At 44.5% G+C, this 72,089-nt stretch overlaps 1 long non-coding RNA gene and 1 gene segment (V, D, J or C); both read right to left on the minus strand.

Annotated features, from left to right (window-relative positions):
* LOC140456900 (Ig heavy chain C region, membrane-bound form-like) overlaps positions 1-10,878 on the minus strand; it is a 21,918-nt gene extending 11,040 nt beyond the window's left edge. Inside the window, 3 exon segments of the C gene segment in view lie at positions 9,470-9,506; positions 10,343-10,653; positions 10,782-10,878. Coding sequence covers positions 9,470-9,506; positions 10,343-10,653; positions 10,782-10,830 — 397 coding nt within the window.
* A 7,613-nt stretch (positions 10,879-18,491) lies between these two features.
* LOC140456788 (uncharacterized) lies at positions 18,492-48,549 on the minus strand. The gene is made up of 3 exons (XR_011953125.1): positions 48,429-48,549; positions 22,614-22,658; positions 18,492-18,929 (listed from the first exon to the last, which is right to left on the minus strand). It is a non-coding gene; the product is annotated as an uncharacterized lncRNA (long non-coding RNA).
* Positions 48,550-72,089: the final 23,540 nt, after the last annotated feature.

Here is a 72,089-nt window from a genome sequence, read left to right on the forward strand (position 1 = left end):
AACCGCTGGCAGTACCCCCGGAGAGAAATCAGAGTGAATCATAGAACATAGAACATTACAGTGCAATACAGGCCCTTCGGCCCTCGATGTTGCGCCAACCTGTCATACTAATCTGAAGCCCATCCCACCTACGTCTGTATGCCGAGGTAAAAACAATGACTACAGATGCTGGAAATCCGATTCTGGATTATTGGTGCTGGAAGAGCACAGCAGCCCAGGCAGCATCCAAGCCTGTCCAATGATGACTTAATCTTGGCGAATCTACTACCGTTGCAGGCAAAGCATTCCATTCCCTTACTACTCAATGAGTAAAGAAATTACCTCTGACATCTGTCTTATACCTATCTCCCCTCACTTTAAAGTTTTGTCCCCTCGTGTTTGCTGTCCCCATACTTGGAAATCAGGTCCAGTGAGCCTTCCTCACTTATCAATGCAAGGCAGAATGTTCTCTCTGGGAGGAAGGTCACTGCAGCAGCAGCACAGGCAGGAGCTGAGCACTGGGACAGGGAGGAGGGCTGTCACGGCTGAACTCATGTCAATTGTCTGGAAGTTGAAACATCTAATTTACAATTATCTGAATTCTGGAGGCCTCTGAAAAATGGAGGACCATTAAGGTTCAGAGACTTTGGAGTGTTACAGCTGAGTATTTACGTAAATATGATTTGAGAAATGAACTGGTAATCTTTAAATTTAATAACTATCAAATTGACACACAGTTCACCACCAAACCTCATCTTTCAGACTAACCACTGCACTTACTCTGTCTAGACCTAAATTTCCACTCACATTGACAAACCCTACCCATTCATGCCCGGAACACACAACCCCGATCACACAAAACACATCCAAGGCAATCCATATTGGTAGTATAGCTGAGAAGAGAGATCTCGGTGTCCATGTACATAGATCCCTAAAAGTTGCCAGCCAGTTTGATAAGAGTTATTTAGAAGGCATACTTTGTGTTGGCTTTCATCAATACAGGGACTGAGTTTCAGAACCACGAGGTTAGGCTGCAGCTGTACAAAACTCTAGTGTGGCCGTACTTGGGAGTATTGTGTACTGTTCTGGTCACCACATTATAGAGAGAATGTGGAAGCTTTGGAAGAGATTAGAGGAGGTTTAGCAGGATGTTGTTTGGTATGGAGGGAAGGTTTAATGAGGAAAGGATGAGGGTCTTGAGGCTGTTTTTGTTTGAGAGAAGAAGGTTGAGAGGTGACTTAATTGAGACATAAAAGATAAACAGAGGGTGGACAGTGAAAGTCTTTTTCCTTGAATAGTGATGGCTAGCAGGAGAGGACATAGATGATAGATGTCAGAGGTTGTTTCTTTACTCAGAGAGGAGTAGGGGCATGGAGCGCACTGCCTGCAACAATAGTACACTCGCCAACTTTAAGGGCATTTAAAAGGTCATTGGATAAATTTATGGATGAAAATGGAATAGTGTAGGACAGATAGGCTTCAGATTGGTTCCACAGGTCAGCACAACTTTGAGGGCTGAAGAGCCTGTTCTGCACTTTTATGTTCTATATTCTATATTCCAGATGGACATATGATCTCAATTCCTTTCACTCATTTACACTCCTGCCGCCCTGCACCTGGCCCATGGTGAATCTGGCCCTGACTGGACATGGCACCATCATTTTCACAACCTCTGACAAAAGCCCACTACCCAAGACATGACCTCAGCCCTTGATCACTGACCTCTCATCTTACCCAAGTCAACCTGTGCACATTGCATCCTACCTCCTTTCGCATCTGTGCTTTACAACCTACCATTTTGCCAGACTCCGAGCTTTGCATTTTGACAACACGTCCACCTGTCACTTCATTACAGTGACCTTCCACCCTGAAACATCCTGGCACTCTGCCCGCCGCTACACTAACCAGCCTGGCATCCTGCCCACCTCTCCATAAACCTGCCTGGCAAAGACAGACCTCCTGCATTTCAGCTCAAACTACCCCTCACCTACCAAGCACAATTCGAACAAATTATCCTGTGACCATTACCATTTACCTTGATGCCACCTTGCCAGACAGAGTGCATGCAAGCTTACCCAGCAGCCAGCCAACACCTCACAGCCTACCAGCCCAAACTCTCCCACATGCCCAATCTAGCCCCTCACTTGCTCACCACCTTCCAACTTTGAGCCTATTCCAATATAAAGTCAGTGAGTCATAAAGTCGTACAGCACAGAAACAGTTCCTTTGGTCCAGCTCATCCATGCTGACCAGAGTTCCCAAATTAAACTAATTCCACTTGCCTGCCTTTGACCCATATCCATCCAGACCTAACCTGTTCCTGTAGCTGTTCAAATATCTTCTAAATGTTGGACCTATCTCTGCATTTACCACTTCCTCTGGCAGTTCATTCCAATGTTTTGGACAGTTACAACATGAAGCCCTAACTCCTGCACTCAGTGCTCTGACCAATGAAGGTACATGTGCAAAACACTTTCAACACACTAGGTACCTGAGACAACGCTTTCAAGAATCTATGAGTCTGAACCCTCAGGTTCCTCAGTGTTCAACATCACTATCCAGTGCCCTACCATTAACTCTGTAAGACTCTATGAGTCTGGACCCTCAAGGCCCTGTGTTTAAACATCACTATCCAATGCCCTACCATTAACTCTGTAAGTTGTGACCTGATTTATCTTCTCAAAATGCAACACGTCGTATTCATTTAAATTAAACTCCTTCTGCCACTCCTCAGCCCATTGGCCCAGCTGATCAAGATCTCATTGTACATTTAGATAACTTTCACTGCCAATTATACCACCAATGTTGGCATTACATGCAAACTTACAAACCTACAAACCATGTCCCATTCAATGTTTTTATGGCTTTCAACCAATATTGTAGCCTGTTTCCCTTTCTCCCACATATCTGTAGTATTTTTTTAAGGATTGAAGGAATCTATCTCCTTATTGAAATCATTTAATGTTTTGTCCTCAATCAATTTCTGTGCTGGAGAATTCCAAAGGTTCACCATTCTTTTGCTGAATAGTAAACAATCAGGTTCAATGTTATCGAGTGTTGGGAAAATTGGTGAGCAGCAAGATTAATGATGATCCCATGAATGGAATAGCCTTCTCGAGGGGCCAAGGTGCCTTCTTCAACTTCCATTTTGCATGCTGTCATGTCCCTTCGGCAGCATGTTCCAAAACTGTGACCCTTGAGGATAAGGGCGCACATGTATGTAAATACTTCTCCTGAAAACTTTCCTCCAAATCAGACTTCAACTTGACTCACAACTATTTCCCTGCCCGTTTCCTCTTCCTCAATCACAGCTATGGGACTCACTTCCTACCAGCGCTGTGAATGTGCTAATACCACACCAACTTCAGCAATTCAAATAGACTGATGACAACTGGTTTCTCAAGGCGATATAAAAAGTCTGACATTCCACACCGGTCTAGAGATTCAAACAACCACTGGAAGAATTGTAAATTATTTGAGGCACTTGTGTGTCTACACAAGATGACATGGTTTCCTTTTGTGTGATTTGACTGTGTTTTCACTGAAGGAACAGAGCTATTTCTTAATCATATAATAGGAATCAAGCATCCCTCATTTTTAGCAAGGCAATCACATATTATATTTCTTTATTCCAGGGAAGTATAGTGTTAAATTTATGAAATATGATGATTGGGATGTTTCAATTGGAAATAGTCAGAGATTTAAAGTTTACTTTCATGAGCAATTAATTCCAGCCTCATTGTTTCACAGTACTCACAGGAATGTCTTTCAAAAATGGTGACTCCCTTTGTTTACTGAATCAGTAAATCTAGGATAGTTTTTGCTTGTTAATCAAAGGTGTTAAAGAGTTTTAGCCAAAGGGAGACCTGCGGATTTAGCTCACAGATACTCCATTATCTAAGTAAGTGGTGGAACAGCTCGAGGGGCTGAGTGCACTCCTCTTGCTCCTACCTTCCTATCATTGTGTCATTCGTTAAGCTAGCACTGGCGGTGAACACTTTTTATTAAAATATTTCAACAAATTAATTGTTTCACACATGCTTTAAAAAAATTCTGTTGATTATCTGGAAAGAGATCATTGACATTCTCTATTTGAGTGATCAAAATAATTTCCACCCAATTACAGCAGCCACTGCACTCTGGAGTGGGTTGTTACTTCACAATAGTTTCTTGTGAAACTCCAGCTCGAGATCAGGGCGCTCAAATTCAATGATTCTCTGATATTTAATATCTCTGAACATTCGCAATTTGTTCAAATGCATCTTTTCTCTGAAGAACGTGTTTAATCGAACAGAACTTTTTTCAATGAAACAACAAACTTTAAATGCTAGAAAACCAAAATAAAAGACAGAAATTTCTGAAGAAACTCAGCAGGTCTAGCAGCTCCTGTGGAGAGAAGGCAAGGTTAACCTTTCACATCCAGAGACCCCCTCTTCACCAAATTGTTTTCATGTTTTTGACACAAGAGCTCACACATGTTGAGATAAACAGTGATTACGTTGGCTTGACTCCTGTTGGAGAAAGGATTCTTAGCAGAGGTACTGGATGGTCGGAGTTAGCAATTCAAGACCATCTGAAAAGCTATCTCCATCTGCTGCAAGTGTTGGATTCAGCGGAACTCCCACTGGACTGAACAATCAAATTCAGCTACAGCACTGGTTTAATATAAAGGTGAGCACTTACTCTATTAACACCATCTAGCGAAGCCCAAACGCTTGTGAACAAATATTGATCTGGAAAAAGCTGCTAACTGCCAAAATTCTGTTTAATATCTAAGAGAGACAAGTCAGGACAGCGATTGAATAGATTTCACTGGCCTCTGTGAGTGGAATTCCAACAAACACCCAAACATCTCAATCTGCTTTCTTGCACTGAAGTAACCTGATAAGAGATGGTGTTACATACCTCTCTAACAGGTTGTAAGTGAACACAGGCCACCTGGCACAGAATCAGGGACACGACTACAACATCACAACAGACCTGAACACAATGAGCTCGACACTATCACAGAGAACACAGCCCACCTGTTTTGACAGTACATAAACCATGTTAGTTATTAACACCTTCCAACAACCAGGAATTGTTTCAGAATGTTTGTACAATGAAAGTAACATTTCAACATTTATCCAAGAATACTTTGATAGCAGCTCCGAATTGTTCAAACTCTATGGGAACTACAGAGGAATAAAACTAGGAATTGTATTGCCATCAATTCACTGTCACTGGATTACAACCTCGAACTCCCTTCCTCTTTCCCCTGTGAATGTTGCTGCACCAGATGGTCTACTTAGTCTGAAAAAGATTAAAATGTTTTGAAGTGTAATATGACCATTGCCAGTGACATTAAAAGCTGATAATAGGTTTTCAAATAATAAGATGCAAAAAAATTCTGATTCTACATTGTGCCACGAAACATGTCCTGCATAACTGAGGCACAAAGAAAGTATACAGCATATTTCCATCTGCCTCGCTCAATCAAATATCTCTCGTTGCCAACAACCAATTTCAAAACTCTTGCTATCTGCTTTTTGTTCCTGAAACGCTCGTTCAGATTGGAACAACTTAGTCAGGGCTCTCAATTCTGAGGCACCTAATCGAATATTGTATTTCTGGCCGATAAAAATGGTTTTGAAGCGCGAGATGAAATTGAACTGTCTGAGATTCAGGGATCCGAATTGGACAATTTACAAAATGGTCAGGACCGTTGACAAGTTAGTCAGAGATAGCACTGAAACAAACTGTACAACAGACTTAATCCTAGAGGATACATTGCACAACTCCTCACGTCAAATATATTCACTGTACTTGAACATTCATCAGTGGAACTAACCAGTGGATTAATGTGAACGAGAATGTGTTCACAATGAACATTAATAACCACTGAGTTAATAAACTTCATAAGTCATTGTATTTAATAAAATGATTGAGGTGGGAAATATCGCCAATTAAAGCACAGATCCGGAGGCAATGGATTATTCTGTAAATTATTTTTACATATTCTTAAAACGTTCCATGAACTGGGAGATTTTGCATGCACTGCATAAAGTCAATACTGCATTCCAGTGTGGAAAGCATTTCTGTTGAAGGAATCAGGGCAAGGTCATTTTCTTGTTAACTGCTTTTAATGAACGAAAATGTTTAAAAAGGTATGAATTCAAAACATGCTTCTGTCTGGAGTTGCCCGCTTTAACAGATGTCTAAGTAAATGTGGGCACTGCTGCCTCACAGATCCAGGTCCCCAGGCTCGGTTCCAGCCTTGGGTGACTGCCTATGTGGAGTTTACACAATCTCCCCTGTGTCTGTGTGGATTTCCTCCCACAATCCAAAGATGTGCATGTCAGGTCAACTGGTCATGCTATATTGTCTATAGTGTTAGGTGCATTAGTCAGGGGTAAATATAGGGTCGTGGAATGGGTCTGGGTGGGTTACTCTTCAGACGGTCGGTGTGGACTTGTTGGGCCAAATGGCCCGATACATACTGCAGGAAATCTAATCTGAACGATTGTCACACTTAACAAATGTGAGCAGATTCCTTCGGATCGCTACATTGCAATAAATCGGTCAAGTATATTAATTAAAATAAATATTACTCTATTTTCAGAGTCTGAATACACAACGTGCTCCGTTATCCTCTAGTTCATGTCTTCTGCAAATTTGTGAACTCTGCATATGTCTGAACACATCGATGTAAAATGCATTCTCTGCGTTTGCAGCAAGTACTCCCATGGTTTTAAGAATAGAGTTCCTACAGTATGGAAACAGGCCATTTGGCCCAAAAATTCCACATTGACCCTCTGAACAGTAAGTAGCCCAACCAGACCCATTCCCCATACTTTATATTTACCCCTGACTAATGCACTCTAACCTAGACATCCCTGAACACTATGGCTGTGCTAAATTGCACAAATCACCTGACCTGCACATCTTTTGGACTGTGGTAGGAAACCAGAGCACCCGAAGGAAACCCACGCAGACACAGGGAGAATGTGCAAACTCTACACAGGCAGTCACCAGAGGGTGGAATCGAATTTGGGATCTTGGCGCTGTGAGGTAGTAGTGCCAACCACTGAGCCACCATGCTGCCCTGCGAGTTCATGAGTGAATTATTTTAATTAATTCAAAATTTGTCCTTCGTCACATAATTCACGATAGCAGATGTTTCCGAAAGAATGACTCTTCAGTTGATTTTTTTTGTAAAATGTAACTATTTAATTAAAATGCACAGATTGGGAACACATAAAGCACTGTGCAGATTAAATAATTCAGTTAATGTTTTATTTTTATCCTGCAAATCCAGTTTAATCAGGGACATAACAATGAATTAACTCAAGTTACGTATGAAACTGATCAAAACAGTGAAACTGATCTGTTATTCATAGAATTGTGCAGAATTTCCAAATGGTCTTTGTCAATGATCTTTTCCAGTCAGAAAAATATGTATGTAGTGTACAGCGGAATTGAAAGGTGTTTCTTGATCAATTATAACACAGTCATGGCATTTTTGCTCAAGAGCAAGAACTATGAGAACATTAGACTTTTGAAATGCTATTTATATTTCTCTATGACTTGTAAACTGTTTAAAGACAGACCTTGTGATTGAACTAGACAGTGGAGTTCTGAATTTGGATTGGAAAGCATGGATTAGATTAATCCTTAATTATTACTTTTAAGTAAAAATGGTGCCCGAAGGTATCTGTTTTCACTTCATTTCTAAAACCTTTGCGATTTGCCTTTCACTTAATAATAGGCTTTATGAAATTTCAACTCGCATGCTGATTGCATTGAATGAGGAACCTGGAGCGGTTCACTGTCACCAACCGTGTTAACATTGCCAAACAATGTTGAAACCAGAAACAGTTTCCCAAATATAACACACTTAATGTTACCCAAGCACAGTCCTTCCTCAACAGATGAACGATCACCAGATCACAACATGGTGTGTTTGCAGCAGAACTGGCTCTGCAAACATTTTCAACAGAACCAAGAACATGATGTAACCTCACAAAAAAAAAACAAATTGAAATCTAACAAAGCTGCACAGAATCCAGCAAACTAATGATTATATTGGATGGAAATAACAAGTCATAACAACAACCTTGTTTGTGAGGGGACTTAACACTTAAAGCTGTAACGTTTCTGGCAACAGTTCAATTTATTTCCAACCTGCACACCCTTCTTGATCATGACAATCTTGTGCAGAGTACAGTAGAGCGGTTGAAGGCATATATTGATTAATCACTTCATCGTCAAAACAAAATTATTTGAATTGACAAATTTTACCACATTATAATTTTAAGTTAGTTTCAATTACATAATTTGATCAATTCTGCAGTTTCAGATTTTAGTCCCAAATTTTATTTTGAATGAGGCTACTCAAAACAAAATTCAGCTAGTTTACAATTAGAACTGAGTTTTTTTTTAAAAAGTCAATACATTAAAAACTTGTTTTTTTCATTTCTCACACTTCCGGGTTTCTTCCTTAAGTTTGTTTTCAGTTACAAATGGATGTAATGTTTTCAATCAAGCAGAGAAAAATGTGTCCTATAAGTTTAACAAATGCAGAAATGATAAATGAAAAACAAAAGAACTTCACAAATATTGGTAATGAACAGTAATCCAGAGAGTCAATCTCCTCACCAGAAAGAAAACACCAATTACAGAAAGCATGACAACGCTGATCAATTTCACAAACTGAATAAGAATTCAATCAACTCTCTTCAACAGAATCAAGGAAAATAAAATCAGAATCCAATCAACTCAAAACAACAGATTTAAATGAAAGATAATCAGAATCCAACCAATTCAATTCAACAGAATCAAATAAAACTATTTCAAAAGCCAATCAACACAATTCAACAAAACCGAGTAAAATCAAAATTCAGAATCCAATTAACACAGTTCAAACTGAATCAACGAAAGCAAAGCCAAACTCCAATCAACTCAATTCAACAGAATCAAGTAAAACAAACTCAATCTAATGCAATATAGCACCGCAAGAAAATTGTATGAGATTCTAACCTGCTTGTCATCAACAAAAATAACAAAATAAATGAGATAATATAATCATGGTAAGAACATATATTCAAGAAATGAATAATGATATTTTAGCATATTTTAATCATGTTTGGTAATATCTTGAACATCTTTGAATTCTTAGCATTTGTTGTTGATAATAAAACTCACAGTCAGGGTGTCACTAACATTAAACATTATTTATAGCTGACAGATTAAGAGACATTAGGTGTTTCAAGTAACCCAGCCACACAGAATGCCCATCTGATCAAAAAAAAGAGATACACTGAGCAACTGACTCTATCATCACCATTTTAACTATTTGCTGAGCCTTAACTGAAGTCTATAATCCGTCTGAACAAAAATCAATCCGAACTAAACCAAACTCAGCACAGAATCTGAGTTTCACTTAATTCAGAAATTCGTCACATGAATAGAAAGTTTTTAAAAATTCACTAAGAAAGTTCAAAGTTCTTACCTGAAGTCACTGTCACCATGGTCCCTTGGCCCCAGTATTCAAGATAGTCACAGTGTTACATTCTCTGGACTGGGTCACACAATAACTAGCTCTACATAAAACAAATCAAAAATCTACCATCATTTTAAATTTTCAGAACCACAGGCAAAATAAAGTCAGGATAAATCTGCATCACATAATTGCGCTAGTGAATTCTGATCATTCTTGATAAACTTTAATACTGTTTTATCCTTCACAGAGTAACACATGAGCTGATTCTCAAAATTCCCAACGGTGTATTGATAATTACCCAACACTTTTACAAATTAAATAATGATACTGGCATTAAACCGCACAGAACTAATACTGCACTGCAAGTTAACGCAGTTTGTAGAAGTAATCACTGACTAGTTTCAAACAGTGGAGGCTGAATAGGTTTTTGTATTGATCATAATTGCAGTGTCACCCAGTATCACAATGATGTAGACCAGTACACTCATTCTCTGTTCTTTACTCTAGGTCTCAATTTTCATTTGAAAGAGCCATTTAGTCCTGATCATGTTTAGAATTAATGCCATAGTTGACATAACAATTAGCAGTGATTTCCTGAGCTGTCAGATATATTAAAACGAACATTTTGTCCGAGCATTTAATTGATGGAAGTGTTAGCAGTACATATGACATGCCCAAAACATTGTCCCATTGTGTCACCAGTTTGCCAGTTTAAATTGTACATTTCCTCTTTGATAGTTTTGTAAGAGGCAGCCTGAGGTCTGCTTCAGATCGCAGTTGGTATAATTACATTTAAAACTCGTACTGACCGTCAGTTTATGATGGAATTGACAAAATGTTCACTCGAGCTGTTTTTGAATGGGTCCAGCCCTGGTTCCTCTCGCTGTGGTATCTTGCACAGTAATAGATGGCGGTGTCTTCGATCTTCAGGTTCCCCATGTCCAACGTGAAAATGTTGTTTGAATTGTCTTTGGACGCAGTAAATCGATTCTTAATCGCTGGTGCATAGTTACTGTCGGATGAACTATAGTACTGAAGCAGCCACTCCAGACCCTGTCCGGGAACCTGTCGGACCCAGTACATGTAGCTGCTGCGAAGATCGAAGCCGCTGGTTTTACAGGTCAGTTTCAGGCTGCCTCCGGGACGGCCAGACTCTGCCTCTGGCTGAGTCAACACAATCTCCGACTGGACACCTTTAAAAAAGAAAACAAATAAACCATGAGCATTAATGCTGATGAAATGATGGCTGAGTCTTTTACATTCCTGCGGTAGACTAACATTGAGACAGTGACAAAGACAGACTTGAACAAAAAACACTCACATGATAAGAAAGTTAGGAATATACTGAGAAAAATTGTCGAAACAATCATTCTGATAACTTGTGGGAAGCGGTTCTGTCAAGATCTTTCGAAACAGAGCCGACCCAGGAGTGTTGAATTACGGTCTGGTGCCCAGGATTTATATGGCCATCGGAAAGGCCCGGCTTACAGCTTCCGAATGTTGGTTTCCTGCTGGAGGCTCAGACTGGATCCTGGTCTCAGCTTGTACAGCCCGAACACATGGGATCATGGATTTACGAGGTTATGCTGAAACATGGACATATACACATCTTGGGATATTTATTTTGCTGAATAGCTTCTTTGGGAGTGTTTTTATTTAAATGGTGGAAGTAAAATTGAGTAGCTTCTGTTCTGTTTCACATGATAGTTGCAAGTATTTTGTTTAAAAAAAAACAAATTCATTCGGATGTTAGCTCCCTTTATCTCTACATTCATTCACAAGCAGATAAAACTAAAATCAAAGTTCAAACATATTACCAGCTAGTAAAACAATTGAGCTTGTTTTCCCAGGACACTGCCAGTCTCTGTCCCAATACAAAATAACATGTAATTCACACTAAACATTTCAAAATTCAATTTAGAGAACTGAACACAGAGCTTGTCCAAAGTGATTATATTTAGAATATTCAATTAGAAGTTAACTCCCTTTAATTCTACATTCCACCACAAGCAGATAAAGCTAAAAAGAACTTCAATAATATTATTAACCAACAAAATTAGTGACCTTATTTTTGCTGTCACTCAAAGTCTCTCTCACTTTACAAATTAACATACCATTTTTAATCTGCGTTTCTAAATTCAGTTTAGGCAACCTAATATGGAGCATGTCTGAAGTGATTATGTTCAGAAGGTGAGTGTATGTCACTAAACAGTTTGGACTCGGAGATTAGAAGCACCTCCTTACATTGCAGAATGTCTCTCCCTGCATCTTTTTTTTTCAAATTTCTCTGACCCTAAAATGCATAGTAAAGGAAAGCTGTGTGCCTGAGAAACAAAAAAAAAATTAGTTGGCAGTGATACATAACACCTAGGTAAACTTTTGAAAGAGCATCTAATGAACTAGAACAGGACAGTCCATACATCCATATCTAACAGTCTGGGTGCATCAGGAATGTTTGGTTAAATTAGAGAGTATTAAAATAATCATTACCACAGATGTAAGTTATAAACAGTACAGGTCTCTGCTCACTGATAGCTCTGACAGGGGCACATAACTCATAAAAATCAGTAAAAATTCGCTGTTACACGACACCAGTGTTAACCATGTATAAAGGGCCCACTCAGTTTTAATGAGATGCATGAATCAGAGAATGGTGTAACAAGTGATGTGAGTTTGAACCAATTCAATTTTGTTAATTTACTTTGAGATGATAACAAATGTTACTGCAATGTGGGATTTTGGATCCATTAACTTCATATTCAGGAGCTTTAAAGATACTCAATAAACAGGCTGAACTAACCAGAACGTCATTGCATTCAATTTCATGTTTTCTGACAGTCACACAGTGAATGCTGTATTTAGTGACTTTCCTTTTTAAAGAAGAAATGCCAAGTGAAATGTATCCATTGAGAGTCAATGGGAAAATATCGTTTGTTTGGTAGGATTTTACTTTAGTTGATTCATTTTCCCTTTAATAGGCCAGATACAATAGTTGGCAGCAATTAAGCTGACTGCAGAAAAGGTCCTTGAGTTCCCAGTTTCATTTACTGGAAGCAGGTGGAGTTTCTGCAGTGGATCAAAGATATTTTGTTTCACTGTTGACCAGTTGGTGGAAAGCAAACTGCAAACCATAACCACCGCCTCCTCAGAAACAAATCAACTCAGCAACAATGCTGGAGGAAAGTTTATTTTTCAGTTATGTAACTTGGAGAACTAGTCACTCCTCTCATTGAAGGAAATATTCGCAGAGTCTCAGACACAACCTTAACATCAACAGTTCATTTGAGGATCACTACAGCACTGTTTAATATTGAGAAAAATTGATATATAGTCAGAGAGTCATGTAGTGATACAGCATGGTTACAGATCCTTCGGTCCAACCAGTCCATGCCAGTCATAATCCCAAACTAAACTAATCCCACCTGTGTGTACTTGGCCCATATCGTTCCAAACATTTGATATTCATTTACTTATCCAAATGTCTTCTAAAGGTTGTAAGACCATCCCACACAAAAACCATTCTCTGTGTAAAAAGTTGTCTCTGATATGTTTTTTTTAATTTTTCTCCTCTCATTGTAAAAACATGTTCCCTATTGTTGAAATCTCCCACCATAGGGAAAATTCGCCAATGTCTTAGTCAAAAATTGAAAACAATCCCAGCTCCAAACAATTACAAAATATCACTATGGATCTTCCTCGAGTCCAAAAAAGATTGTCCCCTTTGATCAATGATTTGTAAAATTTACTCGTGTATCTACTGTGATAGACGTTTTCAAATAACTTCTTAAATGCAAATGGTTCACATCAATCGGATTAAAGTAACATTTTGCGCACTACCCCACACACAAAAAAAAACTAGTTTGTTAACATGATTTGCTCTGAGGAAGTCTACGATGGATTCTTTTATCAAACAAAATCATTTCCACTGTTGTGAGCGCTCGGCTATCTTCTGTGCAATGGTCTGAATTTTAAGTTGTGTCTGACTGCAGATGAAACTGGCTGATCTGGGTAAAAGTACAGTTTGTGCCTTTCACATTGTTGATGTATATTGCTGACTTTAGTTGAATAAAGAGGTGTTGTCTCAGGCATCGTCTGGCACTATTAATTAGACCATTAATTTCCACATCACTAGCCAGATTATCAGGTGGAGTTTATTGATATGTGATATTTTTGAAATGAAAGCTTCGTACATTTCCAGTACAAATCATGTCAATTAGAGCCATTCACCTTTCCACTCATGGCTTGATAAACCTATATGAGGTCGCCCTCCCGAACTCTCACCCTCCAGTGATAAAGGTTCCAGTCTATCTGGAATTCCAACGGTGGTTCTGTTCCCTCACATTCTGCTGTTTAAGATCCTCCTGCCACCCCAGGTCCACAGACAGTGTCCCTTGATACCAGTTCAAAGAAATGAAAGGACCTTGTCCCACCATATTTTTCAATTTTCTTTGGCTTCAAACACCATCAAAAATAAATGTTTGTGTCATTGCTGATTTATGGGAGAATGCCGTGTACACAATATCTGCTGAAATACCTGCCATACCATCCTGAATCTGGTTCGCAGGTTCATCTGTTGCTCACAAATGCAACCAGACATCAGGTAACAATGAACATCGCCCACACCCAACCCTCCACCATTCCCCTCTGTACTTTGCACTTTGTGAAATCCGTGTTGTCAATAATCAGTTAAAAGAAAGTTTTTTTTTAAACTTTCTTAATTCATGTTGCTGATCTTGGCTGAGTAAAGGTATGTTGCTGTCAGCATTTCTGGGGAACATGTCTGCATTTTTGCCATGTCAGTTTACAATGATATTAAGTCAAGAATTGTCAAAATGTCCTGAGAAACAACGTTTAGAAATGGGCCTATTATCTCCTCAGGGCTGTACCAACTGTTTGAATATTGATACAGTTCTGCCCCTACGTTTTCCCCATAAACCATGATTTACAGCATTGGAGGTCATATCTATGTTGATAATGGATTAGACCCTACACAATGTTCCCGAATGTTTACAGTGCTATCACCTGCAGGGTTATGGACAACATGCTATAAATTGGGTGTTGGCTGGAAGGCTCTGTCTTCACGTGATACAGGTGCGATGGGCGAAGTGATCTCTCTCTGTCGTGAAAACTTTCTACTACTCTAAATTCATCTTTCCTACTTTGTCTCGTTCAGAGGCTCTTCATACCAGAAATATTCCAAGCATTCGTTTCAATGAGATCAATACACTCCACCTGATAGTCTGGCTCGTGATGTGGAAATTAATGGTCTAATTAATGGTGCCAGATGATGCCTGGGACAACTTCACTTTATTCAACTAAAGTCAGCAATATACATCAACAATGTGAAAGGCACAAACTGTACTATATCCAGATCAGCCAGTGTCATCTGCAGTCAGACACAAAATTCAGACCATTACACAGAAGATAGATGAGTCCTCACAACATTGGAAATGATTTTGTTTGATAAAACAGTCCATCATAGACTTGCTTTTAGCAACTCGTGAATATTGCTTGATTTTTTTTTGCGTGGGGTAACACATGAAATTAGATTACTTACAGTGTGGAAACAGGCCCTTCAGCCCAACAAGTCCACATCGCCCCGCCGAAGCGCAACCCACCCATACCCCTACATCTACCCCTGACCTAACACTACGGGCAATTTAGCATGGCCAATTCACCTGACCTGCACATCTTTGGACTGTGGGAGGAAACCGGAGCACCTGGAGGAAACCCACGCAGACACGGGGAGAATGTGCAAACTCCACACAGTCGCCTGAGGTGGGAATTGAACCCGGGTCTCTGGCGCTGTGAGGCAACAGTGCTAACCACTGTGCCACTGTATTCCGACTGATGTGAACCATTTGTACTTCAAGTTATTTGAAAATGTCCTTTATAACAGATATGTGAGTAAATTTTAGAAATCATTGATCAAAGGGACATTTTTTTTGGATTCAAGGAAGATCCATAGTGATATTTTGAAAATGTTTGGAGCTGTGATTGCTTATATTTTTAACTAAGACATTGGCATACAGTGCACAACTTCACAATTTGCTGTAACATGAAATTCGTAACCACTGTGAACCTGGAAGGTGATGGTTCAGAATTTAACAAGGACCTAACAAGGTTCGTGAATGGACCAACGAATGATTCATGAAATTTAACAAAGGCATTTCTGAAATGATTAATTTAGCTAGGATGAATGTAGAGACACAAATTCACATCTCTGTTTGCATTTCAATATACTATAAATCACTTTTCTATTATATCCTAAAATACTTGCGTCTTCGTTCATATTTAATAAACTCTATCTTGTTCCGGTGTTATGATAGTTTCTTTATTTACTTCACTCAAGACTGTATGCTGTATTCTTGCCTCAGTATTGACCAAACTCAGTTTGGTGCCAGCTTATATCACTTGAGCTGCTTTTTCAGGAAGTGAATCTCTCCACCTGTTATGTCAAAATAATCTGTTCATGCTTAGTTTGAAATTAATCCTGTTAATATCATCCCAAATTCAGGCTCGGTTATTTTGTATTTATTCATTGGAAATGAACAGAATATGACTGATCTGTTCTTGGTGGAGTGGGAGAGGGAGTTAAAGTGTTCAGCCACGGGGCCGTGGGTTGGTTTGCACGGGTGTCCCAGAGATGATCTCTGAAATGATCAGCAAGTTAGTGTCCGGTCTCCCAGATGTCGAGGAGACCATGTCAGGTGGAACAGACACAGCAGATGACATTTGTTGAAGTATAAATAAATTTCTCTGGATCATTTGGGGCCTTGTCGGAGGTGAGGGGGAGGTGTGGGCGCAGATTTTGCACTTCCTGTGGTGGCAAAGGAAGGTGATAGGGGTGGGAAGTGGGCTGGTGGAGGGGCATGGACCTGACGAGGGAGTCGCAGAGCGAAAGGTGCCACCAGAATGCAGATAGGGGTAGGGAGCGAAATATACCCGAGTGATGGGGTCTGTTTACAGGCGGTGGAAGCAGCGGAGGATGATATGATGTATGCAAGGTCGGTGCATTGGAAGTTGAGGACCAGGAGGGCTCCCTGTTGAGGTTGGAGGAACGGGGTTCAAGGGCATCGTCGACAACGTGGGAGGGGAAATTGCAATTTTTGAAAAAGGAGGTTATCTGGGATGTTTTATGGTGGAACTGGTCCTCCTGGGAGCAGGTGCGGTGGAGGCAGAGGAATTGACAATAAAGGGATGGCATTTTTACGGGAGGTCAGGTGGGAGGAGTGTAGTCCAGGTAGCTGTGGGAGTCAGAAGGCTTGTAGTAAATGTTTAGTTGGTCACTGGAGATAGAGGTGGAGATGTCTAGGAAAGGGAGGGAGGTGTCCTAGATGGTCCCTCTGAAGTTTAGGTCAGGGTGGAAGGTCTTATTAAAGTTGATGAACTGTTCAACCTCCTAGTGGTAGCATGAGGTGGCATTGATATAGTCATCAATGTAGCGGTGGTAAAGGTGGGCAATGGTACCAGTGTAGCTGTGCAAGATTGACTGTTCCACATATCTGACGAAGAGGCAGGCATAGCTGGGGTCTTTCCAGGTGTCCATGGCTACCCCTTTGGTTTGGAGGAAATGGGAGGATTGAAAGGAAATGTAGTTGAGGTTGAGCATGTACTGCTTGGGTTGGCGTGACAGGAAGAAACGGAGATCTTCGAGGCCTACATCATGGCGTTTGGATGTGAACAGGGCCTGGACATTCTGTTCATTCTGGGGCTTATCAATTGCTTGCAGTTATTATGGAACTGCAAGGACAATGGCTGGGAACTCGGAGAAACCAATGATTAGGTCTTCTGCTTGAAGCAAATTTTGACCAGAACATTTAAACACCCCAAAGCTCGCTGTAGGAAATGCCAGTGCTGCAACTTTTAATAATATTTGAAACTTTGTTAAAAATAGGAATTTTTAGTCATAGTTTCTGAAATAATCAAGAAAATAATTAACCGTTAGAACAAGCTCTCTCAAAGAGAGAGGATTTGCAAAGTTTGAATCCATACAGTGCTGTGGTTTATTTGAATTCAATGTCGGTCAGAGTTAGATACTGACAAGGTGATCTCTCCATATATTGATTCTGTTAATCTGACAGACCGACATACCTGTCTGTACAAAACTGTATTATTTGTTTAGTTGATCAAAATTTAGGAAACAGATCAAACAGAATGTATTCGGCTGGGGAGGTGATGGATACAGAAGGCAGAATCAAAAACTGGGAACATTAAATCTGAAGAGAGAGTAACAAGGTGTCCAAGATCAAAGACATGACAAGGTGCATGTCGATATGTTCCAGATGTTAGTGAATCGAATGAGATTGTTCGATGGTCGAGAGACGAGTCCAATGACGTCCTGGAATCAGACCATGAAACAGAGATCGAAATGTCGATTTGCAAATGTCACTTCGATGTGATCGCTTCACACTCTGTGTCCTGATATAGGCCACATTGACAGATGTTTCCGCCAGATTGCATCCCCTGGGTTTATTTTCTGATCAGAAGTGAGATGTGTGGCTTGCTGCTGGCACATAGAAACAGGAAGTTGCGCGCCAGCTGAGAATGATCCATCAGGCGCTACTTTCCGTATTATCAGCACAAACAGTCTTCCTCCCTCTGAGGGTGAACACACACTGACAGGGTCAAGAACAAGCGGACAGATTGCTGTAGGTCTCAACATTGTATTCAATTCCATTCCCATTTCCCAGAATGAAACAGAAGAGACACAAGATTATTTCAGCTAGAGTAAATTATCTGTCAGAGAGATAAGTAGAGTTACCATCAGGTGAAAGGAGCTAAATGACAATACGTAGTTTCGCTCATAAACCTGTGCTTAAAAGTAGAAGGCTTGAGGGAAGTTAATAAGTAAATCTAAGAGACAGCATCAATTAAAATTTGGGAAAGTAAAGTTTAAGCAATAAAATTCAGCATGGTAACTCTTCTTATCTCTCTGACAGATAATTTACTCTAGCTGAAATAATCTTGTGTCTCTTCTGTTTCATTGTGGAAAATGGGAATGGAATTAAATACAATGTTGAGACCTACAGCAATCTGTCCGTTTGTTCTTGACACTGTGGAAGTGATATCATATCGGAAGTGGTTGATTCTGTTTTCCGGAGAGGCAATAAGATGTGACATCGGGTGTAAAAAGTGGATGTAATGCTTCTTGACTTCAATCAGGTTTTTGACCAGATCTTGCATCTTCAAAAAGGTAAGGGTTCATGGGATCTGGTGCAGTTTGGCAAATGCATCGAAGGTTTATTTGTTGGCAGAAGGTGATGTTTGAAGGTAGTCATTGTGAAGACATCTTGTGTCCAGTGGCTTATTATATGACTTGGTGCTGGATCCTTTGATGTTTGCAGAGTATATGAACGGTCTAGTCAAGAATGGAGCCATTTTGATTAGTAAGTTCAAAGATGAGGTGAAAAACATTTGGTTTTGCAATTAGTGAGGAGGAAAGCCAGTGTGACATCGATGACCTTGCCTGTCGGAGAGAAGATTTGAAAACAGAACATTATATCCTAAAGTCTGTGAAGTAAAGCATTTTCGAGACTAACAATTTAAGTGAATATATGATGTATTGTTGGAATCTACAAAATACAAAGGATAAGCGATCTTCAGGAATCCTGAAGAAGGGCTCATACCCGAAACGTCAATTCTCCTGCTCCTTGGATGCTGCCTGACCTGCTGCGCTTTTCCAGCAACACATTTTCAGCTCTGATCTCCAGCATCTGCAGTCCTCACTATCTCCTCGATATTGTGGCTAGACCATTAATTCAGGAAGCTGGGGTCTGAGCCCACAGTGCTGCCACATCAAGTCGTGAATTAAGGTTGATAATTAAACAACTCATTGAAGGAATAAGCTCCACAAATATTCCCTTGCTCTGCTTTGGAAAGAACAACACATCAGCGCAAAAGTTAAGGCTGAAGCATTCACAGCAACCTTCAGCCAGATGTGCCAATTGTCTGATCCATCTCAGCATCTTCCATAGATCACCAATGTTACAGATACCTGTCAGCAGGGAATTCGCTTCGCTCCACGTGAACTCAAGACACTGTTGGGCGAGTGGCACTGGTTACTGCAAATGCTATGGAGCCTGACAAAATTCTGGCAATAATACTGATGACTTGTGCTAGCCAAGCACTCCCGGTACAGCTACAACACTGGCATGGACAATCTGGAAAATAGGCCAGGTATGTCCTGGGCACAGAAAACAGGTCAAACCACCCTGGTGAATTACTGCCCCATCAGTCCATGCTCAATCATGAGTTAGGTATCGGAAAGTGCTTTCCACAGTGCTATCAAGCAGTACTAGCTCAGCAATAACCTGCATAAATGTGGGTCATGCAAGGCCTACTCAGCTCATGACTGAATTACAGACTTGATTTAAACATGGACAAAGAACTGAATTCCAGAAATGAGGGGAGAGTGACAGCCCTTCACATTAAAGTCACATTCGACAGAGTGTGATATTATGGAGTCCTAGCAAAACTAGATTCAATGGGTATCAGTTGACAAACTCCCTGCTGCCTGCAGTCAGACCTCCCACATTGGAAGATGGCTCTGCTTGTTAGAGGTCAGTCGTCTCAGCCAAAGCAAATCTCTGTTGGAGTTCCTAAAGAAAGTGTTCTTGGCCCAATCATGTTCCGCTGCTTCAGCAATGACCTTCCCTCCATCAGAAGGTCAGAGGTGAAATGTGCATTGATCTAGCACTTTTTCTGTGACTCCTCAGTCCACATTCAAACGCAACAAAATCTGGACAATATCCAGACTTGAGCTGACAAGTGACAAATAGCATTCACACCACAAAACTGCGAGACAAAGACCATTGACAATAGGAGTGAAGCTAACCAAAACCCCTTGACATTCAATCGTGTTACCTTCACTGAATCCCTCACCATCGACATCCTGGGTTTTATTGTTCATTAGAAATTGAGCTGGACACTCCATATAAATACAATGTTTGTAACAACAGGACAGAGGTGAGGAATACTGCAGCGAGTAACTCACCCTTCTGACTTGCAAAGACAATTGACTATAAGAGACAGAAGTCAGGAGAGTAATAGCACAGCTCACCCCTTGACTGGATAGGAGCACCTTCAACTGCACTCAAGAAGTTAGGCATTGTCCAGGACAAAACATCCTACTTGATCAGCAGCACATCCACAATTGTCTATTGCCTCCATATCTGATGCTTAGTACCAGCCGTATGCTGAAAAATGAGTTGCTGGAAAAGCGCAGCAGGTTAGGCAGCATCCAAGGAGCAGGAGAATCAACGTTTCGGGCATAAGCCCTTCTTCAGGCATACCTGCCATATGCACTATCTGAAATACTGCACTGCAGAAACTTAGCCACTTCCTTAGACAGTACCTTCCCACTACCACTTGCATCTCGATGGACAAGAATAGCAGATACATGGGAACAGCACCACTGTAAGCTCCTCTCGAAACCACTCCTGACATGGAAATATATCATCGATCCTTTACTGTAACTGGGTCAAAATCTGGAACTCCCTTCCTCAGGCCATTTTGGAACATGTTATTTCAGAAAGGCAGCTTTCTGCCATCGTCTGAAGATCACCTACAGACAACTGAAAGCAACCACCGTGTTCCACGAGTCAATAAAAAAAATCATTCAAGCTAACATGACAGTTTGAGAAAGTGGTTGAGGAGGCACTATGGGTATTTAATAAGCAATCAAAAGGTTTGGAGCAAAGTTCCAGAATCAATCTCTACCACGGTAGCTTCAATTCATGAAAGAGTATGAAAAGAAAATGCTGGGGTAATGAATGATAATCACAGACCTCCCAAAGTTTTGAAACATGTTACATGGTTCAGTATTGTCCTTCAGAGGAGGATGTGTGACTTTCCTACCTGGCCTGCCTACCTGTTCAACAAAAAGGCGATGGTTCCTTTCCTGTGCCGAACCTGACTAAGAAAGTGAGGACTGCAGGTGCTGGAGACCAGAGTTGAGAGTGTAGTGCTGGAAAAGCACGGCAGGTCAGGCAGCATCCAAGGAGCAGGAGAATCAACGTTCCAGGCATAACAACTTCATCGGGTATCTTAATGAAGGCCTCATGCCCGAAACCCCGATTCTCCTGTTCCGGATGCTGCCTGACCTGCTGTGCTTTTCCAGCACTACAGTCTCGACTGAGAAGCCATTTGGTTGTAATAAAGCTTAAGAAAGTTCAACCATAATTAGCCGAGCAAGATGGCAGACCTTCAAAAAGGCAGCTGATGACTACCTTCTTGGGATATGTGACTAACTTTTTCATAAGTCAGTGCAGAATTCAAAAATGCAAATTATGGTGAGTCAGGCTGTTCAGACAGAGCCCGGTACACATTTAAGATTGATGATTGGATGCAAAGTCTCCTGTGGTGTTGCTGTGAACAGCAAGAGAGTTCTTGCCAGTATTGCACTCCAATATTTGTTCATGAAGTAAAGTGTCAGATTTATTGCATTTCTGTGCTTTCTGTGCATTTCCCACATTAGGATCACAGTGATGATATCATGAGACCAGGATTCTCGAACTCCAGTTTGATGTTGAATGGCCAGGGTTTGGAATACCATCGTTTGCCCAGGGTGAAATTTGAATTTAAAGAAATCCTGGAATCAGAAAGAAAGCCAAATGGTGACCATGTAGCCCAAGTCAATGGAAAAATACAAAAACAGCTGCTGCACGAATGCCAAGGCATCTGTCACCTTTCCATGGTCTGGCCGACATGAGATTCCAGACCCACTGGGAAGTAATTGACTGTGTTCTGAAGTGGCTTTAGCAAGTTATTCAATGGGCAATTGGGGATAGGGACTCATCGCTGACCCTAACCAGAAAGTAAACGTGTAAAAAAACCTCACAACAACTATATCAATTAAATGTAATTGTTGCGGCAGTTCCTGATGTCATTTCAAGTATTTCATGTGAATGTTCTAACACACACTTTGAGTGATGTTGCACCGTCTAAACGGACTACAATATAAATCATTGGTCATTCAGAGAAGATCAGTTCAACATTTAAGTTTAATTGTAGAATTTTCAGCACTGAATTTTTAACCTAAATAAAAGTTTTCAATCAATAAAATCTGTTGCAATTCGTCTTCATAAATTTGTATTCACTTCTACAAATGGTCAATATTCTTAAAACATACTTGTTTCGATTTGAATCTTACCAACAAATCACTTTGTTCATCTGGCTTTGCTGTCATCATCACTTCCTTGAAGCCAATTAAGCATTTATGTAAATAAACACAGAAATAGAATTCTCAGAATAGATTACAGAACCACAAAACCCTAATTTATATTTCCCCACAAGCACAGCACACGAATTGTGGAAAAAATGCAAATAACTCAATGGATTCCAATACTAATTGATGTTAGGACTTTTTAATACATAAGTTGTATGATTGTTGAATGACAGAGGTATCAGTTGTCATGTTTAGTCAAAAGTCTATAATTCAGAGATACATTGGCACAGCTAATATTTCTGTCTCTATTTTTCTCTCTTCCCCTCCTGCCTTCTCCCCTTTTTTCTTTCTATCTGATGCCGTGTTTTGCCTCTCCACAATCGGACGATGTTTTCCTTAATAACCTGATCCAACACCTCCCCAACATATCCTCTCAGCCACATTCATCCATTTCATTCGAGAGATTTGAGTCCAGATTTTCTCAAAAATCTGTCTGAGTATTGAGTGATCTGGAAATGCTTGATAGGAATGAGGCTGCAAGACTGTGATAGCGTTTTCATTGTATCTCAGCAGTATTATTCTTGGCTGAGGAATGTTTAATGGTTCAGGGCAATGCTTATTTAGACTATAATTAACCTTTACTGCACATCTCATGGAATGTTTAATATTGTAGAGGTCGATTTATTCTGTATCAACTCTGTGTTGTACCTACTCTGGGAGGGTTTTTTTAGGGAACCCTGGATGCAGCTCTACTCTACGTCTAAACCAAAATATATTTGACATGATTGCATTGGACAGCACAATATAGAGGGAGATTTACCCAGCCCATTACATGAGCTGTACAATCACGGAAAACATTTGATGTAGCCGTGTAAAGGGGCTTGGACTCCTACCCACTGTCTTTCTGGTTTTGAAATGCTTGATACCAGAATAAAAAGGGAACAACACTATGCATCGAAACTTTGTTATACAAGCAGATTATCATCTACAGAAACATACGCAAATCATCTATGAACAACCCTTGCAGTGTTTAATGGATGAGTGCTGAGAGATATGCAATATGTGTCTATTCCATGCAACACATGCCGACAGTGTGCTTGATATGGTTGTTTAAATGTAGTTTTGATTTGTCTTTAACCTTTTCTGTGACAGTCGTGGTTGTGTTTGACAAATATTCAACAGAACTGGAGGACTCTATGACTATAAATGCAGTCACTGCATTCGAGGCAGAATGCAATACCATCAAACAGGAAGAAAGATGATCCCTGTCTTTTTTCATGATGAGGAGAGATTGAAGCAGCTGGGCTTCAAACATGAAATTTAAATGAGGCCGACATAATTCTGAAAAGAGTAACTTAGAGCAAAGGTCAATGATAGGGAAGCAGAAGCAGCTTGTTCAGCCAATGGAGTTTGGTCTTCCAAACAATGACATCATGGCTGAACTGATAATCCTCAGCTCCACTTTCCAGCGTTTTAACTGTAAGCATTGATTCAATTACCAAATCAAAACCTGTCCATTTCAGCCTTCGAAACACTGAATGACCCAACCTCGACAGTCTTCGGTGGAAATGAATTCCACAGATTCACTACATTCTGGGAGACAAAATTCTGTTCTGCCTGAAATTTGTGACCTCTAATTCAGAGATTCTACTCCCTGGTCCGAAACTCTCCCACAAGGGGAAACAACATTTCTGCATTTACACCATCAAGTTTCCTGAAAATAATAGATGTTTCAGAATGTCAGTACTGAATCTTCTATGTTCCATTGAGTATAGGCCCAAATGACTCAATCTCTACTCTCAAGACAGTCCCTGCATTCTCAGGATCAGTCGACTAAACCTCGTGTGGATTGTCTCACATTCCAGTGTACCATTTCTTTGTGATTTGAGTCCAAAGAACAATTCACAGTATTCCAGCTGTGGTAAGAATAGAGGTATTTTTCAGTTTTAACAAAGATTATAGTCATACAGACATCCAGCAAAGAAACATACCATTCGGTCCAACTGCACTGACCAGACATCCCAATCTGACTGAGTACCATTTGCCAAACATTTGGCCTATCTTCCTCTAAATGTTACCTGTTCATACACCCATCCAAGTGCCTTTTAAATGCAGTAATGGAACCCGCCTCCACCACTACCACTGGCAGCTTTAACCATACATACACGTGAAAAGGTTACCCCTCAGGTTCTTTTCAAACGTTTCTCCTCTCACCTTAATCCGCTGTCCTCTAGTATTGGACTCTCTCACTCGAGGAAAAAGGCCTGGGCTATTCACCATATCAATGCCCCACATGATTTTATAGGTCTTGTTCAGGCCACTCCTCAGCCTCCTTTCCTCTCACTGCAGGGAAGAGAAAAGCCCCAGCCGATTCAGCCTCACCTTATACCTTAAACACTCCAGTTCCAGCATCATTCTTGGAAATCTTTTCCACACCCTCTCAAGTTTCACAAAATCCTTGATAGAAATGGTCAGCAGGATTTGTCTGTAATAATTCTAAATGTGGCCTCACAAAATGTTCCGTACAGCTGAGACATGACATCTCGACTCCTCCACTTAATGTTATGACCGATGAAGGAAAGCATGCCAAACACCATCTTCCCCACTCTGTCTCCCTGCAACTCCACTTTCAAGGAATGATGCATCTGCACCCTTTGGTTTCTTTGCTCAGCAACACTCCCCAAGGCCCAGCCATTAATTATATAAGTCCTGCCCTGGTTTGCCTGACAAAAATGCAACACCTACATTTATTTAATGAAGCATGGGTTCATGAAAGGCAAGTCATCTTTAACTGATTTATTGGAATTCTTTGAGGTTATAACGAGCATGGTAGACAATGGGGAACTGGTGAATCTGGTGTATCCTGATTTCCAAAAGGCATTCAGCAAGTTGCTGCACAAAAGGCTGCTGCATAAGATAAAGATACACAGTGTTACGGGCAATGCATTAGCATGGACAGAAGAATGGTTAACTAACAGAATGCAAAAATTGGGGATAAATGGGTGTTTTTCTGGTTGACAATCAGTGGCTAGTGATGTGTCTCAGGGATCAGTGTTGAGAATGCAATTGGTTACAATTGTTGGGACTGCAATTGTTTACAATTCAGGTAGATTGCTTCGAGTTAGAGACCAAGTCTAGTGTGTTGTAGTTCGCAGAAGCCACTTAAATGAGTGATAGGGCAAAGTGTGCAGAAGGATATAGACAGGTTAAGGGAGTGGGCAAGGGTCTGGCAGATGGAGTACAATGTTAATAAACGTGAAGTCATCCATTTTGGCAGGAACAATAACAAAGTGGTCTACTTTAAAATGGTGAAAAATTACAGAATGCTGCTGTGCAGGGGGACCTGTGTGTTCTTGTGCATGAAACACAAAAGTATGGTTTGCGAGTACAGCAGCTAATTAGGAAGACAAATGGAATAATGTCCATCATTGCCAGTGGATAGAGTTTAAAATTAGGAGCTGCAGCTGTATAGGGCGCTGGTGTGGCCACACATGGATTACTCTGTACACTCTTCATCGCCTTACATGAGATGGCACTGGAGTGGGGTTTGCTGAGGAGTTTGACGACGTTGATTCTGGAAATGAGGGGGTTGGCTTATGAGGAGAGATTGAGCAGACTGGGATTATACTCGTTGGAATTGAGAAGAATGTGGGAGGGGATTGTAAAATTATAAATGGGATAGATAAGAGAGAAACAGGGAGGCTCAAAGTTTGTGAGAAGATTTGTAGCTCAGGTGCTCGTTGTTGTGGTTCTGTTCACCGAGCTGGGAACTTGTGTTGCAAATGTTTCACCCCCGCTCTAGGTGACATCCTCAGTGCTTGGGAGCCTCCTGTGAAGCGCTTCTGTGATGTTTTCTCCGGCATTTATAGTGATTTGTATCTGCTGCTTCCGGTTGTCAGTTCCAACTGTCCGCTGCAGTGGCCGGTATATTGGGTCCAGGTCGATGTACTTATTGATTGAATCAGTGGATGAGTGCCATGTCTCGAGGAATTCCCTGGCTGTTCTCTGTTTGGCTTGTCCTATAATAGTAGTGTTGACCCAGTCGAACTCATGTTGCTTGTCATCTGCATGTGTGGCTACTAAGGATAGCTGGTCAAGCCAAAGTCTTCACCCAAAGGGTTGTGAATCTCTGGAATCCTCTGCCTAGTGAAGCAGCTGAGGCTAACCTGCTGAATGTTTTAAAGGTGAAGATAGATTTGTGAAGAGTAAAGGAATGAAGGGTTATCGTGAGGGGTGGGTAAGTGGAGTCTCAGTCCATTGAAAGATGATCCACGATATTATTGAAAGGCAGAGCTGACTCATGGAGTCAGATGGCCTCCTCCCGATTGTATTTCTTATGTTCGGATGTTGTTATGTTCCAACAGACCTCCAATTCAAAAAGTAATGTTCTCTAACTACTAAATAAAAACTGAAAGAACTGTGAATGCTGTGTATCAGAAACAAAAGCAGAAACTGCTGGAAATGCTCAGAAGGTCTGGCAGCATCTCTGGGGTGAAAGGCTCACCAGTTTATGGTTCCCTGGCTTTTCCATCCAACTTTCTTCAATAATGCTGCCCCATTAGTCACTCTCCAGTCTTCTGGCATCTCATCTATGATTATCAACGATACAAATATCTCAGCAAAGTGTCCAGGAATCTCTTCCCTAGCTTCCCACAAAGTTCTGGGAAATACCTAATCAGGTCTCTAGGATTTATTTCCATTTTTCTACTTTAGACGTCTAACACCTCCGTTTCTGTAAAATGAACTCATTTTAAGATCACATTATTTATTTCCCAAGTTTCTTCGCTTCCATGCTCCTGTCTACTGTAAATATTGATGCAATATACTTGCTTAGAGTTTCTGCCATCTCCTGTGGTTCCATGCATGGAAAGCCATGTTGATCTTTAAGGGCTATATTCTCTCCTTAGTTATTCTTTTAACCTTCAAATGATTTTAGAATCTTTTCGGATTCTCCTTCATTCTATTTGCCACAGCAATTTTACGTCCTCTTTTTTACCTCATGATTTCCTGTTTAAGTATACTCCGTCTTCCCTTATACCCTTTTCAGGATTCACTCAATCCCAATTGTCCATATCGGATGAATTCCCCCTTCTTTTTCTGGACAGGAGTTACAATTTCCCTCATCATTGAGCTTTCCCCATGCCTTGCCCTTCACACAAACAGAAACATACCATCACTGAGCTCCCATTGTCTCATTCTTAAAGGCCTCCCACTTGTCAGCCGTCCCTTTACCTGTGAATAACCTCCCCCAACCAACTTCTCAAAGTCTAATACCATCGAAACTGGCCAGACTCTAATTTGAAACTTTTCATTTTTAAATCAATTCTATCCTTTCTCATCATTATTATTAAACCAATAGAATTATGATCACTTTCCCTGAAGCGTGCCCCTGTGGACACCTCAGTCACTTGCCCTGTCTTGGTTCCCAACAGAAGGTCAAGTATTGCGAACTGTCTAGTAGGTGCATCCACATATTGAATGACAACATTTTCTTGTACACACTTAACCAATTTCTCCACATTCAAAGATCTTAACACCACCCCAAACTCTGTTTCGAAAGTTAAAATTCACTACCATTATCCATTTTGTCTTACAGATAGCATAATCGCTTGTAAATTTCCCACTAACTATTAGGAGGCCCATTTTACAATCCCAGCAAGGTCATCACCTCTTTCTTATTTTTAAGTTTCATCCATATAACTTCACTGGGCAGTCTCCAAGACATATCCTCTCTACATCCAGCTGTAATGTTCTTTCTAACCAAAAACACCACTCCATCTCCTCTCTTGCTCCTCTGTCTATACATTCTATAGCATCTATATCCTGGAATATTAAGCTGCCAGTCCTGTTCATCCCTGAGCCACATTTCTGTAATGGTAATGATATCCTTGTCCCACATTCCCATCTATGCCCTATGTTCATCTGTCTCACATGTTAGGCCTCTTGCATAAAAGTAAATGCAGTTTAGCAGCCTTCCCTCGCTCTTGCCAAACTGTTATCTGCCTTGACCCCTAGAACTGCTCACCATATCACACCTCAAACATTTCTCTTTTCTCACGATCTTGTTGGTTCCCACCATCCCCCTTACTGGTTTAAAACCTTCAGCATACTGCTAGCAAATTTCCCCACAAGAATATCGGTCCCCTTCCAATTCAGATCCCTCTTATTCAGGTCATTTCTATCCCTGAAGAAATCCCAATGATTGAAAAATGGGAATCCTAACACCTGCAGCAGCTCCTCACCTACACATTAGCTGCTCTATCTGACTGTTCCTAATCTCAATATTCCATTAATTTTTAAACAAATCCCAACATGACATTTGCCATCTTTATTGACAGTTGAAATTAAAAGCTAACTTTTTGTGGTTTGGAGATGCAGACTCCCTGTAGATTTCTGAACACAATTTCTATCTTGCCTGTTAAAATGCATAACTTCACGGTTTATGTCTGTTCTCATTTATTTCATCCACATTACATTATTATGCAAAGCTCCTTGTTCACTCTCTTGTCCTATCTGTATCCCTCCGCAAACTTCTTTTTGGGTCATATTCACCACTTGTCTCCGCTCCAATTTTTGAGTCATTCACAAACTTGCCTACAATATATTCACTTTCCTCATCTAAGTCATCAAAATACTTTGTAATTTTTCTTTGTCCCCAGAACAGATGTTTGTGGTACTCCACAGGTTGACATCCTGTACAATAAAACACTTAAGCAAACTTTTCTGATTGGGATTTCAAAAACCCTCTCTCCATGTTAATACAGTACCTCCAAAGCCAAGGCTCCTTTCTTATTCAGTAATCTTATCCATGGGTGCTATCAAACACATTCAGAAAATCAAAACATATTACAATCACGGTTTCCTCCATTTTCTCCAAGAATTCCGATACTTTTGTCAGGCAAGATTTCCATTTGGTAAAGCCATTCTCAGTTTTCTGCTATGACATCCCTTTTTAAAGACTCCACCATTTTTTTCAATAAATGATGTTAAACTAACTAGCCTCAGTCAATCTTTTGTGTGCCTTAACTTTTTATGAGTGAAGGTGTTGGGTGAAGGATCTACTATCAGCCCTCACTTCCAACTGCTGGAGAAGCACTGTCATTGCATCGACTGTGAAAATCTCAACAAAATGTGTCTATGTTCATTTACTGCGAAAGCAATTCCACAAATGTTCTAGCTCATCACCTTCTGCTGGCGGTCCCAGATTTTACGAAGCAATTCATTGAAAGTCGACAAGGCTAATTAGCATCAAACCAAGATCAATATTTGAGCAGAAATATCTCAATTCCTGGTCACGTATTTTTGTTCATCTCTTTTTCGGACATTAGCTTCGACAATGTGGAATCTGTGTGGGTGGAGCTGTGAAATACCAAGGGACAAAAAACATTAGTGGGTGTCATACAGAGACCCCCAGACTGCAGTTGTCATGTTGGAATAGTATTAAACAGGAAATTAGCCAAGCATGTGACATGGAGACATCGGTGATCATTGGTGATTTTAACCTGCATCTAGATTGGACAAATCAAATTAGCCACAATGTCTAAGAAGGGGAATTCCTGGAGTACATATGGGATGGTTTTCTTAACCAACATGTGGATGAACCAACTAGAGAACAGGTCATCTTAGACTGGGCACTGTGTAATGAGAAGGGAATCATTGCCAATCCAGCTGCGTGAGATTACTTGGGGATGAGTAACCATGACATGATAAAACTTTTTTATCAAGATGGAAAGTGAGCCAGCCGATTTGGAGACTAGGGTGCTGAATTTTAATAAAGGAAACTATGAAGATATATAAGGCATGAGTTGGCTTTGATAGATTAGTGGAAGTTGCTTAAAGGTGTGACAGGAGATAGGCATTGGCAAATATTCAAAGAAATCATGGGGGAGCTGCAACAACTATTTATTCCTGTCTGGTTGAAAAGCAAAATGGGTAACAGGGCCAATCCATGGCTCATAAAGGAATTTAGATAGTATCCATTTGAAGGAAGAAGCATAGAGATTGGCCAAGAAAAATAATAGGTCTGATGTTTGAGAGCAGTTTCGAATTCAGCAAACAAGGACCAAGGGATTGATTAAGATGGGGAAAACACAGTACAAAAGGAAGTAAGCTTACAGGGAACATGGAGACTGACACTATAAGGTTCTACAGTACGTGAAGAGAAAGAGATTGGTGAAGACAAATGTAGGTCCCTACAGATGGAAATGGGGAAATGTATAACAAAGGACAACGAAACAGCTGAACAATTGTATGCATACTTTAGTTCTGTCTTCACAAAATACAACAGTTTTACAGGAGGTTGGTGAGGCTGCAGTTGGAGGATATGTTCTGTTTTGGTCACCTTGCTCGAGGAAGGAAGTTATTAAACTGGAAAGAATGCAGAAGAAATTTATACGGATGTTGCTCGCACTCAGTGGTCTGAGTTATAAGGAGAGGCTGAACAAGCTCGAACTTCTTTTCTTGGCAGTCCAGGAGACTGAGAGGGAACCTTATAGAACTGTACAAAATTATGAGAGGCATACACTCAGTCTTTTTTGCCAGGGTTGGGGAATCGAGGATTAGATGGCATTAGTTTAAGGTTAGAGGGGAAAAGTACAAAAGGGAACCTGAGGGGCAATTTGATTACACAGAGGCTGGCACGCGTATGCAATGAGCTGCCAGTGGAAGTGGTTGAGGTGGGTACGTTAACAACATTTAACGGCATTTTGACAAATACATGGATAGGAAAGGGTTAGAAGGGTGTGGCCTAAATGCAGGGAAATGGGGCTAGCATGGGTGGACATTTTGGTCAGTGTGGACCAGTTTGGGCTAAACGACCTCTCTCTGTGCTGTAGGACTCTCTGACTCGAAGATACAAATCAAGTACCAGAAATCCTGGAGAATGCAAGATTTAGTGAGAGGGAAGAACTGAAGGAGGTCAATATTAATAGAGAAATGCTGCTGGGAAATTGAGGGGATTGAACCCGATAAATCCTCAGGGCCTGATAAATCTATATCCCAGAGTACTAAGGAAATGGTTCTAGAAATAGTGGATGCTTTGGTTGTCAGGATTCATTAGATTTTGGTACAGCCCTTGCAGATTGAAGGGCTGCTACTGCCACTCCAATACTCAGAAAGAGAGGTACAGAGAAACCAAGGAATTATAGACCAGTGAGCTTCAGATCAGTAGTGGGGAAAATTATCAAATCCTTTATCAAGTACTTTATGGCCGAGCATTGAGAAAGCTGTGGCAAGATCAAACAGAGTCAGCATGGATTTATGGAAGGGAAATCATGCTTGTCAAATCTATTGGAATTCTGAGAAGATGTAACTATTAGAGTCGACAAAGGGGCACTGGTCAATATGGTATATTTGGGCTTTAAGAAAGTTTTTAACAATGTCCCACTTAAGACATCACTGTAAAGTATTAAAGCGCATGGGATTGGGGTAGGTGTACTGAGATAGATAGAAAACAGATCGGTTGAGAGGAAACCGATTAGGGCTTAAGGGGTCCGTTTCAAATTGGCAGCCAGTAGCTTGTGGGGTGCCACAGGGAGCCCAGCTATTAACAATTATTTTAATGATTTGGATGAAGGAATAAAATGTAATATCTCAAGGCTGCAGATGATACCAAGTTGGGTAGGAGGGTGAACTGTGACCAGGATGCAGAAACGCTATGGCATGGCCTGGACAGATTGGGTGAGAGGGCAAATCAATGGCAGATGCAGTTATTCTGGATAAATGTCAGGTTATTCACTTTGGAGACAAAAGTAAGGTGGTGGATTACTACCTGACTGGCTGTAAATTGGGAGAGGAGAGTGTGCTGCAGGGCCTATATGTCCTTGTGCACCAGTCGCTGAAGGTAAGCATGCGAGTGCAGCAGGCAGTAAAGAAGGCAAATGCTATATTGGCCTTCATTGTGAGATGCTTCAAGTACAGGAGCAGGGATGTATTGTTACAGTTATACAGAGCCTTGGTGAGGCCACACCTCAAACAATGTGTGCAGTTTTGGTCTCATTTTCTGAGGAAGGGTGTTCTTGCTTGGAAATAACATACGAGGATAGATTGTCCAGTTTAGGATTGTATTCGCTGGAATTTAAACGAATGGGAGGGGATCTCATTCCAACAGGACAAGACAGGGTAGATACAGGGAGGATGCTCCTGATGGTAGGTGTGTCTAGAATCAGGGGACACAGACTGAAGATTTGGGCTGGATCATTTAGGACAGAGAGGAGGGAGACATTTCTTCACCCAAAGAGTGATGAGCATGTGGAATTCATTATCACAGGAATTAGTTGATGCCAAGACATTGAATGTATTGAAGATGTGGCTCAATATAGCATTTAAGGCAAATGGGTTCAAAGGGGAGTAAACAGGATGAGGTTGTTGAGTTGAACGATAAGCCATGATCATGATAATGTCAGAGCAGGCTCAAAGGCCTGAATGGCCTCCTCCTGCTCCTATCTTCTATGTTTAAGAGGATATTGCCCTGAGAAAACCATGGACAGTATTAGTGCTTCCTCATTTAACTCAAAATATCACTCATCATCCCACCCGAAAAATAATATGGAGACATAACCTCTCAAATTTCAATGATACATCGCCTCCCAAGTGTCAAGATGTGATGATTGAAGGGCAGCTTTGCTCATTCTTAACACAAGATGTCATTTTGTTCTGTAATTGTTTGTGTGTCTGCAATTCTGTGTGTGTGTGTCTGTGTGGTGGTGTGTGCGCATGTGTCTGTGTGCTTTATCTGTGTATTTATGTATCTGTGTCTGTGTGGTTGTATGTGTGTGTGAGTGTCTGTGTGTGTCTCTGTGTAGGGATGTGTGCGTATCTGTGTCTGTTTGTGTCTCTGTGTAGGTGTATGTCTGTGTGTGTGGTATCTGGGTATGTGCGTGTGTATGTGTGCATGTACATTTCTGTATCTGTAGCCATGTGAAACACATCATATTTCCTTGAAACTACTTTGTTTGTCAGAGGCCACCAGCATGCTCCAGTTGCTGGAAGGTGCTCTGATGTATTTCAGATTGTGTGCCTCCATGCAATGTAACTTTACTGCTTGATGAAAAGACTGATTCATAAGAGACAGCTTCTATCACCAATTTCTCACTAACAATTACAGAGTGTCATGATGGGTTATTATCTTTAGTTTTAGCGTCTAAGGTCACCCTGACAGCTCATGTCAAACCAATGGAATCTTCCCATTCATTTCTCTCAGCCAATAGGGACTCTCTCCATGTATAGTAAATGTTCAGGGTTGTCATACCATTCTTCAGTATTTGGTCCATCACTAGCTGCCTGGCTCTAGGAATCTCACCATGCAGGAAGTAAGTTCACATATCACATGCTTCTATTCTGTCAACATGCCCAAGATATACTTGTTGGATGATTTAGGGACTCTCCATTTGAGAGGACACAGAATTCAAGAATTTGTCATGTCACCTCCAAATCTCAGCATTCTAACTGGGATACCTTCACCCACATCTCAATTCAACCCAACAAACGCTGCATGTCTCCATACAACAGCCTTTTCACTCCTCCCTTTGTATGTTCCAGGACCACAAAACTCCTTACAAGGGCATCCATACCTCTCAGATTATTCCAGACCAGACAACCAAGGGAAAGGGAGTAAGAAAGGACTGCAGCTCAGAGTCAAAAAGCGTGGCGCTGAAAAAGCACAGCGGGTCAGACAGTATATCCAAGAAGAAGAGTCAACGTTTGGGGCATAAGCTTTTCATGGAGTATCCTGCCCGAAACATTGACTATTCAGTCAGAAGTGAAGACTATTGTTGGGACAAGGTCTGCTGTTAGAATTGGGCAGTGAAAAGTTAGTTGTCACTCTAATGGAATGCCATAAGACAACATTCTTTTGGATGGATTATCTCATGCTCCAAATAAAATACAATGAACACCATTGTTATGTGAATCATGCAAAAATTGGAGAACATTAACATACTCATAACAAAGTCACAAAGCCACCAGTTGACACAGGAGAAGAAAACAAAGAGTACAGATAAGCAAGTTCAAGCAGAATTATCAGAGACCCTATTTGATTGAATGACTGAGACAAAACAAGAACAGATGACGAACAAATGGATATTTTCAGTTCAGAGAAATTAACTGAGCTCCAACGGAAAGATGAAATACTGAAGCAATCTATTGAAAGGCACACACAGACGTAGAATCTGAAAGCATTCCCAAATGTCACTAACCTAAAAATGATGTCTTGATGAGGAAATGGAGGCGATGACATATTCAGGCAGATGGGAAAGTGGCAGAAATTCATTACCAGGGGCTTTTCGAAAGGAGGTGTGGCATGGAGCACCTGAGCTACCTGTAGGTCATTGTGGGAGTGATAAAACTCACCAAACTTCAAGAACATTTTTACTGGTCGAGACTGCATTAAATGGAGTTTACAGTTGATAGAAATGTCATACATGTCATGCACCTGGAAAACCTCAGGCAGTAATAAAACCAGCACCTTAATACCCATCCCTGCATTTGAGGAACCTTTTATAATTCTTTGAAGAGGTGATAAGTAGGTTAGACCAGGGAAACCCAGTGAATATGGTCTACCTCGACTTCCAAAAGGCCTTTGATAAGGTGCCACACGGGAGGCTGCTGAGCAAGGTGAGGGCCCATGGTGTTCGAGGTGAGCTACTGGTATGGATTGAGGATTGGCTGTCTGACAGAAGGCAGAGAGTTGGGATTAAAGGTTCTTTTTTGGAATGGCAGCCGATGACAAGCGGTGTCCCGCAGGGTTCAGTGTTGGGGCCGCAGCTGTTCACATTATATATTAATGATCTGGATGAAGGGACTGGGGGCATTCTAGTGAAATTTGGCGATGATACAAAGTTAGGTGGACAGGCAGGTAGTTATGAGGAAGTGGGGAGGCTGCAGAAGGGTCTAGACAGTTTGGAAGAGTGGTCCAGGAAATGGCTGATGGAATTCAATGTGAACAAATGCGAGGTCTTGCACTTTGGAAAAAAGATTACAAGCATGGACTACTTTCTAAATGGTGAGAAAATTCATAAAGCCAAAGTACAGAGGGATCTGGGTGTGCTAGGTGAGGATTCTCTGAAGGTAAACATGCAGTTTGAGTCCGTGACTAAGAAAGCGAGTGCAATGTTGTCAATTATCTAAAGAGGGTTGGAATATAAAAGCTGTTGTGCTGCTGAGACTTTATAAGGCTCTGGTTAGGCCTCATTTGGAGTACTGTGTCCAGTTTTGGTCCCCACTTCTCAGAAAGGACATACTGGCACTGGAGCATATCCAGCGGAGATTCACATGGATGATCCCTGGAATGGTAGGTCTAATATATGAGGAATGGCTGAGGATCCTGGGATTTTATTCATTGGAGTTTAGAAGATTAAGGGGAGATCTAATAGAAACTTACAAGATAATACATGGCTTGAAGAGGGTGGACACGAGGAAATTGTTTCCATTCGGTGAGGAGACTAGGACCCGTGGACACAGCCTTAGAATTAGAGGGGGTAAATTCAGAACAGAAGTGCGGAGACATTTCTTCAGCCAGAGAATGGTGGGCCTGTGGAATTCATTGCAGCAGAGTGCAGTGGAGGCTGGGACGTTAAATGTCTTCAAGGCAGAAATTGATAAATTCTTGATGTCACAAGGAATTAAGGGCTACGGGGAGAATGCGGTTAAGTGGAGTTGAAATGCCCATTAGCCATGATTGAATGGCGGAGTGGACTCGATGGGCCGAATGGCCTTACTTCCGCTCCTATGTCTTATGGTCTTACAAGGTTCTTAACTGATTCAGTAGGTCCCCTACATAAAACAAAAAGTGGGAATCAGTATTTGTTAACAATAATCGATGAGTCCATTAGATTTGCAGAGGCTATTCCATTTGTGCAATACCACTGCTAGAAGGATTGTAGAAGAGTGACCCCAGTGTTTAACTCAATAAAGACTACCCACAGAGGTACAACCAGATCAACGATCAAATTTTACATCAAATTTATGGCAGGGAGTGTTAGAAACTTGGCATCAAACTTCAAAGACCATTAGCAAAGTTAGAGAAGGCCATATTGTGGGCTTATATTCAAGATAATCCAACCAACTGGATAAATGAATTCCATTTGCACATCTTGCCAATCGGGATGTACTAAATGAATCTGCCTCATTCAGTCCATTTGAATGAGTGTTGGGGCATGAGCTGAGAGGACCACTGAAATTAAATAAGGAGAAATTAGTGAGTCAGAGTTCAGCTACATATTTAAACTGTGTATCAAATTTTAGGGAATGATAAAATTGAGCGGGGAGTTGGGTCGATGGCATTTAAAAGCAGCACAGCACGTGATGAAGCAGGAAGCAGACAAGAGATCGAAAATTTGCAATCTTTTGAACATGGATAAAGTGTTAGTGTTACTTCTACTTGAACAAATAAAAGCAAGATTTAGTGGGACTTATCAAAGTGAAAAAAAATTGAGTGAGGTGAATTATTTGATAAGGGCTGCAAATAGAAAGCAATCTCACAGTGTAATGTGAATATGCTCAAATGATAATTTGATACTGTGACAAAGCTGTTACTTTAACAAGGTTAGGTTGTCATTCGGTCTTTTTTCTTCTGGAGGTCATAAAAACACAGGTTCGGAAAGGTCTGAGTTTGGAAGGGTTCGAGAGCCAATTTGACAATAGATAACAGATACTGCCGCAGGCAGAATGCTTTCAAGTTTAAAAAACAAACATTTGTATATTTAAAGGGAGCGGCCAGTTCTCCCAGCTCAGCTTTCCTCTGGTTTGGCTTTTTAAGCATTCGCGTGAAGAAAGACTGCTGGACCCAAAGAAGCAGGTCCAGGCTGGTAATCTCTCTCAGGTGTCTATCCTGTGATAACTTGTGTTTGATATGTCCTTTTGTGCCAAGGGGTGCTTGTGGGGATGTTGTAAGTACCTTGGAACAGATACACTGTTAGGTTTTAGGATAGCATAAGTTATTCGGTAATCTGTTTCTGTTCTGTGTTTCATTCAGTAATCTTTTAAGTAAATCCTGTTTGGTTTACAATGAGGTGGTTTAACCAGATGATTCTCTCCTTGAATATCCACTGTACACCTTCTCAAAACAACTAGCAAAGTTAGGGTCTGGGCTACCTTCTTGAAATGTTTTAAGGGGTTTGGTCTGGTCCATAACAATTGAGAAGGCAAGTAAAAGGATAATGTGTTACTGGATACAACACGCGTGACAAAGTGAGTTCACAGGATTCTGAATTGGACTTTGCTTAAATTAAAATGGACAATGAGGACGTTCTCAAAATTTGGTATAAATTATTGAGGTACCTTCCACCGGAAATCAAAGTGACCCGAAAGAGTTATTTCTATTGCATGGGTGAGATATGTGGGAATAAGGTGGGAAGTACTAATTTAATTATGCATGATATAGATATAGGAAATACTGTTCCAATTAAGCAATATCCTTATAGATTTACGCCAAAGAAAGTTGGTATAGGTTCAAAGACAACTTGAACGCATGTTCCAAAACAACAGTATCAAAGTGAGTTGCAGGAATTGGAGCTCAGTCATAGTAATGGTGCCACAACCAGATGATTGCGTGCAGCCTATTGCAAAGTTAATGCACTTGCAGCGTCTGATTCATATCCAATTCGACATTGAGAAAACTGTATTGAAAAGGTAGAACAAAGCAACTTATATTTGTAATTTGGACTTGCTCAGAGGATACTGGCAGGTACCTTTATCCGAAGGAGTGAAGACAATTTCATCTTCTGTAACAATGAATGGATGTTACCAACTTAAAGTCATAGAGTCATAGAGATGTACAGCATGGAAACTGACCCTTCGGTCCAATCCGTCCATGCCGACCAAATATCCCAACCCAAACTGGTCCCAGCTGCCAGCGCCGGCCCATATCCCTCAGTAATCTTTTAAATAAGGTGGCTTACAATGAGGTGGCTTAACCAGCTGATTCTTTCCTTGAATATCATATATCAATCCAGATGCCTTTTAAATGTTGCAATTGTACCAGCCTCCACTTCCTCTGGCAGCTCATTCCATACACGTACCACACTCTGTGTGAAAACGTTGCCCCTTAGGTATCTTTAATATCTTTCCTCTCTCACCCTATACCTATGCTCTCTAGTTCTGGACTCCCTAACCCCAGGGAAAATACTTTGTCTATTTATCCTATCAATGCCCCTCATAATTTTGTAAAATTCTATAAGGTCACCCCTCAGCCTCCGATGTTCCAGGGAAAACAGCCCCAGCGTATTCAGCCTCTCTCCATAGCTCAAATCCTCCAACCCTGGCAATATCCTTGTAAATCTTTTCTGAACATTTTCAAGGTTCACAACATCTTTCCGATAGGAAGGAGACCAGAATTGCACACAATATTCCAACTGTGGCCTAACCGTTGTCCTGTACAGCTGCAGCATGACCTCCCAACTCTGTACTCAATAATCTGACCAATAAAGGAAAGCATACCAAACACCACCTTCACTATCCTACCTATCTGCGACTCCATTTTCAAGGAGCTATGATCCTGCACTCCAAGGTCTCTTTGCTCAGTAACACTCCCTCAGACCTTACCACTTAGTGTACAAGTCCTGCTAAGATTGCTTTCCCAAAATGCAGGACCTCACATTTATCTGAATTAAACTGCATCTGCCACTTCTCAGCCCATTGGCCCACATCCTGTTATAATCTGAGGTAACCCTCTTCGCTGTCCACGACACCTCAAATGTTGGTGTCATCTTCAAACTTACTAACTGTGCCTCTTATGCTCGCATCCAATTCATTTAAGTCATGCAATTTGGTTTAGAAAATGCGCCAGCCACATTTGAAAGGCTAGCTAATAAAGTAATTTCTGGGTTGTTCAATTGTACGGTGTACATCGACAACCTTGTGATCTTTTAGTCACACACGGAAGGTACATTTGCAGCATTTATTGGAAGTATTCAATTGACTTTGGGAGGCAGGCTGGTGATAAACCTGGCTAAGTGTGAATTCGCCAAAGTCCGAGTCATGTCCCTCGGCCATGTTGTCAGGCATGGGCAGATGGCCCCGACAATGCCATTGACAACGACAGCAGGACTATGATTCCTGGGAATGAAAAGGTTTACCAGAAGTTTGTACCAAATTATAGTAGTGTGGTTGCTCCACTGATTGACTAATTGAAGAAGTGCAGGAAATTTCAGTGGACAGTAGAATGTCAGAAGGCATTTGCCAACCTGAAAGCTGTGTTAGCCACTGCCCCAGTGTTAGCGACGCCGAATTGCACAAAGCTCCTCAAGATGGCTTCTGATGTGAGTGATATGAGTGTTGGTGTTGTATTCTTACAAGATGACAATGAGAAGATAGAAAGCCCCATTGGGTATTTCTTCAGGAAATCGAATATTCATCAGAAATATTCCACAATTGAGAAGGAGAACCTTGAGCTTGGTGTTCCAACATTTCAACATTTGTATTATCAGTAATGGGCCTTGGTCAATTGTCTGTACTGATCATAACCCATTAAAGCTTTTGGTGGAATGTAAGGGCTGCACTTCCAGATGGTTTACATGGAGCTTATTAATGCAGCCATTCAATTTGAAAATGATACACGTGGCAGGACGAGAAAATGCATTTGCTGATGACTTGTCACAACTTGGAGAATGTAAGATGGAGGGATTTGGTGGCAGGAGTAAATGGACAGAAACAGAATGCTGTAGTGAATACTTGCATGGTTCCAGGTGATGCAAGGTGTATGTATTGTCACGTAATAATAGATTAAGACTAAGGTTTTTAAAATGAAATCATCTTTGTCTCTTATTAATGTTGCAGTGCAATTACAATACGAGTACCAAACCAACAATGTGGAAAATTGCCCAGGATGTCCTGTACATAAAAAAAAGACAAATTCCAGCCAATTAACGCCCCATCAGTCTATTCTTGATCATCAGTAAAGTGATGGAAAGTGTCATGAACATTACTATAAAGCAGCACTTGCTCAGCAATAAGCTGCTCAACATCCTGGGCATTATTATTGACCAGAAACTCAACTGTACTTGCCACAAACACAGTAGCTACAACAGCAGGTCAGAAGCTAGGAATACTGCAGCAAGGAATACTGCAGCCTGTCCCCCATCTACAATGTACAAGTTGGAAGTGTGATGGAATTCCCCCAACTTGCCTGGATGGGTGCAGCCCCATCAACACTCAAGACGTTTGGCCCCATCCAGGAAAAGCAGCCCACTTGATTGGCACCACATCCACAAGAGTCCACTCCCTCCACCACACATGCTCAGTACACACTGCTGCTGCTACTATCTACAAGATTCACTGCAGAAATTACATTGGAGGTTAACCCACAGCAGTTCAAGAAATCAGCTCACCCCCACCTTCTCAAAGACAACTAAGGACAGGCATAAAATGCTGGCCAGCCAGCGACACCCACACCCCATAAAATAAATAAAAGATAATAGTTCATTGTGTGTGTGTGCGTGTGTGTGTGAGAGAGAGAGAGAGAGAGTGAGAAAGGCCATACGTCTGTGTGTGTATGTGTGTGTGTGTGTATTTGTGTATGTGCGTGTCTGCTTGTATGTGAGAGAAAGACCATACCTCTGTGTGTGTGTCTGTGTGTGTGTAAGAGAGAGAGAAAAACACTGTGCCTGAGCATGTGTAAGAGAGTGAGTCAGAGAAAGAGAGAGACCATGCCTCTGTGTGTGTGTGTGAGAGAGAGAGAGATAGCAAAAGACTGTGTGTGTGTGTGTGTGTGTGTCTGTCGGGGGCAGGGGGAGTGGGGGGGGGGTGTGGTGATGTGAGGATGCTGTTATCATAAAAATGTTATTTTTGTCCTGTGTTTTTTTGAAGAGAGATTGTAAGGGCAGAGATGCTGAAGAGTCCAGAGTGTTTGTAGCTTTTTCTTTAAAAAAGTTTAACAATGGAAAAGGAGTGGCCAGTTCAGGTTCTTCTAGTTTTGGTCGAGCTGCAGCATTCCCAAGATGTTTTGAGTATCAGAAGGTTGCATGCTTCAGTGAATGATTCCTAACTGAGCACTCGGGTATTTCTCTGGATGTTGTTCCCTCCTGCCTGTAAGAATATGAGTTTGAATTTACCTTTTTGCCAAGGGGTGTGTTTATGAGATGTTATTACATTGGATCAGGAAATTAGTAAGTTACTGTATCAAGTAGTCAGTTATGTTTTCCAATCGTTTAATGCCACTTTCTTTTGTTTGTGTTTCAACTGTAGTGTTTAAGTGAATTCTGTTTGGCTTAATGCAGAGTGGTTTAACCAGTTGCATCACACCTGGAACATCAATGTCACATTTGCCTTTAAACAAAGAAAACCTTATTTATCCCATCCATGCCTCAATGATTTTACAAACCTCTATAAGGTCACCCCTCAGCCACCGACACTCCAGGGAAAACAGCTGCAGCTTCTTCAGCCTTTCCTTGTCGCTCAAACCCTCCAACCCTGGTAACATCCTTGGAGATCTTTTCTGAACCCTTTCAAGTTTCACAGCACCCTTCCTTTATGAGGGAAATTTCACGCACTATTCTAACAGTGGCCTAACCATTGCCCTGTATAGCCGCAACATGACCTCCCAACTCCTATACTCAATGCTCTGACCAACAAATGGAAGCATACTTAATGCCTTCTTCACTATGCTGTCTTCCTGGGACTCCACTTCCACGGAACTATGAACTCCAAGGTTTCTTTGATCAACAACACTCCCCAGGACCTTACCATGAAGTGTGTAAGCCAAGCCCTGATTTGCCTTTCCAAAATGCAGCACCTTGCATTTATCGAAATTAAACTCCATCTACCAACCTTTGCTCTATTGGCCCATCTGATCAAGATCCCGTTATACTTTGAGGTAAGCTTCTCCGCTGTCCATTACACGTACAATGTTGGTGTCATCTGCAAACTTACGATATATACCTTCTATGTTCACATCCAAATCTTAAATGTAAGTGATGAAAAGCAGTGGATCCAGCATTGATCCTTGTGGCACATCACAGGTCACAGGCCTCCAGTCTGAAAATCAAACGTCTACCACCATCCTCTGTCCTCTACCTTCAAGCCAGTTCTGTATCCAAGTGGCGAGTTCTCCCTGTATTCCATGAGAATTAACCTTGCTAGCCAGTCTCCCATGCATAACCTTGTCGAACGCCTTACTGAGATGCATATAAATCACGCCTACTGCTCTGCCCTCATCAAATCACTTTGCTCCTTATTCAAAAAACTCAATCAAGTTTGAGAGACATGATTTCCCATGCACAAAGGCATGTTGACTATCCCTAATCAGTCTTTGCCTTTCCAAATACATCCGGTCCCTCAGGATTCCCTTCAACTGCAACGCACCCCGCCCCCAATGATATCAGGCTCACTGGGCTATATCTCCCTGGCTTTCCATACCACCTTTCCTCAATAGTGGCACCATGTTAGCCAACCTGCTGCCTTCCAGCACCTCATCGTGACTATCGATGGTAAAAATATCTCAGCAATTGGTCCACCAATCACTTCTAGCTTCCCACAGAGTTCAAGCGTACACCTGATCAGGTCCTGGGGATTTACCCACATTTATGTGTTTTAAGACATCCAGCACCTTCTCCTCTGTATGTGAACATTTTTAAAGATGTACTGTTTATTTCCCCACATTCTATTTCTTCCATGCCCTTCTCCACAGAAAACACTGACACAAATACTCCTTTAATATCCCCCTCCCATCTCTTGCAGTTTGATACATAGGCTGCTTTGCTGATCTTTGAAGTGCCCTATCCTCTCCCTAATTACCCTTTTGTCCTTAATGCTTTTTATGTAGAATCATTTTGGATTCTCCTTAACCCCGTTTGCCAAATGTATCTCATGCCCCCTTTTTGCCCTCCTGATTTCCCTCTTAAGTATACTCCTACTGCCCTTATACTTGAAGAATCTCTACTGTCTATACCTGATGTATGCTTCCTTCTCTTTCTTGAGCAAACCTTCAAGTTCTCGAGTCATCCAGCATTCCCCACACCTCCCACCCTTGCCTTTCATCCCAATAGGAACATACTGTCTCATTATCACATTTTTGAAGGCTACTCATTTTCCAACCATCCCTTTACCTGCAAAAATCTGCACATACTCACATTTTCAAAGTTCTTCCCTCATACTGCCAAAATTGTCCTTTACCCAATTGAGAACTTTAACACTTAGATCCTGTCTATCCTTTTCCAGTACTATTTTAAAACCAATCGAATTATGGTCACTGGCACCAAAGTGCTCCCCCACTGACACCTGCCCTGCCTTATTTCCCAAGGGAAGGTCAAGCTTTGCACCTTCTCTAGTAGGTACATCCACATACTGAATCAGAAAATCTTCTTGTACACACTTAACAAATTCCGCTCCTTGGGTGCTCCAGTTTCCTCCCACAGTCCAAAGATGTGCAGGTTAGGTGAATTGGCAACGCGAAGTTGCCTGTAGTGTTAGGTGAAGGGGTAAATATAAGGGAATGGGTCTGGGTGGGTTGGTCTTCGGAGGATCGGTATGGACTCGTTGGGCCGAATGTCCTGTATTCCACAGTGTAAGTAATCTAATCTAATCTAATCTAACCTTATCTAATCTAATCTAAACCCTTAGCACTATGCCAGTTCCAGTCTACATTTAGAATGTTAAAATTCCCTACCATAACACACTATTATTCTTATAGATAACAGAGATCTCCTTACAAATTTGTTACTCAATTCCCCGCTGATTATGTGGAGCTCTATAGTACAATCCCAAAAAGGTAATAGTCCCTTTCTTATTTCTCACTTCCACCCAAATGAATTCCCGGATGTATTCCCAGGAATATCCTCCCTAATTACAGTCATAATGTTATCCCTGATCAAAAATGACACTCCTCCTCCTCTCCTGCCTCCCTTTCTACCCTTCCTGTAGCATTTGTATCTTGGAACATGAAGCTGCCAGTCCTGCCCATCCTTGAGCGACGTTTCTGCAATTGCTCTGATATCCCAGAGCCATGTTCCCAAAATGCCCTGAGTTCATCTGCCTTCCCTGCTAGGTCTCTTGCATTGATGAAAATGCAGCTTGATTTATCAGTCCGACGTTGTTCTCTGCTTTGTTCCTGCCTGCCCTGACTGTTTGACTTGCTCCTTTTCCCAACTGTACCAGTGTCAGATTGATCTCTTTCCTCACTATCGCCCTGGGTCCCATCCCCTTGCCCACCTTATTAATTTAATTCCTCACAAGCAGTTGCAGCAATCTCCCTGCCAGTATATTAGTCCCTTTCGAATTCAGGTGTAATTCATCCCTCTTATATGGGTCACTTCAGCCCTAGAAGAGCTTCCAATGATCGAAAATGTGAATCTTTCTCCCACACACAAGCTCCTTGGCTACACATTAATCTCGGACACCACCTTCCCTCTCCTTCCGAGACCGCTCCACCTCCATCAACAGTGTCCGACTCAACACAGACATCTTCTCCAAACCCACCGGCTCCCACAGCTAAACAAGGACAGAATCCCCCTGATCTTCACATTCCACCCCACCAACCTCCGGATACATTTCATCATCCTCCGCCACCTACAAATGGACCCCAGCACCACAGAGATATTTCCCTCCACACACTTATTTGCGTTTTGTAAAGACCATTCCCTCCGCCACTCCCTTGTCAAGTCCACACCCCACACCCCACCAACCCACCCTCCCCTCCTGGCACCTTCCTCTGTCACCACAGGAATTGCAAAACCTGTGCCCCCAACTCCCTCTCACTTCCCAAATGCCCCAAAGCAGCCTTCCACGTCCAACAGAGCTTTCGCTCCACTTCCACACACGTCATTTACTGTATCCGATGCTCCCGATGCAGTCTCCTTTACATTGCGGATACAGGTCGCCTACTTGCTGAGTGCTTCAGAGAACATCTCCAGGACACCCGCACCAACCAATCCCACCACTGTGGCTGAAAACCTCTCAACTCCCCCCCCCCCAACTCCCACTCCGCTGAGGACATGCAGTTCCGGGTCCTCCTCTATCACTAAACCCTATCCACTCGTCTCGTGGAGAAAGAATGCCTCACATTCTACCTTGGGACATTGCAACCACACACTATCAATGTGGATTTCACCAGTTTCCTCTTTTCTCCTCCCCCTCACCATCCCCCCAATCCCAGCCCCAACCTTCCAAATCAGCACTACCATCATGACCTGTCCTATCTGTCAATCTTCCTTCCCACCTATCCACTCCACCATCCCCCCGACCTTTCACCTTTACCCCCAACTCCATCCATCTAATGCACTCTCATCTACCTTTCCCCAGGCCCACCCTCCTCCTAGTTATCTCTCCATCCCCTTGGCTCACAGCCTCATTCCTGATGAAGGGCCTTTTCCTAAAATGTTGATTCTCCTGCTGCTCAAATGCTGTCTGACCTGTTGTGCTTTTCCAGCACCACATTCTCGACTCTGATCTCCAACATCTGCGGTCTTCACTTTTTCCTAGACGTTCATCTGCTTGATCCTCCTATTCCTAGCCTCACTAGCTCACAGCATCGTGAGTAATCCAGATATTACTACCCTTAAGGACCTCCTTTTAAAACTCCTGCCTAACTTTCTCTCTCCTCTCTTCAGCATCTCATCCATTTTCCTTCCTGTGTCATTCGTTCCAGTGTGCACAGTGACCTGCTCCTGGTCCCACTGCCCTTTGAGAATATTCTGCCTTGATCCTGGAAACAAGGAGACAACACACCATTCTGATTTCTCACTGTCGGCCGCAGAAACATCTGTCTGTGCCTCTGACGATAGAGTCCGCTCTCACAATCGATCGCTTGGTACCTGACATACCCCTGGTTACATTACAGCCTGTCTCGGTCCCAGAAACTTAGCTGTTCATGCTGCGTTCTCCTGAAAGGCAATCACCCCCTACATTTTCCAAAACAACAGACTTGTTTGAGATGGGGTTAGCCACAGGAGACTCCTGCACTACCTGCCTCCCTCTCCTACTTTTCCTGGTTTTTCTCCCTTTCTTAAAACTACCATCCGTCAGATGCCCCTAGTTCCTGTAAATTCCTCCTTGCCTCAAACCGCTGCTCCAACTGATCGATGCGATCTGATAGGATTCAGAACCAAACACACTGCTGACATAATCATCAGTATTAAGGAAACTCTCCCTAATCTCCAACAGCTGACAGGAAGAGCACATCACTCTACTCAAGGCCATCTTTGTACCTTAACAACCTACAGAAAATAGCATAGTCTTATGCACTAAAAAAACACAGTAATCCAGTCTAACTTAGTATGTATGTTTCATATTTTTAAGTTTTAATCAAAGGACAGATCTCAAAAAAAAACTCACTATTAAAAATGACAGCAATATTACACTTAAAAACCATGCACTTATCTGCTCCTGGGCTGTGTGCTCTCCAACATAGGTTCCTCGAATGTCAGCTGTGAATTTCGCTGTTTGTCAATTTTTCTTCAACACACTCCAATATCCGGAAACACTTGAACTCAACAGCAAAGGCAGTAACTGTGCAGATTCACTGCTGTGTCAAATAGCAGTGTAAGTTTCTTTCTCTCTGTCTCTGTCTCTCTCTCTCTCTCTGTCTGTCTCTCTCTCTCTCCCTTTCTGTTTCTCTCCCTGATCATGTGGTCACTACCTTTGTTCACTTCCTCCTTTTTAAAGAGCCATTGTTTTGATCTTTTCTCCCAAACTTCCAAAACAATGCAACAGCATAAAAACTGCTTGTGGAATTCGAGGAACTCACTTCCAACACGTAAAATACTCCAAAAGCGAGCAGTTCTTACAGCCAAAACTTTTCCCATCCTCCATCTTGGATTACCCAAATCCTGATAGCTTTTGCTCCATCTCCATGTCAATCCTTATCACTCATTAATTGGTTCTCCCTGTTTCAGTTTGCTTACTTGTCTTCAAATCCTGACCAGTGTAGGGCAGAAATGTTCAATTTTGTTTTTCTTTTAGCAATGTTTTGGTTTGGTTCAGTTCTATAACAATAATTCACTATCTTCTTTTTAAAGTCCTTTCCATTTCTCTAATGGCTATATTTATTGCCTTCAGTTCTGAGGAATATTTGTCCCTATTCTCGTAGAAACTGAGCCCATCTTGTACCAAACTGGTTGAATGTCAGACAGATCGGGGAGTTAGGCATCATTCACCCCAGACTTACACTGACAAGGAAAGCCCAGACTTCAGTCAGGTTTTCTCTTGTTTCTCACCAGCTATTCCTTAAGATACTGAAACTTGACTGTCCTCCAGTCCATTTCTGGAGTTCTTAATCCATGAACCTTCAACCTTCAATAGGGCCAATGGTGAAATACCACAGTGGGGGTGATCCCTTCAAAAATGAACTAACTTGTGTCAGAGATGCTAAAATGCCTCACTATATCTAATGCAAAACTCATTTATTTGACTTTTATCCAAAATATTAAACCTGTCTCAAACAGGTTAATTAACCTGAGCATAAACAGACTCAGTGAACATGGCTTGGGCCTGGATGTGGTTAACAGCACAATCTCATTGCTGCAGTTCCTTATGAACACATTGGTGTCTCAGCAGGTTGAATGAGCGAGCAAACCCTTCTTACACACAGAGCAGGTGAATGGCCTCTCCCTGGTGTGAACTCACTGATGTTTGATGTCAGATGATTGACTGAACCTGGTCCTGCAGTGAGAGCCCCAGAAAGGTTTCTCATCATTGTGAACATGTTGATGGAACATCAGTTTCCTGGAACCTTTAAAGCACTTCCCACAGTCTGGACATTTAAAAGGCCTAGTCTCAGTGTGAACTCACTGGCCTCCCAGTAGGGCAGAAGAGTGAGTAAATCCCTCCCTAAACACGGCGCAATGAAATGGTCTCACGCTTGTGTGAACTCACCGGTGTTTTTGCACATAGGATATGGTACAGAATGCCTTCTCATTCGGCTCAGGGGAACAGTCTGAGTTTGCCGATATATCTGCAGCTGGATGAATGAATGAATGCCTTGCCGCAGACAGAGCAGGTTCTCAGCCTCTACCCAGTGTGATCTCGCTGGTGTGTATTGAGTTGAAATAATTGTCTGAACTTAATGCCGCAGTGAGAACTCCTGAATGGTCTCTCCTCTGTTCGAATACGTCAATGGCACATCAGTTGCCCAGAATTTCTATGGCATTTTCCAAAGTCTTGTGATTTAAAAAGTTCTTTTATCTGGGTGTACTCTATGGTCTGCCTGCAGTTGAGAAGACTGAGTGAATCCCTTCCCACACTTGGAGTAGATGAATGGCCTTTCCTCAGTGTGAGTGCATTGCTGAATTTCCAGTTGAGGTGGGGATTTGAATCCTCCTTCACTGTCCTCATATTTCCATACTTTCTCTCCATCTTGACTGTGATTATATTTTGACAGTTCAGATGATTTCATCCACACACAGGACAGGTGCACAGTTTCTCCTCACTTGATGTTTTTTCCTTCCAAGTTCAGAATTGAACAATATTCCAATCATAAAATAAAAATCAATCTTTCCAATTCTAATATGATACCTGGTTCTGTTTCCTGGCCACAGAATGTCCCCTTCACATCATCTATGAAGCTAATTAAAGAGAAGGAAAGTGAGTGCGAAGTCCACAATCTGACTGAATGGTCATCCCTGAGACCTGGCTGCAGGATGATGTTCTAGGACATTCCTGAAGAGGGCGCGCGATATCTACCCCGCCCCCCAAACGACACCAGTGCGCAGGCGCTGGATTGAGCACATTGGCGCATGCGCACATTGACTGAAGGCCCCTTTTTCAGTATCCAGGTTTGGCGGGGAGAGGGTGGTCCCGGAGGAATAATAGAGCCAGTGGTGGGAGAGGTGGTGCGATCCGTCTTCGTAATATCCAGTAAAGGTCCCGCGAACCGAATAGGAATGAGCGGGTCCCGCGGTTTCAGCCCTGAGTTTAATTTCCGGGACCTGGGCCGTGGCCACCATTTTGTTTGGGGCGAGGCGCATGCGCCGTTATACTGGTGACGCAAAGGGGGTGGGCGGGGCCTGCGGTCCCAGTGACGGAGACAATGGAGACAATGGACATGGGGAGGGGCGTGTGGGACTGACCCAGGGAGGAGGGAGGAGGGAGAGCCTGGGGGTGGGGGGGACAGGCATTCACAGATCTGGGGGATGTGGGGGGGGGACAGGCATTCACAGATCTGGGGGATGGGGGACAGGCATTCACAGATCTGGGGGATGGGGGGGACAGGCATTCACAGATCTGGGGGAGGGGGGACAGGCATTCACAGATCTGGGGGAGGGGGGGGACAGGCATTCACAGATCTGGGGGAGGGGGGACAGGCATTCACAGATCTGGGGGATGGGGGGGACAGGCAATCACAGATCTGGGGGAGGGGGGACAGGCATTCACAGATCTGGGGGAGGGGGTGGGGGACAGGGATTCACAGCTTTGGGGGAGGGGGGACAGGCATTCACAGATCTGGGGGAGGGGGTGGGAGACAGGCATTCACAGATCTGGGGGAGGGGGTGCGGGACAGGCATTCACAGATCTGGGGGTGGGGGGACAGGCATTCACAGATCTGGGGGTGGGGGGGACAGGCATTCACAGATCTGGGGGATGTGGGGGGGGGGACAGGCATTCACAGATCTGGGGGATGGGGGGACAGGCATTCACAGATCTGGGGGAGGGGGTGGGAGACAGGCATTCACAGATCTGGGGAAGGCGGTGGGAGACAGGCATTCACAGCTCTGGGGGAGGGGGTGGTGGACAGGCATTCACAGCTCTGGGGGAGGTGGGGACAGGCGTTCACAGCTCTGGGGGGCGAGGGGACAGGCATTCACAGATCTGGGGGGGCAGGCATTCACAAATCTGGGGGGGGGACAGGCATTTACAGCTCTGGGGGTGAGGAGGGACAGGTGTTCACAGATCTGTGAGGGAGGGGACAGGCATTCACAGCTCTGGGGGGGGACAGGCATTCACAGCTCTGGGTTGGGGGGTGACAGGCATTCGCAGCTCTGGGGGAGGAGCGGGGACAGGCATTCACATCTGGGGGAGGGGGGGACAGGCATTCACAAATCTCGGGGGGAGACAAATATTCACAGCTCTGGGGGTGGGGGGACAAGCATTCACAGCTCTGGGTTAGGGGGTGATACGCATTCACAGCTCTGGGGGTGGGGGAACAGGACAGGGACAAATAATTCACCAATACTGGAATGGTCTGAACTTCTCTCCTGTATTGACAGTGATCACTTTTATAAACTTCTTTTATAGGGCATCAGGAGAGAGCTAGAGAAAGGAAACTCAAACCAAACCAAAAACAGTCAAAATCTGATACAACACAATTAATCAGGAACTGAATGCTATCGGTCTTTGAACTTGAAAGCAGAAGTGTTACAACCAGATGATCAGCCTAGAAAAAGCTTTGCACCATTCGCAGCAGACAGGACCTGGACAGCAGAGAGTTACAGAGTTCTACACAACAGAATAAGATCCTTGAGCCCTTCTGCAATTTAAACCAAACACACAGAAAACTCACCTTGCCTCGTAATATGTTAAAGTATGAGTGACAGAGGACTCCTAAATTCCACTATTTAAAGAAAATTATCAATTTTATTCTTTAGCCCTAAAAGTGAATATGAAACATTAAACAAAAATGAACATTTGAATGAACATTTTAATTGGGGAAAATGAAATTATGATGCGATCAGACAGGAGTTGGGAAGTACAAACTGAGAGCAATTGTTTCACAGATAGGGCACAGCAGACATGTGGAGACTATTTAAGGAGAAGTTGTTGGAAGCGATGCACGAAGTTGTTCCTGTGAGACAGGTAAGAAGGGGTAAGATTAAGGAACCTTGGATGACGAGAACAGAGGAACGTCTCGGCAAAAGGTAGAGGGCAGCTTCCGTTAGGTGGAGGAAGCAAGGATATAGCACAGCTTTAGATTATGACAGGCGAGTTAGAAAGGAGCTCAGTAAATGGACTGAGGAGAGCCAGGAGGGGGCACGAAAAAGGCTTGGCAAGAAGGATTAGGGAGAATCCAAAGGCATTTTACTCCTACGTGAGGAATAGAGAATGATCAGGGAGAAGGTAGGGCCAATCAGGGATAGCGTAGGGAACTTGTGCTTGGAATCTGAGCAGATAGGAGAAGCCCTAAATGAGTTTTTTGCTTTGGTTTTCACGAAGGAAAGGAACCTTGTTGTGAATGAGAACTTTGAGGAGCTGGGATACAGGCTGGAACCGATCAAGATTGATGAGGTTGATGTGCTGGAAATTTTGGCAAACATTAAGATTGATAAGTCCCCAGGACCAGACCAGATTTATCCCAGGTTACTCTGGGAAGCAAGAAAGGAGGTTGCTAAGCAGCTGGTGAAGATTTTTGCATCCTCACTCTCCACAGGAGTCATACAGAAGGATTGCTAGGAGGCCAATGTTGTTCCCCTTTTCAAGAAGGGTAATAGGGAAATCCCTGGCAATTACAGACCAGTCAGTCTTATGTTTGTGGTCAGCAAGGTTTTGGAAAAAATTCTGAGGGATAGGATTTATGACTATTTGATAAAGCATAGCGTGATTAAAGGCAGTCAGCATGGCTTTGTGAGGGGAAGGTCATGCCTCATAAATCTTATTGAGTTCTTTGAGGAGGTGACAGGACAGATCGATGAAGAGGATGTGGTGTATGAGGATTTCAGCAAGGCATTTGATAAGGTGGTCTCATCCATAAAGTCAGGAGGTATGGGTTACAGGGAGATTTGGCTATTTGGATTCAGAATTGGTTAGCTGACAGAAGGCGAGATGGAAAGTTCTGCCTGGAGATCAGTCTTAAGTGGTGTCCCACAGGGCTCTGTTCTTGGGTCTCTGCTCTTTATAGTTTTTATAAATGACTTGGATGAGGGGTGGGTTTGTAAATTTGGAGATGACACAAAGGTTGATAGTATTGAGAGTTATTGCAGGCTGCAGCGCAACATAGGCAGGGTGCAGAGCTGGGCTGTGAAATGGCAGATGGAATTCAACCTGGATAAATGCGAAATGATGCAATTCGAAAGGTCGAACTCGAATGCTGAATATAGGATTAAAGACAGGATTGTTGGCAATGTGGAGGAACAGAGGGATCTTGGTGTTCAAGTACATAGTTCCCGCAGATTTTCCACCCAAGTGGATAGGGTTATTAAGAAAGCATATGGTGTTTTGGCTTTCATTAACAGGGGGATCAAGTTTAAGAGCCGTGAGGTTTTGCTACAACTCTACAAGTCCCTGGTGAGACCACACTTGGAATATTGTGTCCAGTTCTGGTTGCCCTACTGTAGGAAAGATACAGAGGCTTTGGGGAGGGTGCAAAGAAGGTTTGCTGGGATGCTGCCTGGACTGAAGGGCTTGTGTTATGAAGAGAGATTGACGAAGCTCAGACTTTTCTCTCTGGAGAGAAGGAGGAAGAGAGGAGACCTCATTGTAGATCTCCTTGGGTCATCTTTGGACTTCTGCTGCAAGGGTAAAAAAAGTACCGTTGATTGAGAGTATTTTGGATGGCAGTCTCTCTCTCTCTCTCTCTCTCTCTCTCTCTCTCTCTCTCTCTCTCTCTCTCTCTCTCTCTCTCTCTCTCTCTCTCTCTTTGGGTTTTAGTATACTGGGGCATAATTTAAACAGATTGGCTGAATTCAAATTGTGGTCAAAATACTGAGGTATCTAATTTACAACCAAATGTTGCATATTTTCAATTTTCCAGTACACTCTGAGACTGCGAGTCAGTCACACAGCAGTTGCTCTCACTGCCAAAACAGCCTTCACTCTCCCTTAAAGGTACAGTATACACCTTCAACTTCATAACAGCATCTTCAATATTTGGAGAGTTTCTCCTTCTGAAACCCTTACAGACAGTAAGTTCCCATTTCCCACCGCCCTGAGGCTATGCTTGTGTGTGGGCAAGGCTTGAACTGATCACCCAACCTGGAGACAAGCAACAACACCAATACCACAGGGAATCCATGTAAACATGGGGATTGTGGAAAGGCATTCAAATACTCATTCCTGTTGGAAATTCATCCGCACAGTCACTCTGGAGAGAAGCCATTCTCCTGCACTCAGTTTGGGAAAAGATTCACTCAGTCAACAGCTCTGCTGACACACCAGCTATTTCACACAAGTGAGAGACCATTCATCTGTTGTCTCTGTGAGAAAGGATTCACTCAGAGTGACTGGTAGATCAGGTTCATACTGGGGAGAAGCTATTCATTCCCCTGCTCCATTTGAGAGAGGGATTTACTCAACTGTCACAGCGACTAATCCATCAGCATGTTCAAACTATGGAAAGAATATTCATCTGCCGTGTGGGAGAAAGGGTTCCCGAATACATCTAACCTTCTGACCCATCAGTGAGTTCACACTGTGTCAAGGCCATTCCCCTGCCCTGTGTGAGAGAAAGGATTCACAACTTCATCCAACTTCTGACACATCAGCAGATTTACACCTGGGAGTGACCTGTTCAACCAGTGCAAGTGGATTTAGTCAGCTCACACACCAGCAAGTCTACATGTGACTGCAGAGGTTGGAATATTCCATTATTCCTGTTGCTCGTGACATCCAGCATTGAATCAGGTATGTCCTGAGAGTTAGGGTTTGTTTCTGCTGAAGTTACTTCCTTATCACGAGTTTAGAGTTGAAGATTCTTGTCATTGTAGATGACAGCGTTCTTTGGGGTATGGTGACCCTTTAAAACCAGCTCTCTGTGATTATTCTGTAAAATTCAGAAAAATTTCACAGGCAATTAGTGTGCAACTAATATTGAATTTCTGCTTCAAATGGAACTTGATCCCTGTGATAAGAACTGAAATTTGATATCTTAAAGTTTCCCCAGCATTAAAATCTCCAGTAAGAAAGTGCTGATGAATCCTTGCTGACAATTCTTACTGAATCCTTCCTGACGATTCTTACTGAATCCTTGCTGACAAATCTTACTGAATCCTTGCTGACAATTCTTACTGAAACCTTGCTGACGATTCTTACTGACTTGAACATTCCACACATGGCCCTACTTTCCTACCAGGAAGAATGGGAATCAAAGTTTATGTCAGACCTGAGGCAATTGGTGTCAGGGACTGTGGGGCTGGATCAAATCAGACAGGCAGAGATTGGTGTCAGGGACTGTGGGACTGGTTTATATCAGACAGGCAGAGATTGGTGTCAGGGACTGTGGGACTGGTTTATATCAGACAGGGGGAGATTGGTGACCGCAATCTCCCCTTGTCTGATATAAACCAACCCCAGAGTCAGTGACACCAATCTCTTCCTGTCTGATATAAACCACCTCCACAATCACTGACACCAATTCTCCCCTGTCTGATAAAAAAACAAGCCCCACAGTCACTGACACCAATCTCCCCCAGTCTGATATAAACCACCTCCACAATCACTGATACCAATTCTCCCCTGTCTGATACAAACCAGCCCCACAGTCACTGACACCAATCTCCCCCTGTCTGATATAAACCAGTCCCACAGTCCCTGACACCAATCTCCCCCTGTCTGATATAAACCAGACCCACAGTCACTGACACCAATCTCCCCGTCTGATATAAACCACCTCCACAATCACTGACACCAATCTCTGCCTGTCTGATATCAACCAACTAGGTAAAAACAAGGACTGCAGATGCTGGAAACGAGAGTCTAGATTATAGTGCTGCTGGAAAAGCACAGGTAGCGTTGATATAAACTAACTCCACAGTCACTGATGCCAGTCTCCTCCTGTCTGATATAAATCAATGACTGTGGGTCTCGTTTATATTAGACAGGGTGAGATTGGTATCAGTGACAGTGGAGGTGGTTTATATCAGACAGGGGGAGATTGGTGTCAGTGACTGTGGGGCTGGTTTATATCAGACAGGGGGAGATTGGTGTCAATGACTGTGGGGCTGGTTTATATCAGACAGGGGGAGATTGGTGTCAGGGACTGTGGGTCTGGATTATGTCAGACAGGGGGAGATTGGCATCAGTGACTGTGGGTCTGGTTTATATCAGACAGGAGGAGATTGGTGTCAGGGACTGTGGGGTAGGTTTATATCAGACAGGGGGAGATTGGTGTCAGTGACTGTGGGGCTGGTTTATATCAGACAGGAGGAGAGTGGCATCAATGACTGTGGAGTTAGTTTATATCAACGCTACCTGTGCTTTTCCAGCAGCACTATAATCTAGACTCTGGTTTCCAGCATCTGCCGTCCTTGTTTTTACCTAGTTGGTTTATATCAGACAGGGGGAGATTGCTCTCAGTGTCTGTGGGCCTGGATTATATCAGACAGGAAGAGATTGGTGTCAGTGACTGTGGGGCTGCCTGATATAAACCAACCCCACAGTCACTGACACCAATCTGCCCTGCCTGGTATGAACCAGCCCCACAGTCTCTGACACCAATCTCACGCTGTCTGAAATAAACCAGACCAGCAGACCCTGAAACCAATCTCCCCCTGTCTGATATAAACCAGCCCCACAGTCACTGATGCAAATCTTCCCGTTGTCTGATATATACCACCTCCACTGTCACTGATACCAAACTCGCCCTGTCTGATCTAAACCAGACACACAGTCACTGACACCAATCTCACCCTGTCTGATATAAACCAGACCTATAGTTCCTGACACCGATCTCCCCCTGTCTGATATAAACCAGCACCACAGTCGCTAACACCAATCTCCCCCTGTCTGATATAAACCACCTCCACTGTCACTGATACCAAACTCGCCCTGTCAAATAAAAACGAGAACCACGGTCACAGACACCAATCAACCCTTGTCTGATGTAAACCAGACCCACAGTCCCTGACACCAATCTCCCCCTGTATGATATGAACCAACCGCACAGTCACTGATGCCAATCTCCCCCTTGTCTGATACAAACTAGGCCCACACTCCCTGACACCAATCTCCCCCTGTCAGATATAAACCAGCCCCACAGTCACTGATGCTAATGTCCCCCTGACTGACATAAACCAGACAAACAGACACTGACACCAATCTCCCCCTGTCTGATACAATCCAGCCTCACAGTCACTGACACCAATCTCCCCTTGTTAGATATAAACCAGCCCCACAGTCACTGACACCAATCTCCCCCTGTCAGATATAAACCACCTCCACAATCACTGACACTAATTCTCCCGTCTGATATAAACCAGACCCACAGTCACTGACACCAATCTCCCCCTGTCTGATATGATCCAGCCCCACAGTCACTGACACCAATCTCCCCCTGTCTGATATAAATCACATCCACAATCACTGACACCAATTCTCCCGTCTCATCACAACCAGAAGCACAGTCACTGACACCAATCTCCCCCTGTCTGATATAAACCAGCCCAACAGTCACTGACACCAATCTCCCCCTGTCTGATATAAACCAGCCCCACAGTCCTTGACACCAATCTCCCCCTGTCTCATATGAACCAGCCCTACACTCACTGATGCCAATCTTCCCCTTGTCTGACATAAACCAGGCCCACAGACCCAGACACCAAACTCCCCCTGTCTGACATAAACCAGCCCCACAGTCCCTGACACCAATCTCCCCCTGTCTGATATAAACCAGCTCCACAGTCACTGATACCAATCTCCCCCTGTCTGATGTAAACCAGCCCCACAGTCCCTGACACCAATCTCCCCCTGTCTGATATAAACCAGCTCCACAGTCACTGATACCAATCTCCCCCTGTCTGATATAAACCAGACCAACAGTGACTGTGGGTCTGGTTTATATCTGCCAGGGGGAGATTGGTGTCAGGGACTTGGGGCCTGGTTTATATCAGAAAGGGGGAGATTGGTGTCAGTGACTGTGGGGCTGGTTTATATCAGACAGGGGGAGATTGGTGTCAGGGACCGTGGGCTTGCTTTATATCAGACAGGGGGAGATTGGCATCAGTGACTGTGGGGCTGGTTTATATCAGACAGGGGGAGATTGGTGTCAGTGACTGCGGGCATGGTTTTTTATCAGACAGGGGGAGATTGGTATCAGGGACTGTGGGCCTGGTTTATGTCAGACAAGGGGAAGATTGGCATCAGTGACTGTGGGGCTGGTTTATATCAGTCAGGGGGAGATTGGTGTCAGGGGCTGTGGGGCTGGTTTATGTCAGACAGGGGGAGATTGGTGTCAGGGGCTATGGGCCTGGTTTATGTCAGACAAGGGGAAGATTGGCATCAGTGACTGTGGGTCTGGTTTATATCAGACAGGGGGAGATTGGTGTCAGTGACTGTGGGTCTGGTTTTTATCAGACAGGGGGAGATTGGTGTCAGTGACTGTGGGGCTGGTTTATGTCAGACAGGGGGAGATAGGTATCAGGGACTGTGGGCCTGGTTTATGTCAGACAGGGGGAGATTGGTGTCAGGGGCTATGGGCCTGGTTGATGTCAGACAAGGAGATGATTGGTGTCAGTGACTGTGGGCCTGGTTTATATCAGACAGGGGGAGATTACTGTCAGTGGCTGTGGGTCTGGTTTATATCAGACAGGAGGAGATTGGTGTCAGTGACTGTGGGGCTGGTTTATATCAGACAGGGGGAGATTGGTGTCAGGGACTCTGGGTCTGGTTTATATCAGACAGGGGAAGATTGGCGTCAGGGACTGTGGGTCTGGTTTCTGTCAGACAGGGCGAGATTGGTGTCAGTGACTGTCGGTCTGGTTTATATCAGACAGGGGGAGATTGGTGTCAGTGACTGTGTGTCTGGATTATATTAGACAAGCGGAGATATTTGTCAGTGACTGTGGAGCTGGTTTATATCATTCACGGAGAGATTGGTGTCAGGCACCGTGGGACTGGTTTATGTCAGACAGGGGGAGATTGGTGTCAGGGGCTATGGGCCTGGTTTATGTCAGACAAGGGGAAGATTGGCATCAGAGACTGTGGGGCTGGTTTATGTCAGACAGTGGGAGATTGGTGTCAGGGACTGTGGGCCTGGTTTATGTCAGACAGGGGGAGATTGGCATCAGTGACTGTGGGGCTGGTTTATATATGACAGGGGGAGATTGGTGTCAGTGACTCTGGGTCTGGTTTATATCAGACGGGGGAGATTGGCATCAGGGACTGTGGGTCTGGTTTATGTCAGACAGGGCGAGATTGGCATCGATGACTGTCGGTCTGGTTTATATCAGACAGGAGGAGATTGGTGTCAGGGACTGTGGGGTTGGTTTATATCAGACAGAGGGAGATTGGTGTCAGTGACTGTGGGGCTGGTTTATATCAGACAGGGGGAGATTGGTGTCATTGACTGTGGGGCTGGTTTATATGAGACAGGGGTAGATTGGTGTCAGGGACTGTGTGGTTGGTTTATATCAGACAAGAGGTAGATTGGTGTCAGAGACTGTGTGGTTGGTTTATATCAGACAGAGGGAGATTGGTGTCAGTGACTGTGGGGCTGGATTGTATCAGACAGGGGGAGATTGGTTTCAGGGACTGTGGGGCTGGTTTTTATCAGACAGGGGGAGATTGGTGTCAGTGACCGTGGGGCTGGTTTATATCAGACAGGGGGAGATTGGTGTCAATGACTGTGGGGCTGGTTTAGATCAGCAAGGGCAGATTGGTGTCAGTGACTGTGGGGTTGGTTTATATCAAGCAAGTGGAGATTGGTGTCAGTGACTGTGGGCCTGGTTTATATCAGACAGGGGGAGATTACTGTCAGTGGCTGTGGGTCTGGTTTATATCAGACAGGAGGAGATTGGTGTCAGTGACTGTGGGGTTGGTTTACATCAGACAGGGGGAGATTGGTGTCACTGACTGTGGGCCTTGTTTATATCAGACAGGGGAATATTGGCATCAGTGACTGTGGGGCTGGTTTATATCAGACAGGGGGATATTGATGTCAGGGACTGTGGGACTGGTTTATATCAGACAGGGGGAGATTGGTATTAGTGACTGTGGGTCTGGTTTATATCAGACAGGGGGAGATTGGCATCAGTGACTGTGGGGCTGGATTATACCAGACAGGGGGAGATTGGTGTCAGTGACTGTGGTGCTGGTTTATATCAGACAGGACGAGATTGGTTTGGTGGTGCTGGAAGAGCACAGAAGTTCAGGCAGCGTCCAACGAGCTGACGGTGGGGCTGCTTTATATCAGACAGGAGGAGATTGCGGTCAGTGTCTGTGGGGCTGGTTTATATCAAATGAGGGAGATTGGTGTCAGTGACTATGGGGGTGATTTGTATCAGAAGGTGGTGATTGGTGTGAGGGACTGTGGGGCTGGTTTATGTCCGATAGTGCGTGATTGGTGTCAGGGACTATGGTGCTGGTTTATATCAGACAGGAGGGGATTAGTGTCAGGGACTGTGGGTCTGGTTTATTTCAGACAGGGGGAGATTGGTGTCAGTGACTGTTGGTCAGGTTTATATCAGACAGGGGGAGATTGGTGTCAGTGACTGTGGAGCTGGTTTGTATCAGACAGGGGGAGATTGGTGTCAGTGACTGTGGAGCTGGTTTATATCAGACAGGGGGAGATTGGTGTCAGGGACTGTGGAGCTGGTTTATATCAGACAGGGTGAGATTGGTGTCAGGGACTGTGGTAAAAAAAATGACTGCAGATGCTGGAATCCAGATTCTGGATTATTGGTGCTGGAAGTGCACAGCAGTTCAGGCAGCATCCAAGTAGCTTCGATATCGACGTTTCGGGCAAAAGCCTTTCATCAGGAATAAAGGCAGTGAGCCTGAAGCGTGGAGAGATAAGCTAGAGGAGGGTTGGGGTGGGGGTGGGGAGAAAGTAGCATAGAGTACAATGGGTGAGTGGGGGAGGGGATGAAGGTGATAGATGTGGGGTGGGGGGAGGGCGGAGTGGATAGTTGGAAAAGAAGATAGGCAGGTCGGACAAGTCCGGACAAGTTATGGGGACAGTTACTGAGCTGGAAGGTTAGACCTAGGGTGAGGTGGGGGAAGGGGAAATGAGGAAACTGTTGAAGTCCACATTGATGCCCTGGGGTTGAAGTGTTCCAAGGGGGAAGATGAGGCGGTCTTCCTCCAGGCGTCTGGTGGTGAGGGAGTGGCGGTGAAGGAGGCCCAGGACCTCCATGTCCTCGGCAGAGTGGGAGGGGGAGTTGAACTGTTGGGCCACGGGGCGGTTTGGTTGATTGGTGCGGGTGTCTTGGAGATGTTCCCTAAAGCGCTCTGCTCGGAGGCGCCCAGTCTCCCCAATGTAGAGGAGACCGCATCGGGAGCAACGGATACAATAAATGATATTAGTGGATGTGCAGGTGAAACTTTGATGGATGTGGAAGGCTCCTTTAGGGCCTTGGATACAGGTGAGGGAGGAGGTGTGGGCGCAGGTTTTACAGTTCCTGCGGTGGCAGGGGAAAGTGCCAGGATGGAAGGGTGGGTTGTTTGGGGGCGTGGACCTGACGGTCACGGAGGGAACAGTCTTTGCGGAAGTCGGAAAGGGGTGGGGAGGGAAATATATCCCTGGTGGTGGGGTCTTTTTGGAAGTGGCGGAAATATCAGCGGATGATTTGGTTTACGCGAAGGTTGGTAGGGTGGAAGGTGAGCACCAGGGGCGTTCTGTCCTTGTTACGGTTGGAGGGGTGGGGTCTGAGGGCGGAGGTGCGGGATGTAGATGGGATGCGTTGGAGGGCATCTTTAACCACGTGGAAAGGGAAATTGCGGTCTCTAAAGAAGGAGACCATCTGGTGTGTTCTGTGGTGGAACTGTTCCTCCTGGGAGCAGATCCGGCGGAGGCGGAGGAATTGGGAATATGGGATAGCATTTTTGCAAGAGGTAGGGTGGGAAGAGGTGTAATCCAGGTAGCTGTGGGAGTCGGTGGGTTTGTAAAAAATGTCAGTGTCAAGTCAGTCGTCATTATTGGAGATGGAGAGGTCCAGGAAGGGGAGGGAGGTGTCAGAGATCGTCCAGGTAAACTTAAGGTCAGGGTGGAATGTGTTGGTGAAGTTGATGAATTGCTCAACCTCCTCGCGGGAGCACGAGGTGGCGCAAATGCAGTCATCAATGTAGCGGAGGAAGAGGTGGGGAGTGGTGCCAGTGTAATTATGGAAGATCAACTGTTCGACATAGCCAACAATGAGACAGGCATAGCTGGGGCCCATACGTGTGCCCATGGCTACGCCTTTGGTCTGGAGGAAGTGGGAGGATTCAAAGGAGAAATTGTTAAGGGTGAGGACCAGTTTGGCCAAACGAATGAGAGTGTCGGTGGAAGGGTACTGTTGGGGACGTCTGGAGAGGAAAAAACGGAGAGCTTGGCGGCCCTGGTCATGGCGGATAGAGGTGTAGAGGGATTGGATATCCATGGTGAAGATGAGGCGTTTGGGGCCAGGGAAACGGAAGTCCTGGAGGAGGTGGAGGGCGTGGGTGGTGTCTCGAATGTATGTGGGGAGTTCCTGGACTCGGGGGATAGGACAGTGTCGAGGTAGGTAGAGATGAGTTCAGTGGGGCAGGAGAATGCTAAGACAATGGGTCGGCCTGGGTGGTCAGGCTTGTGGATCTTGGGAAGGAGGTAGAACCGGGCAGTGCGGGGTTCCCAGACTGAGGTTGGAAGCTGTGGGTGGGAGATCTCCTGAGGTGATGAGGTTCTGTATGCTCTGGGAGGTGATGGTTTGGTGATGGGGGATGGGGTCATGGTCGAGGGGGCAGTAGGAAGAGGTGTCCTCGGTTGATGTTTGGCTTCAGCGGTGGAGGTCAGTGCGCCAGACTACCACTGCGCCCCCTTTATCCGCTGGTTTGATGCTGAGGTTGGGATTGGAGCAGAGGGATTAGAGCGCTGCGCGTTGTGAGGCTGGGAGGTTGGAGTGAGGGAGGGAGATAGACGGTCTGGTTTATATCAGACGCGGGAGATTGGTGTCAGTGACTGTGGGACTGGTTTATATCAAACAGGGGGAGATTGGTGTCAGTGACTGTGGGTCTGGATTATATCAGACAAGGGGAGATTGGTGTCAGGGACTGTGGGTCTGGATTATATCAGACAAGGGGAGATTGGTGTCAGTGACTGTGGGTCTGGATTATATCAGACAAGGGGAGCTTGGTGTCAGTGACTGTGGGGCTGTATTATATCACACAGGGGGAGATTGGTGTCAGGGTCTGAGGGTCTGGTTTGTATCAGACAAGGGGATATTGGTGTCAGTGACTGTGGGTCTTGATTATATCAGACAGAGGGAGATTGGCTGCAGGGACTATGGGGTTGGAATATATCAGTCAGGGGGAGATTAGTGTCAGGGACGATGGGGCTGGTTTATATCAGACAGGAGGAGATTGGTGGCAGTGACTGTGGGACTGGTTTATGTCAGACGGGGGGAGATTGGTGTCAGGCACTGTGGGACTGGTTTATATCAGACATGGGGAGATTGGTGTCAGGGATTGTAGGTCTGGGTTATATCAGACAGGGGGAGATTAGTGTCAGGGACGATGGGGCTGGTTTATATCAGACAGGAGGAGATTGGTGGCAGTGACTGTGGGACTGGTTTATGTCAGACGGGGGGAGATTTGTGTCAGGGACTGTGGGGCTGGTTTATATCAGACTGGGGGAGATTGGTGTCAGTGACTGTGGAGTTGGTTTATTTCAGACAGAACGAGATTGGTGTGAGTGACTGTGGGGCTGATTTATATCAGACAGGAGGAGATTGGTGTCAGTGACGGTGGGGCTGGTTTGTATCAGAAATGGGCAGATTGGTGTCAGTGACTGTGGGGCTGGTTTATATCAGACAGGCAGAGATTGGTTTCAGGGACTGTGGGTCTGGTTTATATCAGACAGGGGGCGATTGGTGTCAGGGACTGTGGGTACGGTTTATATCAGACAGGGAGAGATTGGTGTCAGTGACTGTGGGGCTGGTTTATATCGGACAGGGGGAGATTGGTGTCAGTGACTGTGGGGCAGGTTTATATCAGACAGGGGGAGATTGGTGTCAGTGACAGTGGGGCTAGTTTACATCAGACAGGGGGAGATTGGTGTCAGTGACTGTGGGTCTGGTTTATATCGGACAGGGGGCTATTGGTGTCAGTGATTAAGGGGCTGGTTTACATCAGAAAGGGGAGATTGGTGCCAGTGACTGTGGGTCTGGTTTATATCAGACAGGCAGAGATTGGTGTCAGGGACTGTGGGGCTGGATTATATCAGACATTGGGTGATTGGTGTCAGTGACTGTGGGTCTGGTTTATATCAGACAGGAGGTGATTGGTGTCAGTGACAGTGGGGCTGGGTTATATCGGACAGGGGGAGATTGGTGTCAGTGATTGATGGTCGGGTTTATGTAAGACAGGGTGAGATTACTGTCAGGCACTGTGGGACTGGTTTATATCAGACAGGAGGTGATTGGTGTCAGTGTCTGTGGGGCTGGTTTATGTCAGACAGGGAGAGATTGGTGTCAGTGAATGTGGGTCTGGTTTATATCAGACAGGCAGAGATTGGTGTCAGGGACTGTGGGGCTGGATTATATCAGACATTGGGTGATTGGTGTCAGTGACTGTGGGTCTGGTTTATATCAGACAGGGAGAAATTGGTGTCAGTGACTGTGGGCTGGTTTATATCATAGAAGGGAGATTGGTGTCAGTGACTGTGGGCCTGGTGTATATCAGACAGGGGGAGATTGGTGTAAGGGACTGTGGGGCGGTTTTATATCAGACAGGGAGAGATTGGTCTCAGTGAATGTGGGTCTGGTTTATTTCAGACAGAGGGAGATTGCTGTGAGGCATTGTGGGACTGGTTTCTTTCAGACAGGGGGAGATTGATGTCAGCGACTGTGGGTCTGGTTTATATCAGTCATTGGGAGATTGGTGTCACTGACTGATGGTCTGGTTTATATAAGACTGTGTGAGATTGCTGTAAGGCACTGTGGGACTGGTTTATATCAGACATGGGGAGATTGGTGTCAGTGACTGTGGGGCTGGGTTCTATCAGACATGGGGAGATTGGTGTCAGTGACTGTGGGGCTGGTTTATATCAGACAGGGGGAGCTTGGTATCAGGGACTGTGGGCTGGTTTATATCAGACAGGGGGAGATTGGTGTCGGTGACTGTCGGACTGGTTTATATCGGATGGGGTAGATCGGTGTCAGTGACTGTGGGGTGGTTTATATCAGACAGGGTGAGATTGGTGTCAGGGAATGTGGGGCTGTATGATATCAGACAGGGGGAGATTGGTGTCAGGATCTGAGGGTCTGGTTTGTATCAGACAAGGGGAGATTGGTGTCAGTGACTGTGGGTCTGGTTTATATTAGACAGGGGGAGATTGGTGGCAGTGACTGTGGGACTGGTTTATATCAGACAGGGGGAGATTGGTGTCAGTGACTGTGGGTCTGGTTTATATTAGACAGGGGGAGATTGGTGTCAGTGACTGTGGGGCTGGGTTATATCAGAGAGGGGAGATTGGTGTCAGTGACTAAGGGGCTGGTTTATATCAGACAGGGGGAGATTGGTGTCAGGGACTTTGGGGCTGGTTTATATCAGACAGGAGGAGATTGGTGGCAGTGACTGTGGGACTGGTTTATATCAGACAGGGGGAGATTGGTGTCAGTGACTGTGGGTCTGGTTTATATCAGAAAGGGGAGATTGGTGCCAGTGACTGTGGGGCTGGTTTATATCAGAAACGGGAGATTGGTGCCAGTGACTGTGGGTCTGGTTGATATCAGACCGGGTGAGATTGCTGTGAGGCACTGTTGGACTGGTTTATATCAGACAGGGGGAGATTGGTGTCATTGACTGTGGGTCTGGTTTATATCAGACAGGAGGTGATTGGTGTCAGAGACTGTGGGGCTGGTTTGGAACTGACAGGGAGAGATTGGTGTCAGTGACTGTGGGTCTGGATTATATCAGACAAAGGGAGATTGGTGGCAGTGACTGTGGGACTGGATTATATCAGCCGGGGGGAGATTGGTGTCAGGGATTGTGGGTCTGGTTTCTATCAGACAGGGGGAGATTGGTGTCAGTGACTGTGGGGCTGGTTTATAATGGACAGGGGGAGATTGGTGTCAGGGACTGTATGGAGCCAATTTACCAACTTACCTTGGATCCCATGGGATCTTCCCTTTTGGACCAGCCTTCCGTGTGGGACCTTGTCAAAGACCTTAATGAACTCCATATAAACCACATCATCTGCACTGCCCTCATCAATATCAGAGGACAGTCGTCTAGCAAATCCGTACAGACAATCCCTCATGAAATTGCGGGGGAATCCATTTTTGGCGAATACATTGTGTAGGTGTTCTTCTTCCTCTTTTTGCAGTTCTGGTGTACTGCAGAATGTTGTGGCCCTTGTGAACAGTGTCTTGATGCAACTTCTTTTGTGTGTGTTCGGGTGGTTGCTTTCGTCGTTCAGGACTTGGTCTGTGTGTGTGTCTTTCCTGTAAACCTTTGTGGTGAATTCTCTGGTCGGTGTTCTCTGTACCATCACATCGAGGAATGGGAGTTGGTTGTCCTTTTCTTCCTCTCTAGTGAATCGGATTCCTGTGAGTGTGGCGTTGATGATCTGGTGTGTGTTCTCTATTTCTGTGTTTTTAATTGTTACAAAGGTATCATCCACATATCTGACCCAGAGTTTGGGTTGAATTTGCGGTAAGACTGTTTGTTCTAATCTTTGCATTACCGCTTCTGCTGTGAGTCCAGAGATGGGTGAGCCCATGGGGGTGCCGTTGATTTGTTCATATATTTGGTTGTTGAATGTGAAGTGTGTTGTGAGGCACAGGTCCAGTAGTTTGAGTATGCGATCTTTGTTGATAGGTTCACCGTCCTATTGTCTGTTCAGCATGTCCAGCAGGTTGGCTATTGTTTCACTGGCTAGGGTTTTGTCGATAGAGGTGAACAGTGCCGTTAAATTGAATGAGACCATAGTTTCTTCCTTGTTGATGTGTATATTTCTGATGTTGTCCAAGAATTCCTGTGTCGATTGTATAGAGTGTCTGGATCCGCTGATCAGGTGTTTCAGTTTCTGCTGTAGTTCTTTATCCAGTTTGTGTGATGGTGTCCCTGGGTGTGATACTATGGGTCAGAGTGGGATGTCTGGTTTGTGCACTTTAGGTAGTCCATAGAATCTGAGGGTGTTGTTGCTTTCAGGTTTCATTCTCTGTCGGTCAAACCTGGTTATCTGTCCGTTTTTTTTGGAGGTTTCTCAGTGTGTTGTTTATCCTCTTGGTGAGCTGTGGGGTGGGGTCAAACTCCACATAATTTCGTCCACAGATGCCTCAGGGAAAGACAATGGAATGAAGACATGCCACGACCCAAAGGACTAGCCACACTACCATACATCAAGAATATTTCCGAACTGACAGTCAGACTACTGCTACCACGAGGACTCATAACAGCACACAAACCAACAGCCACTCTCAGACAACAACTCACCAAGATGAAGGACCCGATACCCAACATGAGCAAAACCAATGTAGTGTACAAAATCCCATGCAAGGACTGCACAAAACACTACATAGGACAAACAGGAAGACAGTTAACGATCCGTATAAACGAACACCAACTAGCCACGAAACGACACGACCAGCTATCCTTAGTAGCCACACATGCAGATGACAAGCAACGTGAGTTCGACTGGGACAACACGACTATTATAGGACAAGCCAAACAGAGAACAGCCAGGGAATTCCTCGAGGCATGGCACTCATCCACAGATTCAATCAATAAGCACATCGAGCTGGACCCAATATACCGGCCACGACAGCGGACAGCTGGAACTGACAATCGGAAGCGGCAGATTCAAACCACTATAAATGCCGGTGGAAACATCACAGAAGCGCTTCACAGGAGGCTCCCAAGCACTGAGTATGTCACCGAGACAGAGGACGAAACATCTACAACACAAATTCCCAACTCGGCGAACAGAACCACAACAACGAGCACCCGAGCTACAAATCTCCTCTCAAACTTTGAAGCCCTTTTGACTCTACAAAGCTCCGTCATGAACAAGCCACCATCTCTCCAATTCCTTTGCCTTCTTCAGTGTCTGCAACTCTCGCTGTATCTTCCAGTAACGTTCTTTAGTTACTGCAGGTCTGCCTAGCTCCCCAGATAACCTGTTCCATCCCCTATAGCTCCCTAAATCACTGTAACACCCTCTGCTCTGTCTAATCCTCCCCTTTCCCACTGTCTTCCAGGCACAACGGCGATCCTGTAAGAGAGCAGTGTGGAATGGGATGTTATAAATCTCAGCTGAGGCTTGAGGCCTACCATTACCTGGGAGTCATAAGGGGAGAGAACCTGAGAGAGAGCAGCACAAACCGGGAGAATATAAATCAGCAGCGAGCGTCAAGGCCGACTGGGACTTGGATTTGGATAAAAAGCCGAGCAGGAGGCTCGAAATCAGCACCGAGTCACAGAGGGAGTGACCGTGTGAGGGAGCAACTTGGAGCAGGAGCTTGAGGCTGACTCACACCTGGGAGAATATAAATCAGCACTGAGGATCGAGGCCTAGTTGTACCTGGGAGTTACAGAGACGGTGACCCTGTGAGGGAGCAGACTGGAGTGAGAGCTGGACGATTACACGTTAGAGGAGACACATCACTGTGTGTGCACGTGTCCCTCCATTGTTCTGTGTGTCTGTGTGTGTGTGTGTGTCCGTGTGTGTGTGTGTGTCCGCTTCCCTCGCTATGTGTGTGTGTACCTCCCTCGCTGTGTGCGAGCATGTCGCTCTCTCACTGTGTGTGTGTGTTTGTGTGTGCTTATGTCTGCGTGTCACCCTCCATCAGTTTGTGTGTGTGTGTTCCCTCGCTCTGTGTGTGTGTGTGTGTGTGTGTGTGTGTGTGTATGTGTCCACCCGCTTTCTGAGCACATGTCCCACTCTCACTGTGTGTGCATGTCCCACCCTCGCTGTGTGTGTGCGTGTCCTACACTCGCTGTGTGTGTGTGTGTGTGTGTGTGTGTCCCTCTTGCTGTGAGTATTTGTGCCCCTCTTGCAGTGTATGACGGTGTCCTCCCCTCGCTGTGTGTGTGTGTGTGTGTGTGTGTGTGTGTGTGTATCACTCACTCACTGTGTGTCTGTGTGTCCCTCCCTCGCTGTGTGAGCATTTGTGTGCATTTCTCTCTCTCACTGTTTTCGCGTCGCTCTTGCTGTGTGTGTGTGTGTGCCTCCCTCCCTCGCTGTCAGTGTGTGTGCCCCTCCCTCCCTCGCTGTCAGTGTGTGTGCACCCCCCCTCGCTGTGTGTGTGCCCACCCCTCCCTCGCTGTGTGTGTATGTGTGTGTAAGTGTGTGTGTGTGTGTGTGTGTGTGTCCCTCCCTCGCTGTGTGTGAGCATGTCCCTCCCACACTGTGTGTGTGCGTGTCCCCCACTCGTGTGTGAATGTCCCTCCCTCTCTGTGTCTGTGTGTGTCCCTCCCTCGCTCTGTGCGTGTATGTGCCTCTCTCTCAATGTATGTGTGTGTTTTTGTGTGTGTGTGTGCGCGCGCGCGCGCGCACTGTCCCTCCCTTGCTGTGTGTGTGTGTGTGCATGTCCCTCGCTGTGTATGTGTCAGTAACCACTCTCTGTGTGTGTGTGTGTGTGTGTGTGTGTGTGTGTGTCTTGCTGTGCGTGTGTAAGTGCATGTCCCCCCTTGCTGTGTGTGTGTGTCCCTCTCTCCCTTGCTCTGTGTGTGTATGCATGTGTCCCCCTCTTGCTGTGAGTATGTGTCCCTCTTGATGTGTATGTGAGTGTCCCTCCCTCACTGTGTGTCTGTGTGTCCCTCCCTTGCTGTGTGTCTGCGTGTATGCCCTTAACTGTGTGTATGTGTGCGTGTCCCTCTTGCTGTGCATGTGTATGCGTGGCCCTCCCTCACTGTGAGCATGTGTCGCCCCCTCGCTATGTGTATGTGTGTGTGTCTCTCCCTCGCTCTGTGTGTGTGTGTGTGTGTCTGTGTGTGTGTGTCCCCCTCCCTTGTCGTGTATTTGTGTGTCCCTCTCTCGCTGTGTGCCTGTGTTTGTGTGCTTGTGCATGCGCGTGTCCCCCTCTTCCTGTGAGTATGTGTGTCCCTCTTGCAGTGTATGTGAGTGTCCCTCCCTCGCTGTGGTGTGTGTGTGTGTGTCACTCCCTCACTGTGGATCTGTGTGTCCCTCTCATGCTGTGTGAGTTTGCGTGTGTGTCCCTGCCTCGCTTTGTGTCTGCATGTATCCTCTTAACTGTGTGTATGTGTGTGTGTGTCCGTCCCTTGCTTTGTGCGTGTGTGTGACCCTCTTGCTGTGTGTGCACGTCACTCCCTCGCTCTGTGTGTGTGTGTCTGTCCCTTGTGTGTGTGTGTGTGTCCTTCCCTTGCTCTTTGTGTATATCCCCCTCACTGCATGTGTGCATCTCCCCTCACTGTGTGAGTGCATGTCCCCCCCTTGCTGTGTGTGTCCCTCCCTTGCCGTGTCTGTGTGTGTCCCCTCTCGCTGTGTGTGTGTGGCCCCTCTCAATTTCTGTGCAATGCCCTCCCCCTCGCAATGTGTGTGCTTGCCCCTCCTTCCCTGTGTGTGTGTGCCCCTCCCTCGCTGTGTGTGTGCATGTCTTTCCCTTGCTGTGTGTGCGTGTCCCTCCCTTGCTGTGTGTGTGTGCGCATGTCCTTCCCTCCCTCGCTGTGTGTGTGTGTGTGTGTGTGTGGGTGTGTGTCCCTCCCTCCCTCCCTCGCTGTGTGTGTGTACGTTTCTCTCCCTCGCTGTTTGAGTGTGTCTCGCTCACTGTGTGTGTGTGTGTCGCATCCTCGCTGTGTGTGTGTCCCTCCTTCGCTATGTGCATGTGTCTCTCTCTCTCGCTGTTTCTGCGTGTCCATCTCTCGCTGTGCGTGTGCGTGTTCTTCCCTCTCTGTGTGTCTCAGCAAGTCCCTCACTCGCTGTGTGTGTGTGTGTCTCGCTTGCTCTGTGTATGTGTGTGTGTGTGTGTCTCTTCCTCGTGTGTGTATGTGTCACACCCTCACAGTATGTTTTTGTGTGTGTCCCCCTTCTCTGCATGTCCCTCACTCCCTGGTTGCATGTGTGTCACTCCCTCGTGTTGTGTGTATGTGTCTCTCGCTGTGTGTGTGTGTGTTTGTCTCCATCCCTCCCTCTGTGTGTGTGTGTGTGTGTATATATGTCCTTCCCTTGCTGTGTATGTGTGTGTCTCTCCTTTGCTGTGTGCGTGTGTGCATGTCCTTCCCTCGCTGTGTATGTGCATGTCCTTCCCTCGCTGTGTGTGCATGTCCTTCCCTCGCTGTGTGTGCATGTCCCTCTCTCACTGTGTGTGCACGTGTCACTCCCTTGCTGTGTGTGTGTGTGTTTGTGTGTGTGTGTGTGTCCCTTGCTCTTTCTGTATATCCCCCTCACTGTGTGTGCGTTTTTCCCCTTGCCGTGTGAGTGCATGACCCCCTTGCTGTGTGTGCGTGTGTCCCTCCCTCGCTGTGTCTTTGCGTTTCCCCTCTCGCTGTGTGTGTTTGTGTATGTCCCTCCCACGCTGTGTGCGTGCATGTCCCTCCCTTGCTGTGCGTGCGTGTCCTTCCCTCGCTGTGTCTGTGTGTGAGTGCATGTCCCCCCTTGCTGTGTGTGCGTGTCCCTCCCTTGCTGTGTATGTGTGTCCCTCCCTCGCTGTGTCTGTGTGTGAGTGCATGTCCCCCCTTGCTGTGTATGTGTGTCCCTCCCTTGCTGTGTATGTGTGTCCCTCCCTCGCTGTGTCTTTGCGTTTCCCCTCTCGCTGTGTGTGTTTGTGTATGTCCCTCCCACGCTGTGTGCGTGCATGTCCCTCCCTTGCTGTGCGTGCGTGTCCTTCCCTCGCTGTGTCTGTGTGTGAGTGCATGTCCCCCCTTGCTGTGTGTGCGTGTCCCTCCCTTGCTGTGTATGTGTGTCCCTCCCTCGCTGTGTCTGTGTGTGAGTGCATGTCCCCCCTTGCTGTGTATGTGTGTCCCTCCCTTGCTGTGTATGTGTGTCCCTCCCTCGCTGTGTCTTTGCGTTTCCCCTCTCGCTGTGTGTGTTTGTGTATGTCCCTCCCACGCTGTGTGCGTGCATGTCCCTCCCTTGCTGTGCGTGCGTGTCCTTCCCTCGCTGTGTCTGTGTGTGAGTGCATGTCCCCCCTTGCTGTGTGTGCGTGTCCCTCCCTTGCTGTGTATGTGTGTCCCTCCCTCGCTGTGTCTGTGTGTGAGTGCATGTCCCCCCTTGCTGTGTGTGCGTGTCCCTCCCTTGCTGTGTGTGAGCATGTCCCTACATCGCTGCGTGTCTCAGCAAGCCTCTCGCTCACTGCGTGTGTCCCTCGCTGGTTGTGTGTGTGTGTGTGTGTGTGTGTGTGTGTGTGCGCGCGCGCATGTCCCTTCCTCGTGTGTGTGCGTATATGAGTCACACTATCACAGTATGTATTTGTGTGTCGCCCCTTCGCTGTGTGTCCCTCACTCGCTGTTTGTGTGTGTGTCACTCCCTCGCGTTGTGTGTTTGTCTCTTTCTTGCTGTGTGTGTGCATGTCTCACCCTCGTTCTGTGTGTGTGCGTGTCCCTCCCTCTCTGTGTGTATGTGCGTGTCCCTCCTCGCTGTGTGTGTGCGTGTCCTTCCCTCGCTGTGTCTGTGTGTGTCCCTCCCTCGCTCTGTGTGTGTGTGCGCGGTCCCACCCTCGCTGTCTATGTGTGTGCGTGTGCCTCCCTTGCTGTGTATGTGTGTCCCTCCCTCGCTGTGTATGTGTGTGAGTGCATGTCCCCCCTTGCTATGTGTGC

The sequence above is a fragment of the Chiloscyllium punctatum genome, chromosome 31 (genome assembly GCF_047496795.1).
Source record: "Chiloscyllium punctatum isolate Juve2018m chromosome 31, sChiPun1.3, whole genome shotgun sequence".
Lineage (NCBI taxonomy): Eukaryota > Metazoa > Chordata > Chondrichthyes > Orectolobiformes > Hemiscylliidae > Chiloscyllium > Chiloscyllium punctatum.